The sequence below is a fragment of the Clarias gariepinus genome, chromosome 7 (assembly GCF_024256425.1).
Source record: "Clarias gariepinus isolate MV-2021 ecotype Netherlands chromosome 7, CGAR_prim_01v2, whole genome shotgun sequence".
Taxonomy (NCBI): Eukaryota; Metazoa; Chordata; class Actinopteri; order Siluriformes; family Clariidae; genus Clarias; species Clarias gariepinus.
In genome coordinates this window covers 33,518,685-33,590,773 of record NC_071106.1, presented here as the reverse complement: position 1 = coordinate 33,590,773, position 72,089 = coordinate 33,518,685, and the positions used below count along the sequence as shown (strand labels likewise).

General features: G+C 38.5%; 1 non-coding gene across 1 annotated transcript; it reads left to right on the top strand.

The window, feature by feature from the left end:
- The first annotated feature begins 36,126 nt into the window (after positions 1–36,126).
- On the top strand, positions 36,127–36,243 carry LOC128528399 (U6atac minor spliceosomal RNA). Its single transcript, XR_008360951.1, has one exon. It is a non-coding gene; the product is annotated as a U6atac minor spliceosomal RNA (small nuclear RNA).
- The last annotated feature ends 35,846 nt before the right edge of the window (positions 36,244–72,089 follow it).

Here is a 72,089-nt window from a genome sequence, read left to right as displayed (position 1 = left end):
ATGTTAAATGTATAGCATGTTTTTATCATTTGATGTTTTTACATAACATCAAAAAAATATTGTGATGTTTTACATCACAATATTTGTGCATGTTTAACAATTTTTTGTAACATGTTTTTACAATTTTTTTAATTTAGTCTTTAAAAAAAAATTTTTTTTACACATTTTGGTTTTACACATGGTTTTATTTTTCACATGATTTCATCACATAATGTATAGTGTTTCACACACTGCTCACATGATACCAGGTGCATTTTTGACATTTTTCATATGTAATCACATAGGATTCCCATAATCAAATTGGAAATGTATGTATACGGGTCTGTGTAGTAAAACGGAGGTGGCGTGACATCTGTCAGCCGAGGATAAATCCAAAGAGAATGACAGGAACGATGCCTATTCCATCATGCCATCAAAAGCAGGAAAGAAAGCATGAGCACAGTATTACCATCTGAGTTTCTGAACTAATGTAACATCAAAGAATGTCTGGCATTCAGCTACGTAGACTTCAGTGTCTCAACAAAGCTGTACTTATACACACCCACCACAAGGACTGTTCATTCTGGTTTGCTTTAAAGCATAATAACAACCAAACATGCATTTATTTAGTATGTGTGCAGGGCACACTGTGGTATCTATTATCTTCCGCTGACAGAGTTTACTCCATCAACGTCTGTTCTCAATGGGATTTAAGGCAAAATCTTTACAGCCAAGTAATCAAATTACATCTATCCCATTGTATTCAAATAAAATATGTTTAACTACACACTCACCAATATCTGTTTAGTTTACTGTCAGTTTCCCTGCACTTTTCTTTTAATCCTTTTAATCAATTAAGAACATCATGGAATCAAAAGATGGAGCCCAGCTAGTAGAAGATCAGCTCGAATGACATTTCAGCCGTGGCACAGATTTGTTTGGATCACACATGCTGTGGTGTAGCACCATGTGTTGCTGATGAATAAGTCTGCTCACCCAGTGTGTGAGCAGAACCACATGGCCTCTGTTTAAGTGTGATCACACGTCAAAACCACGCCACCACTTTGCTTTTGCAACTCACTAGGTGATTGCACAAATTTGACCTCAAGAAATGATTCATTTGGACTTCAAGACCAGAATAACCAACAACAATAACCTGATATAATCAACATAATCGTTAATTATTATGAATTATCAACAGTTACAGTATACACTCACTAGCCACTTATTTAGGTACACCAGTGCAACTCTCCCTTAATGCAGGTATTTAATCATTAAATTACATATCTGCATTTATAAATGTAGACATGGTCGAGATGATCTGCTGAAGTTCAGACTGAGCATCAGAATGGGAAAGAAATGTGATTTAAATGATTTTTACCCTGGTATGGCTGTTAGTGCCAGGCTAGTATTTCAGAGAAACAGCTAATCTACTGGGATTTTCATATACAACCATCTCTAGGGTTTACAGAAAAAAATATACCCTGAGAGAAGCAGTTGTCTGGGTGAAAATGCATTGTTAATGCCAGAGTTCAGGGAGAATGGCCGAACTGCTTCGAGGCGATAGAAAGACAACAGTAACTCATATAACATCTCATTACAACTGAGGTATGCTGAAGAGCATCTCTGAACACACAACATGTCAAACCTTGAAGCAGATAAACTACTGCAGCAGAAGACCACACCACGAGCCAATCCTGTCAGCTAAGAAGTGAAAATAAAGGCTACACGTTGTGTACTATAGAATGGGCTTACTTAAATTGGAGAATAGGAAATTGGAAAAACATTGCATGAGTCTTCATTTCTGCTGCAACATTTGCTGGAAACAACATGAATGCATCCTGCCTTGTATCACCTGTTCAGGGTGCTGGTGGTGGTGTAATGGTGTGGAGAATATTTTCTTGGAAAACTTAGCCACAGCCTTCCTAGAGTATTGTGGCTGATCATGTCTATCCCTTCATGACCACAGAATAAGGCACCATGCCACAAAGCTAAAATCATCTCATCAACTGGGTTCTTATACATGACGATGAGTTCACTAAACTCAAATGGCTTCCACAGTCATCAGATCGAAATCCAATAGAGCACATGTAGGATTTGGTGGAAGAGGAGATTTACATCAAGGACGTGCAGCCAACAAATGAATATACTATTATGTCAAACTTGATAAATACCATGTTTGTGGCAAAATCTACAGTACTGAAATGAATATACAAATAATATTACCTTGTTGTCAACTGTGAGTTGCATAATGTAAGTGTTTGAAGTGTGTCTGCACCGAGAATGTTCATATCTTTCACATACTGTAGATTCTCAACCGGAATTGCCGAAACAAAGAGAACAATTTGCTCGCGTAATGCAGGCACAGTTCTTAAAGGATCTTCAAAATTGAACTCCTTTAATATTCCCCACAAGTAGGCATAAGGTGTAAGATCAGAGGAATGGGACGAGTATAGAAGGGAATAGTTCTGCCCCCTTTTTTAAACTCTGTCCCCATTCACGACAAGTTCTGTATGAACGGGAATAATAATCAAATATAATACTTTTTCCTTCATCGAGAGACCCATTCCCAACAATAACTGCACAACACAACTCCCGTGTTGCTGTACCTTACCCCATCAACAAAAGCACATGCGCATCCTATATACAGTATATATATATATATATATATATATATATATATATATATATATATTGTCTACCCCTTTATATATTTAGATAAATAGATAGAATTTTCCTTCTAGTGTGAGTCATGAAAAAACCTTATTTCCAGACTTTGCCTTCATTGTTCATTTCTTGCTCCCTTTTTTCTGCACAATTGAGTTTCATTGGTGGCAATAAATGCGAAGAGACTATCTCGGAAATGCAATTTGCACTTTATAGTTGGGGCAACATATACAGTATACATTAATATAAACTAGTGCAGTGTTTTCCAAAATGTTGTAAATATATACGTTTTTTTTTTTTTACATATAAATCAAATGTCTTTTAACTTTTAAGCTTTAAATGTAGTGAGTGGACAAAAAAAATTACCCTTAAAACAATACTAGTATTTACCATTTCTGGAAAATTAATCATTCTTGCTGGTACTAATCTATGTATGCTGAACAAACCCCAGTTTTGTGGATGTTAATATATAAACAAATCCATCATTTGCATATTTACATGATGACGGAAATTCCATTTCCATTTGAAATTTATCATAGCTTTAAAAGCCAGAATCTCGCTTTAGACTATACTTTTATCTCTGGGCGAATTGTTCCATGAATAGACGATCATTTTAAATGTCTTCATCCTGAAAAAAAGGTATCAATTCAGGGTTCAACTGGGATTTGGATGGAGAGATGACAACAGATGGAAAGGAGATAATGGTGTAAAAAGCTCTAATATGCAGTTAATGAGTCTCTCATGGAGAAGTGCAAAAGTGCTGAGGAGTGTGGACGAAAGCAGAGGAGCGAAAAAGTAAAAAAAAAAAAAGGTAGAGGTGAGCCCCAGAGGCATGTGTGCGGTAAGGGTGAGAAAGATTTAGCTCCAACATTATGCAAAAAGAAAAAAAAAGGTTAAAACAGTGGAAGGGCAACTACCTGGATATAAAAAGAGGTTTCTCCAAAGGTTACTCTGGGCTTTGCTTGTTGCGTGTTTTTTTTTGTGAGAAAAAATAAAATAAAAAAAAAAGGTTGTTGTTCAGTATAAATGATGGCAAGTAAAAAAAAAGTACAAGCAAGCAATCATTTTTTAGTCCACAAACATTCAGTATGAGGCTGTTACCTTTCCTTGCATGCCCCTTACTTACAAATTTGTGACAAATATATAACCAATTCCCTGAAAAGTGGGTCATCTAGTTTTTGCAGTTTGAAGCACTCTGTTTTGGCGATTGCTGCCAAAACAGCAGCAGAAATGTTGCAATTACTTTTCTCTAATGGTCCAATAGCTGATACATATGATTATATTTTATGAAAATAATAAAAACGTGGAATGTAGGATCCTACATCGGAATGCATACAGTATTGTAATGTCACAATTCAACATGAATTATACAAGGTGTAATCACTGTAATCTACTGTAATTGGACAGGGTGCATTCCACAAGTGGGGATAATAGAGCACAACAGCACCAGGACATTTAACTATATATATATATATATATATATATATATATAATGCATTAACGGTTTTCTAACCAGTATGGTCTGCCAAAACCCACATTCAAAACCAGTCACAATAGCACTTTCAGCAAGGAAATACATCATATATGATGAAATACAATAATGTTGTCATCTTGAATGTAAGGGTTGCCCACCAGAGGGCACTGTTTTTAGTTTGTAGACTCAGTTTCCCAGAAGGCACCTTGGTCAGGTGACGTGGGTGCGCACCTGAACCAAGGAAGCTCATTAGCCTTGTTATAAATACCTGTTTGTTCTGGGAAACTGGGTCGAGCATTAATGTTAATTTCTGTTCTGTTAAGTGGGTTCTTGGTTTCTCTAGTTATGTTCTGTTTTAGTTTGTTTAGTTGGCATTTGGTTTATGGAGCTTTAAGTTAAGTTTATATTTGTCATTATTTAGTTTGTCTCTGTGTCTCCTAGCAGGATTAGCCTCTAGGAGAATTAACCTTTTGTGTCTACCCTCATGTGTGAGTAACCCCCTTTGCATGTTTAGCTCTTAGTCTGTATAAATACTAATCAGTGCACTACTAACCTGCTTAGATCATAGTCTGTCTAGTCTTCAAGTCTGTCTAGTCTCATCGTCCGTTTAGATTATAGCCTGTTTAGGAACTAACCTGTTTAGCTACTAACCTTTAGAGTTCTTAGTCTGTTACATCCCTAGTCTGCTGTGTACATAGTCTGTTCATCGCTTGGGTCCCTGGCTACTAGCTTGTTTAGCAGTTAGTCTGTTTAGCTGCTAGCTAGCTTAGCTCCTAATGTACATAACAGCTAGTAGACCTAGCCAAGTTTCTTGTGTGTGTTTAGCCCCTAGCATGTATTGTCCCTTGTGTTTAGTCCTCTAGTCTGTTTAGTCCATCTTGTCTTGTCTGGTTTGTATCCCCTGTCTGTACTGTATATTAGTGTGTGTGTATTCCCTTGTCCATGTATTAGTTGATTATTGGTTTTGTTCATATGCTCCCAAGTAAAACTTCCAACTTCCTTTGTTCATGTTTTGTTTGATTGGTTTGTTTATGATTAAAGACTTTTGTTCAACATCATCCCTCTCTGCGTCTATGCCACACCATGCCCACAGTCCAACACCTAGCAATACATGACAAAATGCTCAACCATATCAAAGGCATAGCAGAGGGGCCCCCCCCCCGGGAGAAAATTTTGGGGGGCTGGGACCATAACGCCGGGGCAAGCTGACAGGGAATAATCAGCTTGCCCCACGTCAAAGCAGGACTGGACTGGATCGCCAGCGGGCCTCAGTGGGAGGCTCCAGTATCGCCAGCGGGCCTCAGTGGGAGGCTCCAGTATCGCCAGCGGGCCTCAGTGGGGGGCTCCAGTATCGCCAGCGGGCCTCAGTGGGGGGCTCCAGTATCGCCAGCGGGCCTCAGTGGGGGGCTCCAGTATCGCCAGCGGGCCTCAGTGGGGGGCTCCAGTATCGCCAGCGGGCCTCAGTGGGGGGCTCCAGTATCGCCAGCGGGCCTCAGTGGGGGGCTCCAGTATCGCCAGCGGGCCTCAGTGGGGGGCTCCAGTATCGCCAGCGGGCCTCAGTGGGGGGCTCCAGTATCGCCAGCGGGCCTCAGTGGGGGGCTCCAGTATCGCCAGCGGGCCTCAGTGGGAGGCTCCAGTATCGCCAGCGGGCCTCAGTGGGAGGCTCCAGTATCGCCAGCGGGCCTCAGTGGGAGGCTCCAGTATCGCTAGCGGGGCCAGCCAGGACCTCGCCAGGGAAAACCCTCACCACGCTCTCCAGCTTCGTTCGCAGCCGCAACAGCTGTATGGACAAGTGCCGCCACCGCATGACTTCGAGGGCGGAACAAGAGCATGCTTCCGTCGCCACCCGGTGTCAAAGGAGGACCCAGTGCTGCATCTGCCGCCCGACTTGGGAGGGTGACTCAGCGCTGCATGCATCGCTCCACCTGCAAGAGCGACACGGCGCTGCCTCCAACGCCCGGCCTACACCATCGATCCGGCACTGCCTCCGGCATCGACCCAGTGCTGCCTCCGCCACCCAGCAACAGTCATGATTCCACCGCCGCTTAGCCCCGAGGACGAGCCGGTGCTGTCTCCGCCACCCAGCTTCGGGTGCAGGCCGCTGCTGCATCCGGCGCCTGGCTTCGGCGGCAATCTAAGCTCGCACACCCTCCCACCCACCTCAGGGAGCCTGCTCATTGGCGTCGCAGTCGGGTGGAACGACCGGGGGCCTAGGGAGGGGTACCCAGGACCTCTGTTAGCGCTCCAGAGGAGCGTTTTTAAGGGGGGGGGGGGTTCTGTAAGGGTTGCCCACCAGAGGGCACTGTTTTTAGTTTGTAGACTCAGTTTCCCAGAAGGCACCTTGGTCAGGTGACGTGGGTGCGCACCTGAACCAAGGAAGCTCATTAGCCTTGTTATAAATACCTGTTTGTTCTGGGAAACTGGGTCGAGCATTAATGTTAATTTCTGTTCTGTTAAGTGGGTTCTTGGTTTCTCTAGTTATGTTCTGTTTTAGTTTGTTTAGTTGGCATTTGGTTTATGGAGCTTTAAGTTAAGTTTATATTTGTCATTATTTAGTTTGTCTCTGTCTCCTAGCAGGATTAGCCTCTAGGAGAATTAACCTTTTGTGTCTACCCTCATTTGTGAGTAACCCCCTTTGCATGTTTAGCTCTTAGTCTGTATAAATACTAATCAGTGCACTACTAACCTGCTTAGATCATGGTCTGTCTAGTCTCCTCGTCCGTTTATATTATAGCCTGTTTAGGAACTAACCTGTTTAGCTACTAACCTTTAGAGTTCTTAGTCTGTTACATCCCTAGTCTGCTGTGTACATAGTCTGTTCATCCCTTGGGTCCCTGGCTACTAGCCTGTTTAGCAGTTAGTCTGTTTAGCTACTAGCTAGCTTAGCTCCTAATGTGCATAACAGCTAGTAGACCTAGCCAAGTTTCTTGTGTGTGTTTAGCCCCTAGCATGTATTGTCCCTTGTGTTTAGTCCTCTAGTCTGTTTAGTCCATCTTGTCTTGTCTGTACTGTATATTAGTGTGTGTGTATTCCCTTGTCCATGTATTAGTTGATTATTGGTTTTGTTCATATGCTCCCAAGTAAAGTCAACTTCCTTTGTTCATGTTTTGTTTGATTGGTTTGTTTATGATTAAAGACTTTTGTTCAACATCATCCCTCTCTGCGTCTATGCCTGCCACACCATGCCCACAGTCCAACACCTAGCAATACATGACATTGAACAACACTTTACCTTCTTAATTTGTCCCTGTAAAGATATTCTATATTGCATCTCAACTGTCTGTGTTCTGATGAAAGCTAACATGAGCTACAAAGCTGACTAATGTCTAACACAAGACTGAATCCCAAATCTCTCTCTAACCCCTGATTAAGGGCACTACTCAAGAAGTGGAACAAGGGATATTTTTACGCCATTCGGGATTCAACGCAAACGTTAGCTGATATTCTAAAACGAAATACGTGGAAATATAAAGTAAATCTCTTGAGTTTCTGAGGACGGTCCACCTGATAAGAATTTAAAACTACTTTTACCCCTGTTAATTATGCTAACTGTCTGTCTGTTGACTTAAAGCAATACCACACTCAAGGTCACATGACAACCATGCTGATAGTCACTATAACGGCACTCCCTCTCCTGTCATATTGCATAATTAAGACGTTAACACAAGACATTAAAGGTACCTTACTAGCCAATCAGTAAAGTGATTTGACATATTTGACAGAAATTAAGCAGGGCACTGTGTGCTGTTAAAGTAACTTCATTATCCATGTTGACGTCTGTGTTTTATTCCTCTCATACCATAGCAACAACTCTATTTTCTCATGATAGTAATAAAAGGTCATCAGTTTATAGTTGCTGTTTATGCTGTATCTGTAAAAGCGGCCTTTCTTTGTTCTCTTTCATGTCACAGCTTGTCATCTTACAGCAAACTTTCTATGTGCTGTAAAATGCCGACACTGGCGACTGCTTCCATAAATGCTAAATATTTTCTTTTTTTCTGTTACTGCTGTTAAATAACAGCATGTTTTAATCCATTTATTATTAGTCTGATTATGTAGAGCATCTGCTCTGCAAGTCACTGTGAATGAACTGTTGCTACAGAAACAGGAACATATTAGGGAGAGTGCATTAATATAAACTTGTGGTTTGAATTGCAGCTTTCGATTCTATCGAGGGTGATGTTATGGAGAATTAATCAACACCTTCTTACTAATCAAAATCAGGATTAGGGATTTAACTGTTCTGTGGTATGGAAATGAAATATTTTTTTAAACACTTTGAGCAAATGAGCATTGTAAAAAAAAAAAATGGATAAACTGATTATATACATCTGCGATGGATTGGCACCCTGTCCGGGGTGTACCCTTCTTGTTTCCTAAGCCTCCTGGGATAGGCTTCAGGCCCCTGCCACCATAAATACAGAATAAAGTGGTATAGATGATGTGTGAGTGAGTGAGTGAGTGAGTGAGTGGGTGATTATATACATTATGCATCTCTTTTATTTCTATTGTATTGAATTGCTTTAGGGTGGGTCAATGATAAGGTTCAGGGCAGCATGGTGGCATAGTGGTGAGAACTGTGGCCCTATACCTCCAGGGTCAAGAGTCCTGCCATTGGGTCTGTGTATGTGGGTTTCCTCCCGCAGTCCAAACACATGCAGATTATGCTAATTGCTATTTCCAGATCGCCATTAGCATGTTTGTGTGTGCATGCCAGGGCTTAGTGTCCAGAGTACCTTGGTATAGGCTCCAGGCCTCCCCTGAATCTATACAGAATAAAGGGCATACAGAATAGTAATCAATTCACTCAATCATTTTCACTGGCTCTTTCACCACTTTTAAAGTTATAGCTTAAAACTATTTTTAAACCCTAAAACTATTTAACAAACTATATTATGATGAAGTTAACAATCAGCTGGTGCAGCTGATTTCTTAGCTGGGATTACTGACAGTGTACATCAAGATCTAGTTTAACACTGTCAGTGTCGATTTAAATGTCTCATGATTTTGTCAGACATGTAAGTCTCTCATTGCAGGTCTCGTGCTACGAAAAAGACATGGTGCTGTAATATGAGGTATCATTACAATTTTCAAATTATTATTTACTGCAACTAGATTGAAAGCCTTTCTGCCTAGGCTGCATCTCCAAAACAAGAACGTCTCGACGTGTAATTTCCATTTTGATTGGGCGTATGGAGATGAGCTGTCTGTGGATTCTCCACACTTACCTGCGTGATACGTCTTCAGAAGTGCACCCGAGAAATTAATAGCTCAACACGACAGAGACAGGAGTGATGAATGTGGCGTCAAGAAAATATCTCTTCACTCACACGCTTAGGAAAGTGAATGGTGAAATTCTACTACATTCCCCCAAAAACCAAAAAAAAAAAAAAAGAAACAAGCTAAAGTCCAGAATGAGAAATGACTTAAAAAAAAAGTTAACTTTATCCAGCCTGAAAATGAACTTTTTTTTGTAATTATTTCTCAAACTCCTTATTTTCTGCTCATGCTGTTGCCGAAAGCAGTGCATAAGTGTGCTGTAATAAGGTAACATCGTCAACTAAGAAAATATTAGGCTAAGAACTAAGAAAATTGTAGGCTGATGATGCAAAGAAAGTGAGGTTTTTGTATTGTGTTCATTGTTTTTCATGATCCTCCACAATCATTGTAATTAACAAGGTTTTGTGTGTACCAAACACAGGGCCTTTATGGATCACACTTGTTTTTTCCAGCACATCCCACGGATGTAAGTGAACACCTCATCATTTTTTGCAGTCTGGCAGGGCAAATTACCCTGCTGAAAGAGGCCACTGCCATCAGGGAAAACCGTTTCCATGAAGGAAAGCATTTGGTTAGCAGAAATGTGTAGGTAGGTGGTACAGTACATGCACAGACAGGAGTCCAGGTTTCCAGGCAGAACATTGCCCAGAGCATTACACCACCTCCGCTGGCTTGCCTTCTTTCTATAGTGCATCCTGGTGTCATCTCTAACCCAGGTAAGTAATACACATAGACACGGCCATCTACATGATGTTAAAGAAAATGTGATTCACTCAGACCGGGCTAACTTCTTCTATTGCTCCATTGTCTAGTTCACATGTCCATTGTAGGCACTTTTGGCCTACATGGTCCAGGTGTAAGGCTCACGTGCTCCTTAAGACATTGTGCTACAGTAGCTGTTCTGCAGAAACAAACCATGTGGCATAGCCTTTACTCCCAAGATTCATACAGTACATGACCCTTGGTTTTCACCAATCCCGTCACTGGTTCAGCACTTGTCTTTTCTTGGACTACTTTTGTTAAGTATTGACTTCTGCATACAGGGGACACACCACAAGACCTGCAATTTTGGAGAGGTTCTGACCCAGTTGTCGAGCTGTCACAGTTTGTCTCTTGTCAAAGACACTTAGATCCTTATGCTTACACATTTTCCCTGCTTACTTTATTCCAGCCCTTGACAAGTACCTTTGTAACAAGATAATTAATGTCATTCACTTCATCTGTCAGCGTTTTTGAGTTATGGATGATATTGATTTTCAGACTTTAATATTAATCAGATAGACTAGATTAACAACCCTTGTCTAAGAAAAGAGACACGTCTCCAAGAGCAAACCCTCATTTCTTTGAAGTCGGCACAAAAGAAATCAATTTGCTTGCTTACATACATATATTCGTCCAAGTAGCTCTAAGAGGTACCACTGAAATTGAATTTACTGACATGCCTGATTATGCATGCGCTGTTGAATGAATAATGTGGAACACTTTGCTCTTTGGATTTTTTTTTTTCTCTTCCTGATCTTGCCCACTTCAGTTGGAAACTCATCTGTCACTAAAAATGAAGAACTACAAATCACTGTGCCCCTTTTTTGCACATCATATCTAATGTGTCAAGTTTTGAGAATAACACTTTTCTGGCAATGTCCATTAAAAAGATAAGAGATGATCTTGATTGTGAATATTGGAAGCTGACAAGTATTTGAGTATGAATTTTATGTCACTTTTTTCTGTCCTGTATTTAATGAATTGACATTGCTTTGTTTTGAACTTGCTAGAGACAAAACCTAAATGTAATAAAGATTTTAATAGCTGTTAAGCTGTAGTTTTCTGGAAATTATTAACAGTTAAATGCCAGATTCATCTGATTAACAGAAACAATATTTCTTTTCATCGTTCACTGCATTAGGATGGCCTCTGCATTCCTTTTACCTTGGTATCTTTCAGACATTTTGTTACAACATTGGAGGTATCCTCAGGTCCGTTGTTCTTCTGTGTTGCTTCAGTTTTTCTAGATAATTTTCCTCGTGGTCATTTTGGCCCTATTTCTTTTTCTTCTCTAAAAACTACAGTAGGCCTCCATCCTGATCACTTGCAACCATCAGTCTGCCTTTTTATGCTGGTCTTGGAGTAGGTGCTTCTTTCTTGCATGGCAGTGGCAGTGTTTCACACCATGGCATATTTCTTTGATATCATAGGATAAATTTCTGGAATCTTTCAGACCGATTTAAAAAACAGCCAATATAGAAACAGACAGCTAACATTTTACCTGCTGGAATTCTGTTGTAGTGAATAAACATGCAGATAAATCTATAATTAAATATTGCTTTAAAATCGCCCTGCTGAAAAGCTATAATTGACTATTTTCAACCCAGTTATACAGTACAGTATGTAAACCTTCGGCCTCAGCTCTAATTCAAATAAATTAAATTCACAGAAACATTTGTCTGCTTCTAAACTACACATAAAAGAAGATTTATCCTTCAATTTTAGAAAAAGAGTACTTAACTGTATGCTTACTCGTTGCGATGATGCCACAGTCCCCAATTTACCTTTTTAACCGTACTATGTGTTTTTACTCAGAAACGTGCTGCGTTCCTTTAAAGCTTAAACCCAAAAATGATATGCATTTATGTAAATTTAAGCAATATGCGGTATTCTGCTAATATATTTTCCATACAGAAACAATACAAAGTGAACATATATATCATTATAGTGTATATATGAGGGAAAGTTTATTTAGAAAAAATGGGGAAGGAAAAGGATTTACAGAGGCAAGATGTAAGAAAAGTGGAGGAAAGTATGTGAAGGTAGTGTGTGATTGCAGGTCTGGTGGCAGTGCCCAGCTGGCATGCGGGCACAGGCTGTCGTGCTATGGTGACGGGCATAGTGGCAGAGTGGGACAGAGTCCCACTCTGCGTGGCCCATGGGTACTTGTCTTCCGGCAGACCTGGCCAGTCGGCCCCTCCCAGCTCTCCATTGGGCACGGCCTCAGATCTCTCTCGATGTCTGGCAGCTGGGTGGCTGACCCGACTGGGAACCTTTTATGCAGCGGAAGTCCGAAAGGTTGGCTTTGCATGGGAGTTTTTATTTAGTAAAAAAACTCCCATCGCCCCGGAAAAAAAATTAAATAAATTTTTTTGACTTTGGTTTTAGTTTTATTTCTTTTTTCTTTCATTTGTTCAGAGAATAGAGTTTTTACCACACATCTTTTTATAAATAATCAATAAAATTGCCTTTTTTCTTGCCTCGTGTTCATGGTGCCGCCCATGCGTCATACATAGATAGCGTCTCGGGTTATTTTGCTGTAACCCTGTTTCTTGAAAGAGCAGGAACAAGATGCTGCGTGAAAATGCTATGGGAACATCTCTTTGTTCTACCGGTTGTGAAGCAGGTCAATTTTGTCTAAAAGGCGTGAAGGTTCCAGAGCTCAAGTCGGGGATGGAATATTTGTTCCCTGCATCTAAGACAGAAGATCCCTCCTTATTGGTATCACCCAAGGTGAGCTGTCGAGGAGAGACATTAGAGACGTAATCTGGGCCACGTATGCACCATCGCATCCAGACACAGGGGGGCTGGAGAAGTCAGAGAGTAGCAAAGGGGACATTGTGCTGTTTCTTGCGAGGCAAAGAGGTCCACCTCTGCTACATAAAATCTCTTCCAGATTTGACTGATTACTTCGGGGTGGAGTTTCCATTCCCTATGTGTCACAGCCAGTCTGGACAGCAAGTCTGCTCCCACATTCATATTCCCCGGAATGTAAATCGCCCTGAGGCACAGGAACTTGTCCTGTGCCCAAAGCAGAACCTGGTGCGCTAGCTTGTTCAATTGGGGCCTGAACCACATAGAAACGGTACGAAGCCCCTGGCGCGTAACCCTTATTAGCCTCCAAGGATAGGCCCTTGAGTAAAATCCACAGGCCTTTTACACTACTGAAACGATGTGCAAAAGGCCCAAAAGTATCACGGTGGACGCAGCTGCCATGAGACCTAAAAATCTCTGAAATTAACAGTCACTTGGTGGCCTAGCTTGATTTCCTTCAGGGTGTTGAAAATGGATTCGACATGCGCAGGAACAGCTGAGCTCACATTGCGATCGAATCCCATGTGACACCCAAATATGTTGTGTTATGAGCTGGAAAGAGATCGCTTTTTTGTGGCGTTGAGTCTCAATCCTAAAGAATCGAGACTAGCTAGGACCACATGCTGATGTCGAAGCGCTAGCTTCTGGGTCTAAGCCAGAATCAGCCAGTCATCTATGTAATTTAAAATACGGATGCCCTGGATTTGTAAAGGAGCCAGGAATGCATCCATGCATTTTATATATGTGCGGGTGACAGAGCTAGGCCAAATGGACTACTGGTAAGCTTCACCCCCAAAAGCAAAGGAACTTCCTATGTTGTGGCAATATTTCTATATAAAAATACAGTAGGTACCCAATTGGAATGGTTATTACCGCCACGCTAACCGCCGCGTTAAAACGACTGCGGCCAAAATAAATCAGTTGCATTTCAAAGTCATTCGTAAAATGGCCACCAGGTGGCGCAAAGTGACATTTTTACTCATCGCAGTTTTAAAATACAATTTAGTCATAAAAATGTTGTATCGAAAAAATACAATAGTGATGGTAATTTCCACAAGAGTACTTTACACAACAAACATGAAAAATCTGAACCAGAGCTATTGATATGTACTGTACAATAATGAGTAAAAAAACATTGGTTAAATGTTGTTTAGATCAAGTTTACTAGCTGACAATTTTAATTGTATTTATAAACTGTTATATAGCGTATCTCTGTATCTGAGAAAAAACAGCAAGCAGACTGACTCTGACCGTTTAAAAAATTCATTGATAAATTAGTGATGTCATTGGTTTTGGCTGTGGTGCTGATGGTATTCATGTCATCTCGTCGTCTCCGCAGGAGTGGATGCGCCAAAAAACCGCTTTTCATATGATGTTATTACAATAATACATTGTGTAAATTTTTTCCACCAGTTTGTATAAAAGCAGACATTTTGATTTCTATAAGTATAGATTTTTTTATTTTTAAAAAATCAGCGCAACAGCACACCTTGTTTGATTTCAAACATTTACAAAATCATAACCTTTTTTCCGTTATTGTAAGTGCGCTTAAATAAAAGTTGAGTCCTATAAAGGCTATGTAGTCTTATATAGTTTTATTTTATAGTTTTTGCACATTAATCTGAGACCTTATCTGTTCCATTTTTGAGAACAATAGTTTTTTTAGCCTGTCACGGCATGCACCCAAATCAATATCGCTTCTCTCTCACTAGTTAGGCGTCCTCCCCTTCAGATATGCGAAGGAGCGGGCCCACTAAATGCCACACTGTCCGCTGCTCACCACTCACCAGCCTGTGCCCGCATGCCAGCGGGGCACTGCCAACCAAACCTGCACATGCACATTCCTTCCTTTCCATCCTCACTCTTTAAACCTTTCCTACTCATTTTTTTCCGTAAGACCTCGCCTCGAGTCAGTGCTTTATGGTGCCACTTGTGCACTTAGGGTCGAACCCATTACACGACCCAAATGTAGTCGACAATATTTAAAAAATTATTTATTGTTCTTGTTTTAATGTTATTTTAAAGTAAATTAAACAGTAATAACTAAAATAGTAAAATTAATAGTTAAAACGTTAACAAAGGGAATGTTGGCATTATAAGATTTGTATTGAAAACTATAAAGTGGCAGCTGGCACGCGTAAAAATAGACGCAAGTTAATTGTTTTATAGTCTTAATAAAAATTTTTCTCTTTAATTCCCTACGTAGTCTAATCAACGTTCAACCGCACGCAAAAAGTTTTCCAGAGCGCGGAGGAATTTTGTTGTACTAAATAATATTTATGCAGTATAATCAGGGCCTCTTAGTCCTATCAATCCCGGGTTGTTGTTCTTTTAGTGTCACTGTGTGTGCTTTACAATGCCAGACAACATTCAAATACAAATTATTCACCCTCCCCAGGTGTGAATCAGCTGTTCTCATCTACTGTACACATTCAGAGAAACTGTAATGTACCTCTCCACACTTTAAAAACCTCTTGAATCTGAGGCTCTTCTGAAGACTTTCAGTGATTAAGGCCTTTTTTTTAATTTTTCTAAATTGAATCTTTTGGATTCTAGATTCTTAAATTGGGATTGTTACCATTTTTAATCCTTGAATTGGAAGAAATTGAGATTTTCCTTATGATAGCATAAATTGCATTGTTTTTCATCACTCTATACACAATAATATTCTTTAGTATTTTTATTTTTAAAAAAAAGCAGGAATGGGGCAAATCTTGGTTTATTAATACTCATGCCTGGTTTAGGTTTAGTATTCAGTGCGCACCGTTTGTACATCTGTTATTTTACAACCATATCATAACACCCAGAAAGACCTTTTATTTATGGTTAAGTGACTGATGTGCCTAACTTTTTTCAGCAGAGCCCCTGTTTTACTGAATAATCTACAACTTTTCATGAGTATGTAAGACCTCTTGACACCCCTCACACACACACACACACACACACACACACACAGCAGACCAAATCGTCATTAGCACGTTCCTCCCCCAAACAGCGCAGACATGAGCATTTACTTTCATCTGAACTGAGTCGTTTAGGCTCCATGATGTTGAGCATCGTGATCCTCCTCTTTACTTTCCTACAAAGTCTAATCAGCGGTTAACCGCACGCATAAAGTTTTGTAAATTCATTTAATGTTTAACTTGTATTTCATAAGGTTTTGCCAGCGGTGGTACAGCACAACGGGGTCATTTTACTATGAAAGAAAATTATGATGATCTGTCACGGCGTGCGCCTGTGATGGGTGTGCGCCCAAATCTACTATCGCTACTCGCTCATTCTGTAGGCTCCCTGAATAGGCGGCAAAGGGACGGAGCCGCCTACTTGCGCTGGCTGGCGATAATTAACGTTAATATTATCTCAGGCTTGCTCTGCATTATAAAAGCAAGGCGCAGAGATTAGTCTGAAGCCTAAATTGTGCTACTTTGTTTACTTCATGTCATAGCGTGTTTATTTTACACAGTATATGGACATCGGCACAACGGGTGTTTATACTGTATTTACCACCGCCAGACACCTTTAGAATTTAATAACCTGGTAAAATACAATCAAGATGAGCTCCGTGAGAAACTACGCAACCTTTTACATCAACATCAGCATCTCCAGGGTCTAGATTTAATATCTGCCTCGGGTTCTGTGTGCATGAAATTTGCATGTTCTCCTCATGCTTGGTGGGTTTTCTTCTGGTAATCCGGTTTCCTCCCACAGTCCAAAGACATGCAGATTGGGCTAATTGTCCTGCTCAAATGGCCTATCCTGTGTGAATAAGCGTATGACTGTGTGTATGTGCACCCTATTTAGGTTCCACGATGCCTCGTGCCCTAAGTCTTCTGGGATATGGTTTAGGCCCCCATGACCCTGTATACAGGAATAAAGTGGTATAGACAATGAGTGAGTGTGTGAGTGAAAAAGCAAATAAGTAAATCAATCAATAAATAAAGGTAAAATAGGTAAAGGAGTGATTAAAAAATAAAAACTAGATATATTAAGTAAATAAATCAAATCTGCACACAAGAAACTAAATAAATAGATAAAGTATGTAAGTAAATACAGTGGAACCTTAGATTACGAGCATAATATGTTCCGGAAGCAGGCTTGAATTCCAAAACATTCGTAAACCAAATTGAATTTACACATAAGAAATAATGGAAACTCAAATTATTTATTCCACATCCCCCGAAAATAATTACATAAAAATTATTAACACAAAATATTAGTTAAAAATAAAAAAAAATAACCTGCACTTTACCTTAAAAAAAAACGTAAAAATAAATCCCAACAGATAAGTGTTTCCTGTGTGTGTGCGTGTGTGTGTGAATCCAAAGTAAGCTCTCCTCTCCTCTTTCTCATCTTACACAGTTACCCTTCCTTTACTTTTTTTTACACACATAACAAAAACAAATCTGTCTAACAGAATCCCTGCTGTAAAGTTAAAATAAAGACAGAGCAGTGTTTCTGTGTAGAGCAGAAGAAGCAGTGTTTTTGCGAAGGGGGTTTTTGTGTGTGTGGCACAGTGTCCAATGACGCGCGTGCACACAGACAAACACAGCAGGCAAAGAGCAGGCTAAGCCTTGAGTAGAGAGTGAAAATGGATCGTTAACTTGCTTTTGCTTGACACACACTCATACAGAGACAAAATAAAATATGTTTCACGCGCACACACGTGGTCACAGTGTTAGAGTTAACAGTACACATGTGCACAGATGTTGATTATACCAGTAAGAGACCCAGCAGGGCGGACGATTACCCACAATTCTGCAGCACAAAAGAGAGAGAACTTGTTGACTCAGTTGTGATCACGTGACGCTCGGCGTCAAAACAAGAAGCGCATGCCTGATACACAATACTCGGTACTCATAAACCAAGACTTGTTTGTTTTTCAAGTCAAAATCGCGTTACTCGCAATCCGAGATTTCACTGTAGTAAGGTCAGCAAGTAAATAAATAAATAAATAAATAAATAACAAATACGCAGGCAGTTGCATTAGCTACTCAAACCAATGCTAGTGTCCCCTAAGATTAGCAAAGAAAAACAGTCTAACTTGCTTAAACATATAGGAAGTTGATGTTAAACTGTATTTAAGAAAATCCTGAATTTAGCATGCTTTTTCAAATAAGATTGACTCCATGCCTTCTAGGGGGCAAAGGAGACACATTTTATACAACTCTTTGCCTCCTCCATCATATTGAATCATTATATTGAGGTAGGGCCAGGGGCACGCATTCTCAAGTTCAACACTGCAGTCCAACAGCCTATCCATTCTCAAACTTGTGCTGATAGCTATAGCAGTTACTAAATAATGTAGCATGAGAAGGTCATGGATGATGATTCATTGGCAGGATGATGCTAAAGTGAAATGATTGGATTCTAAGCAGTGCCCATAAGATTGATGTATAGCATTCATTCATTAGCTGGATCAGAGCGGAAGAAACCTTCAGGGTTGTAGCAAGGTCTTAATGTAAATGAATGATTTTTTTTCTCTTTTCTCTAGAAATATAGTTAGTAAGAATGAAAATATTTAATCTTTGTGTAGCTGCTTGCGCTCACTAGTTATATGCAGCATCATGAGTCATCATATGGCTGGATCTTCAGTAACAAATTACAATCAACCATGCTGTCACACTCAATGTGGCCCATGTACTTTATAACTCTAAGGCACATAGTACCTTGGCTGGTACATTGGTACTGATCATAAAAGGCAGAACAGTCTTTTAAAGACACTTTTTCTTTCTTTCTTGAAGCTTTAAAAGGCACAAACCTTAAAGAACCACCAAGGATATGCATTTTGTATAATTTTTTTGAGACTGACCATCCATTTACGTTATCATTCATAGAGTTAAGGCATCAGCAACGTATGATGGCAAATTCAGAGTTCCGCATATGTACATGCAAACAGTAAAAAGTCTAACTTTACCATCTAAATCTGAATCTAGCCTAAAAGGTCAAAAGATGCAGGAGTGAAAAATACCCATGCAATTATACCTTGTCAAATAACATGTACTTTTACTTAAATATAATGTAGAAATATTTTCCCACCCTTGGACAGAAATGTAATTAATAATTTAATATAACTTTATTCCATGATATTTGAAAAATGGACTAAAACCCTGACCTTCCCCCTCAATATTTCCTCTACTATACAGAAGCCTGCGTAAAGATTGCAAAAACTCTGTGCAACTTGTACATTGATACAATGATAAACAAGATATATTGTAAGATTTTCACACAATGAATGGTCTGTTCTGTTCCATAATTGAGAGTAAATTCTGAGTTTAGCTAAGGTGAAGCTTTGAATGCTGGTATATGGGAAGCACATTGGTGTTACTGTGCTGTGGATTTGTAGTTGTCCTAAATTTACCTTGGCACTGCTGCTTAATTCTGTTCCCTGGGTTATGAATGTTTTCTAGGTCATCCAAAATGTTAGTATGTGAGAGGGAGAGAACATGAGAAAGCTGGAAAGGAGAATCATAGTTTGCTGAAGTGGCAATAATGTGCTTTCATGTTTGTTAATATGCATTTGTTTTAAACATTTTATTCATTCATCATGCGTATGTAGCATGTGTAAAAATAGATAGATAGATAGATAGATAGATAGATAGATAGATAGATAGATAGATAGATAGATAGATAGATAGATGAGCTTCAGCAATCTCAACAGTTCATTGCACCCATGTTGGATCCTCATATATTTCATTTCGGGATGGATGGATGGATGGATGGATGGATGGATGGATGGATGGATGGATGGATGGATGGATGGATAGATAGATAGATAGATAGATAGATAGATAGATAGATAGATAGATAGATAGATAGATAGATAGATAGATAGATAGATAGATAGATAGATAGATAGATAGATAGATAGGCTTTAGCATTCTCAACAGTTCATTGCACCCATGTTGGATCCTTGGATCCTCATACATTACATTTCAGTGTGGATGGGTGGGTGGATGGATGGATGGATGGATGGATGGATGGATGGATAGATAGATAGATAGATAGATAGATAGATAGATAGATAGATAGATAGATAGATAGATAGGCTTCAGCAATCTCAACAGTTCATTGCACCCATGTTGGATCCTCATATATTTCATTTCTGGATGGATGGATGGATGGATGGATGGATGGGAAGATAGATAGATAGATAGATAGATAGATAGATAGATAGATAGATAGATAGATAGATAGATGAGCTTCAGCAATCTCAACAGTTCATTGCACCCATGTTGGATCCTCATATATTTCATTTCGGGATGGATGGATGGATGGATGGATGGATGGATGGATGGATGGATGGATGGATAGATAGATAGATAGATAGATAGATAGATAGATAGATAGATAGACTTTAGCAATCTCCATAGACTATTGCAGCTATGTTGCAATCTCAAAATTCAGTTCACTAAAATCGGGGCGTCTCATTGCGTAATCTGGAGAGTCACACAAATATGTGTCCCGGGTTGCTAAGTGTCCCCAGAGTGGTTGCAGTGTTAGTTGAGTTACCCTGCAATTTAAAGCTACTCTGTTTAGATAGCCCTTGCCGCCATCGTGACAATCCTATTAAAAAAAAACAGCACACTGTTAGTGTGACGCAAATTGGCTGAAAGCGCGCTGGCAGGATTCCAGCCACGGCTCAAGGTGAACCAACAAAGACACAGCGTTAAGTGTGCACCCACTCCACGAATCAACACCGGCATCTACTCAGCCAGCTATACTTCTGTCAGTGTTCATATCTATATGTTGATTTGTGTAGGAGTGTGTGTAGGGGATTGTGATGGAGTGGATGGATGAAGTGCAGCAGGTGAAAATGGAGTGTTGGTGCGTATCCATCACAATAAATGCATCATAAATGGCAACAAATAATTATGTGTGCTTGTTTTCTCATTAAGAAGCACTTATATGGAGTCAGTCATGATGATAAAGAGGAGTCAGAGTTTAATGTTATATTTATATCTACTGTACTGTACTGTAAAGAGACAGGAATTACAAATACTTCGAAGACAGATTTATAACAGCTCAATATAGCTTGCATTAAGGTGCTGATTCAATAGACTACACTGTTAGTGAGTCTACCACAAACCACTATTTGTATTTAATTTGTTAGGAATGCATGCAACAATGTCTGTCAATTATTAAAATGCTTAATGCATCAAGAACAACATTGCATGTTAACAGATGTTTAGAAATCAATAGAGGTTTTAGAGTCATCCTGAAATAGATGGACGGATGGACAGACAGACAGATTATGGTAAAAGCCTATCACAGGAACACTGAGCATGAGGTGGGAGAACAACCTGCACTGTAAAAAATAAATTGTAAATTTTACAGTAAAAATACGGCTGATTTTATCACATACATGTTAAAATTGTTTATGTCCTCCGTCCTGCATTGTGGTGGAAAAAGAGTAATTTTACTTAGGGAAGGAAAGGGTTAAAGGAGGAAGGAAGGGAAAAAGGGAAGGAAAGGTGTGCACGTGCAGTTCTGGTGTGCAGTGCCCTGCTGGCATGTGGGCACAGGCTGGTGAGTGGTGCGGCGGGCAAAGTGGCACGTGCTAGTGGCTGTCCTTGCCACAGTGATCAAAGGGCGGAATACCATTCATGACTTTGAAGTCCTTGGTTAATGTAAATAAGACGGCTATAAACAGTAGAAAAAACTATTAAAATCCTTAAAATATACAGTATAATGAGTGCAATCCTGTACAACCAATAATGTTGCTACCATATTTTTATGGTAAATTTCTGGCAACTACAGCTGCCAGTTTTTTTACCGTAAAATTTACGGTTTATTTTTTACAGAGCAAATATTATTCAGATTTTTTTCCTCTATCAACAAAGACTTAGTAAAATATAAACTGATGCTTCAGTATATCAGTAACAAATACCTTCTCTGAGAGTTTATATGTTACATCCATAACGCATATGATGTCATATCCATAATGCTTAAACTAACGAAGACAAAATAATTTTTTCCTTTTATAAATACAGTATATCATAGATTTTACTGCAATAAAGCATATTTTCATATGTTTTTAACTGTTAAATTTAAGATCTTACTCTGTAAAACGAATTACAATTTTTTAATATATATATATATATATATATATATATATATATATATATATATATATATATATATAAAAGCTAATTTTTTAAAACTAATTTTACAGTTCACTCTAAATTCTACGTTTTGGGAAATATGGTTTTATTCTGTAGCATTTATACGGTATTTTACTGTTAAAATTACAGACATTTTTTACAGTATGGATGGTACGCCAATCCATCGTGTGGCACTGTTCATTTTTCTATTAGTTTATTTGGAGTTTTTTGTCCCTTGTCATAACCCAGTTGGTGGCATACTGATCGTTTAGCTCCACAAGAGCAATTTATTCAAATACATTTGTCCATGTGTTAAATTAGATTAAGCATGAGCACGGCCATTAATTTTCTATGATCGCTATGTATATGATCAATATATTATGCAGCTTTTTAATTTCACTTTATATTGTTTTATGATTAATTTCATCAACAGTCCGATTAACACTGGGCCCTCGAGCAGAAATGTAGGGCCTCAGCGTTTTTTGGACATTTATTAATTTATTTTTTTGCACTCGATAAGTGCAGCACAGGATTTTTCTGAAGAAGAATCTGTGTGTGTGTGTGTGTGTGTGTGTGTGTGTGTGTGTGTGTGTGTGTTTAGATCTGTAAGGCAGAACACCCATATTTTGTGAAATGCATAAGCAGTTTATATAATCCAATAGGAATTACTCACTCTTTTCACGATTGCTTAAATAAAAGTAAGAAAGTAAATAAATAAATGTCTTTTAACTCTTAATTTTTTGTTTTTTCAAAAATTCAGACACATAGAGTACAGGAATATCTAATTACCCTTATCGTTAGCATTCCAACATTTTACTTTTTTGTGTAGATCAGGATAGCATGATGCCACTTCTTCTGTATCAGCCAGGGGTGATTCTATATTAATTATCAGCCAGGGGTGATACTAGATTCAAGAACTTGAAAGTGCTTTACAAGGAGTGGAGAGAGTGCATCAAGAGCCATCATAGACACACAAACCTAACCAGAAACAACATCAAATATGTCTTACCTGGGCTAACAAAAAATGGACCATTGCTTAGTGGCAAATGAAGAGAATGGAGAGACAATAAACCCAAGTTGTTTGTGAAGTTTTTAGTTGGAGATTAGATGACATGTCATCTGCTAAGTCCAAAGCCATCTACCAGAAGACTTTTGAGTCTCCGGACAAGCTTTATGGGGTTACCAATTACCTTTTTACAGCAGGACTTAGCAAATGCCCACAGTGCTAAAACTACCAGTAATTGGTTTGCTGACCATGATATTACTGTGCTTGAATGGCCAGCCAACTCATCTGAGAGCAAACCTTTCTTGCACCACAGACCAGTTTTATGTAAGATAATTTTCCACTGACTGGCCATCACTCGCCTGTAACAAAGCAAACTAAAGTGTATAATAAATAGAACATACCATAATGCAGAATCTGTGTGAGCCCTGAGCTTGTTTCCCTGCAACTAGACAATGACACCCAAAGTGCATTCCTTAGGTCAGAAAAGCCCACTTTACTAAGACGGGTTGTTGGAAATATAGTGATCTCAGGATCCACTTTTGTTTAATTCCAGAATGCTATCAGAGTTGTCTTAAACATACTTTTTAAAGTCACATCTATTTTACAGGGGGGCCTTGGAGCATGTGAATCACCTGTTGTTATGACCCTTGTAGCATTACACCCTAGCCTAAACCATTTAAAACTACTTCTTCTTCTCCATTGGTTCTCACTCGTGTGCAGATGAGAACTTTATGTGAACTGTGATGCCACCTTCCATATAAAAATGAACCATTCCATCAACAAGAATACTAGACATTGAACTATTAGTTATACCGGTAACTGTTGGTTGAGTCTCTAAACAGATTGAACTGTAACATTAGAGCAAAATAAATGATTTTAGGAAGTAGCAATGCATTATTATCATTGTCTTCTGGGCTGCAATTAAATAACAAAAAGCTTTTAAAATTGCCTCTGGCCTGAGTTTATATTGATGATAACTTTCTAATATCATTTAAATGATCTCTATGCTTATAAACCACTTTTTCTGTAAAGCTCTTTCAACACAAAACCCTAACAAGAACCACTTTTATTGTTAATATAATATGTATAACAAAGAATAAATAAAGAAAAAATAAATCTTAACAAAAGAAAAACATATATATATATATATATATATATATATATATATATATATATGCTCAATGCACACAAGACTCGACTCGAGGCCCTGGAGGTCAAGGCGACACGTGCTAACCACTAAGCCCCCATGACGCAATGTTTAAACATTTGTAAAGAAAGTGTTTTTTCCAATTTCAATTTTAATCTGAGCCACAATTTCTTTACAGTATTGCACCAATACCAGTTAATACTATATCTATTTACAGGTCTAATTTTTGGACTGACATCCCATTCAGTGTGTATTCCCTCCTCACACCTGCTGTTCCTTGCATGCCATTGCCACAGTGACCAGGGGAAAAAGTGCTTATTGAATTAATGAATAAGTCAATATTTTCTGTGTGTATGGAGTTTGCATGTTCTTCTCATTCGTGATGGGTTTCCTCTGGTTACGCATGTTTCTTCCTATAGACCTGTGGTTAGGGTTGCTTTCGTGGGATGGGCTTCATGAGAGCCAGTTTCATCATGGTGCTTAATGGGTTTTGCAAATGCACTTGACAATACTGTAATTGCAAGAACTATTACAGAAAGGCTGACCCCCGTGTCTTAAAATAACAATTGACTGTTATCATTGCTGATGTTACATAATTACCTAATTCCATATGTGTTAATTCATAGTTTGAAATCCCTTGTTGTAGAATGAAAAAAATACATTTGGAAGTGATCCCAAACTTTTGAGTGGTAGTCCAAATATAGTAAATAAATAAAAGAACAAAAATAGATCAAATAATTAATATCAATAAAAGACAGACAGATGGAAAGACAGACAGACACGATCATATCTAAACAAATAGAGACAAAGGCAATAGCTGTGAAATCTAGCTTCCTTTTACTAGTGCTGAGTTTCTGGCATGGATATTAAAGGTCATGCTCAACTGCTGGCAAGAATTACACTCCAATGCAATAAACAGCCTGTGAGCACCACTAATGTAAACTGTCTTGAGTATTTAAACGTTCTATAACCCATAAACTCTAGGAAAGGGAACATCTTCAGAAACCTTTATTAAGTGCTAAATTAAGTTCATATCAATATTGTTTGGAGATAGAGCACATTTGTGGTTGTTGTTTTCTCTGTGGAGGTATAATGCAAGATATGATTAATGTCCGTGCAATAAAGACAAAACAAAGCAGTGTGTGTGTGTGTGTGTGTGTGAGTGAGAGAGAGAGCAGGAGAGAGAGAATAAAGGAGAGTTATATATGTGTGTGTGTGTGTGTGTGTGTGTGTGTAAATGATAACTGTTGAGGAACCTCTCTGGCCAAGGTTCGCAACAGGTTGAGGCTGATCAAAAACATGAGGTGAAATCAATAACCGTTTACGTTTTCTCATTTCCAGTGGAGCACAGTCTCAGAACTTAACAATCCTCAGAGAAGGTCAGAGAAATAACTTCACAACTGCATTCCGCAAAGTGTACAAGGGTTTACACAAGGTTTATTTCTTTAAATACAAAGCAATCCAGGAAAATTGAGACCTTGTTCCACTACAATATTAATAAAAAAGTTACTTTGCTTCTATTAAGCTAAGGGCATCAGGTTAATTATGATGTAGAGCCATGAAAACATACTCAATTTTGGTTGTATGGGGGACGTTAAAGTTAAACCGTGTAACGATGCTGGTTTCACGAGGGGCAGAGCTGAGAATATAGTTTTGTTTTGTTTTCCAGAGCACCGTCCGTCCTTACGTAGACGGCGGAGCTCTGTTTATTTTGTGTTATTAGTTTACATTTGTTTCCTTTTGAGTTCTCTTAATTAATGAACCCACGCCATCTTCAAACGGGAAGGTCCTCCCGTGCATATCACCAGCACTCTCACAGCCTCCTATTTCATTGTTCCCCTCTAAAGTCCTGCATCATTATGAAGGCGTAAAAATAGTTGACATTAGCAAAAGACTTCAAGCACAGTACAGTGATGAGTTACTTTTCTGCAGTAAAACTGTGCTTGAATGGTGCAAACATTTTAAAGAAAGTTGTACGTATTTTACAGCCAAAGTGACTCAAAGCCTCTTGCAGTCTTGCCCGTGAATTTCAGGAAAATGGACAGCGTAATTCTTGAAAATCAACAGATAACTTGGCAGAAACCTGCAAAAGAGAAACTTCCAGTTGGACTTGACAACCTTCTCACAGAAACCGTCTTGGGTTACTTTGCTGTAACCCTGTTCCCTGAAAAAGCGGAAACGAGATGCTGCGCGAAAGTGCTATGGGAAACGATTCCTCGTAACCGGTTGTAAAGCACGTGTGTGTCAAACACGCCAAATATTTTGGCATGTATAACCTCAGGGTGCTGATGTCAACCAATGAGGTGCACATGGAGGTTATAAATAGGAATGAACCGGATACACACTCAGGTCAATTTTGTCTGAAGGATGTCCAGTCACGCATGCAGTGTGGCATTGGAGCACAGCATCTTGTTCCCACTTTTTCAGGGAATAACGTTACAGCAAAGTAACCCGAGACGTTCCCTTTTAAAAGCTACACTCGATGCTGGCGAAAGCGCTGTGGGAACGAGAATACCCGCTTTGCCGCACTGCAAGTGTCTGGACCCCCAGGGTTGTGTAGTGTGCGCACAGTTCCCTCAAGGAGTCTTAGACTTAATTCTGGGATGCTGACTCGAGGACCCGCGAGCCTGGCATCCAACTATGAAGCCTGACAGAGGTCTTGCGGAAAGGAAACCTAACGTACTGGAAGCCCCTCTTGCCAGAGCAATTGATGAGGCAAGCTTCCTGGTCGAATGGGCCCTAATCACTAGAAGTGTACCATGCGCCTCATAGGCTAGGGCACTAGCATCTCTCACCCGACTCGTCTAATGGCGGCTTCCCTTCGGCCACGGCCCCAGACGTATAAAACCCTACTCTAATTTACGGCCCTGGCTAATGCGAAGGGTGCGCTGTAAATTGAAGAGCATGAGCTGGACACAGCGAATGAAGTCTTACTTCTCCGGAGCTAATGGCAGAGGACAGAAGGCTTCGACTGTGGAAGATATTTGGGTAAGGCTGCAAAACGGCTTTTTTTTTTTTTTTTGCAGAAACTTCCAGCACTGAAACAGTTTGGCAGTGGACTGGGTCTACATGTTTTATGACCTGGAATGTAAATGACCCTGAGGAACAGAATTGTCCTGTCCTTAAAGCAGAACCTAGTGCACTAGTTTCCCTAACGGCGCAAACCTAGTCTGCCCGGGTGATATTTACAAGACTACCATGATGTTGTCCATCCGTGCTAGCCTCCTGATTGCTGGAGGGAGTATTTCAGGGCCAGAAATAGAGTCATCGTTTCGGGGCAATTGATGTGCCACGCGAGAAGATGACCTCTCCAGATCCTTTGGGCTGGGCGGCCATTAAGGGAAAAACGTCTGCTGTTAGCAGCTTGCGATGACAGCACAGACCTAGAGTGGGACCCAGAGTCAAGGACGAGGGTCTGAACCACATAGAAAGGGTACGAAGCTCCTGGTGCGTAACCCTTGTTGCCTCTGGGGATTGGCCCTTGGATCACTTAGCCACCACTGAAACCACTCTGGGAGCCGTGACGTTACCACCTGGCCTAGCTTATACTCCTTTAGAATGTTATAATGAATTTGACATGCGCAGGAGACAGCTGTGCCCGCATTGCGCTCGGATTCCGCATGACACTCAACTTCATACCTCGTGTAGGAAGGAGAACGCTTTTGTGGCGTTAGGGCTTGGTGTGGTGAGCTAGGGCGATATGTTGATGGCGGATGGCTCTGTCTGGGAAGGGAACATGCCCTATGGCCCCTTTTGTCAGCAAGCCTGTGATCACTATGGCTTCACAGAGGTGGAAAACCCACGCCATTGAAACACAATGATGGAATCTAGTAGCCTGGGAGACATGCTTGACAGTAGCTTACACGCTGCAAACTCCTCCGAAGGGGCGGTACCTTTGTTGCTTAGCTAGGCGGAGAGGTGGTGGTAATAGTGGTGGCTGTTAACTGTTCGGTGTCCTGAAACATGGCAGGAAGAACCCGAGCACCTAACACTTTGTCGGAGACCACTGTCGCCCGAAACACCAGTTGCGGCGGAAATTGAGCACCAGTGTCCTGAGGATGCTGTTTTTCCACAGTGCTTCGTGCTTAAGGACACATAGCTGGCAGTAGGTTCCCCACTGCCAGCCTCTCTAAAGGTGCACGAACTTTGACACCTCAGCTAGATGGGTGTGTTAGGTGTTCGGCATCCTGAACATAGGAGGAAGAGGCCGAACACCTAACGTTTCACTGGAGACCGCTGCTCTCCGAAACACCAGTGATGGCAGAGATTGATCCACGGCCTCCTAAGGATGCTGGTCCTCCACAGTGCTTCGTACCTAAGAGACATAGCTGGCAGTAGGTTCCCCGCTGCCAGCCTCTCTAAAAGGTGCACAAACTTTGACACTCCGGCTAGATGGGTGTGTTAGATGTTCCTGGAGGGGGGAACATGGGAGGAAGGGACCGAACACCTAACATTTTGCTGCTCCCGGAAACACCATTGGTGGCGGAGATTGAGCTCCCAGAAGAGAGATAGACCGCGAGCGTCACTCTGATCTGGGACATCGTCATAAAGGAAAGCGCTTTCATCCATGACATTGGAACAAATCAGATGTCAATAGCACAAAAACAGGATAAATACAGGTACGGCTTATTCCATGAAAGAGTTAACTCATGGAGGTCGCCAGGAGGGGGGAGGGGCCATCCTTGAGGCCCCTCCTCTGGCCCCCCGACAGGCACCTGTTGGCTGACCTTGCGCATTTGGAGGATTTATTTTATTTATTTATTTTTACAGCGAATTGAGGTGTACGCGTTACACCGCATGTTACCACCTCTAACACCAACTAACACACTGGCTCATCACTAAAGGAACACTTTGGAGTGATAGTTTCCATCTCCGCGAAAGCGAGAGAGAAAGTTCTTTCCCCCTTCACAAGAAGCGCCGATGCGCGCTGGAGAAGTGAAAGGTAAAAGGCTCATGATCCGGCGACAGAGCAAGAGAAAAGGAAAATTCTGTCTCATGCACTTTCGCCAGATTTGCATGAGAGAAATGCGCTGCGGGTCGCGGTTTCGCTTTAAGACGGCAAACCCGAGCGTGAGGGACTTTAATAGGGAGAAAATCGCAATACTTACCTGCTTCCTGAAGCCCAAGGATAGCGTGCTCTTCCTTCCAAATACTCAGAATAGAAAGCGTGGAGATCGCCCTCAGCGAGATATTCTTCTAAAGCTCTCGAGAGCATGCAAGTTAGCTGCGCGAGGTAACCCGGAAGAGGCGACACGGAGAGATAAGACAGCGCGCTGCTTTTTAAATAAGAGAAAGAGAGATTGTTTGGAGTCATGGAGGATTACTTTCCAAGTCTGGATTAATCTTCACTGGACACATTCAGTACCCACCTCATTCCGTTTACTCGTGCTCCCGGATTTACCATCTACAACCGGTGAGGCCGAGCCATCTCTCCGGTACACCATTACACACTTACAATAACACGGACTTGGACTTTCATATATACACACACATACATTTCATACTTTGTTTATAGTTGTATATATTTTGTATCTATTGGTTGTCGGTACACCTTATTTGTTTGTATATATCTTTTTCTCACTTAATACACTTTGGTTAGTTGTGGAAGTTATTGTTGTAGCGTGTCTTTACTTGCGCCGCGAAGATTGCGCAACACCGGAAGTGATTAATATTAGCACGTGTATAGATTTAAGACCCCGAATTCGTGTAATTAGCTTAAGTATAAAACCTGAGCGTTAAAACCTCCAGGTGCACCTCATTGGTTGACGTCACCTGCCTAAGGTTATACTGTAAATGCCAAAATATTTGGCGTGTTTGACACACACGTGCTTCACAACCGGTCACGAGGAATCGTTTCACATAACGCTTTCGCGCAGCATCGAGTGTAGCTTTTGAAAGGGAACAGTTGAGATTGAACGTGAGCACTGAACTGGGATTCCATAGGAAACAGGATTTTGAAAGGCAACAGATTTGAAAAAAACAATTATCGCAATGTTGCAGAATGTGCTATGATTGTGTATTATTTATTTATTTATTTTAAGAGATAACCAACCAGAACCAACTTTAAAAGAAATGTCTACAGTAGGCATAAAATAATAATAATAATAATAATAATAATAATAATAATAATAATAATAATGTAAATCATGCATTTCTAGTTAATTATGACCTGGACTGATGTACTGTAGCAGAGGTTAAGGAACTAGCCAAATCTTAATTCCCAACTTGCATCATGCTGACAGAGCTGCCATTTTTACAGTTCTCCATAGGGATCCAATCTGATTTTACAAGCCATTTGCTTTTTTGGCACAACTTCTCTGAAGTCTTTTCCAGGGAAAGAAAATAGTTAAATTTCTACTTAATACAGCATAACTTTGAAAGATTCCAACTCAGTTTAGCTCAGTGGGACTGCAGAAGCCTCATTACAGTCTTAGTTCATATTAATTTAAACACATTTCCTGTTATACTGAGCTTCCAGCCTCCTAACACACAGTATGACTGCTGATCAATACCTGCTATCCGTTATCACCCAAATGAGGATGAGTTCCCTGTTGAGTCTGGTTCCTCTCAAGGTTTCTTCTTACTGCCATCTCAGGGAGTTTTTCCTTGCCACTGTTGCCGTCATCCTTGGCTAGCTCATCAGAGACAATCTTATCAGTTTGATTCATACACATTCACATTTTATGTTTAACAACTGTTAAAAACGTTAAACAAATACAATTTCATTGAATTGAATTAGTTGAACTTTAGAATGTATTTTTGCATGGAACAAAAGTTGTGGCATTTGACCTGATTACTTACACTGTACTTGCCAATGAATCACTGTCATTCCAGGTGACCAACTTCATGATCAGTGTGCAGAGAAGTAAAATTTATAATAATTAAGACCTATTGCAATGTACTTATACGCACTCAATTTTGAAACAAACATAAAAAAAATCCATTTAATCCTAAAGAATATAAATCATCAAATCCATCGTTTGCTTTTAATATTGCAACAGTTTCGGGAAGACCCAAAAGTAGACATCATCAGAAAGTGTTTTCACAGACTTTTGGACATCAAAAAATATATTAGCAAACCTGATACAGAGGATTTACAAATCAAAAACATGAAATGATATTAAATAAATAAACAGATCGTTTAAATCTTTCATTATAATATATTATAATCTTATCGATCAGTCCCTATGAGCATTGTCCAGCGGGAACACATAGTCCTGGTTCCCTCTTCTTGTAAAAAGATATTGGTCAGGGCTAAGCCTATTGTGAAAATTACATTTACATTTTATAGTTTTAATTTAAAATCTGTTTAAACTGCAAATAAATATGTTTCTACATACTACTGTACTTCTTGTAGGCATTGGAATGAGCCAGTTTGCTAAATTTGACTTTACAGCACTTAATGAGGTTTTCATATTCTTGGCTGGATTAAACCCTGACGCATTTGCATAAGGATTTTAACTGGATTTTACCTCAACAGAATTAAGTTAAATCTTAGACCAGGATTAACTCTTTAAAAGGTCACTTTAATACAATTCCTCCCCTAGAAACTGTGTTATATATTTGCAGAAATTTCAGTTAACTCTAAAATCAGCTGCTTATTTGATTAAGTGCTAAAAGATTTGATTCTACGGTGGAGGTTCCAGTATATGTTAATAGAGCTATAATATAATGTGTCATTTTGGAAGTGTCTGTTGTAAGGTGGTAGTATAATATGAGCCAATAGAGCAGCTTCAATGCACATTGCATTCGAGTATAAATGTTGTTTGAAACTGTCCTGAACAGATGAACATAAAAAAAAAAAAAATAATAATAATAATCCCTCAGTTACTTATCACAGTGTGATAGACATTGCATAGGATTTACATTAACCTCATGCCTGTTTAATGAGCCTCTGTACCCTACTTAGACCACCCTCTTTTAGATATTTCATTATAGGATAAAACGTATCAGTCTCAAAACTTACTATTAATATTAATATTCATATTAATATTATATATGTATTAATTTGCTCTTACCCTTCTCTGTACCTGACCTAAAAGGTATACATTATTAATTTATTTTGATATGTTGATGCCAGCTAAAATGGTTAAGCGACAGAAGTGAAGTGACAGAATGACTTAATACCAACACCGATGAAACAAAAAACAAGCATGTTAATATTATCCATAGCTGAACTATTAAAGAGTGACCAAAAAAAGTTCCTTTTAATAATAACATTTTTAAATACCTCTGGTATCTCTAGTTCAAATTACATTTTCAAGGGTGGAATAGTTGAAGATAAATGTGTCTGACTATAGAAACTGGCTTCCAAAATATGGCTACCTTTTGTATTGAAGAGTCTACTGAATGGTATAAACTGATCAGCCAAAACATGATGACCACACGCCTAATATTGGGTAGGTCCCCCCTTTGACACAAAAACAGTAATGACCTTATGTTCTAACATCTTTCTATTGGAACCAGCAATACATTTTTCCTTAATTCCTTTTTCCAAAAAGCTACAGTAACTCATCTATTGGATTGGACTACACATGCCAACCTTCACTCCCATGCGCATCAGTGAGCCTTGGCCACCCATGACCTTGATGTCAATTTACCAGTTTTCCTTAATTGGGTCACTTTTCGTATGTCATGGCCACTGCAGCTTGGAAACATCTCACACAAGCTGGAGTTTTAGAGTTGGTCTGACCCAGTTGTCTAGCCATCACAATTTTCCCCTTTTTACAGTAGTTACAATTTTAATATCTCAGTACAATAGCAGCTAAAAGTTGTTAGGCAGCAAGTATAACTTTTTATCTGAGGTTGATGTGTTGGAAGCAAAGAAAAAGGGCAAGCATAAGTATTTGAGTGACTTTGACCAAAGGGCCAAATTGTGATGGGTAAAAGACTGGGACAGAGAAACTCCAAAACTGCAGGTCTTGTGGGATGTTCCTGGTCTGCAGTGGTCAGAACCAAGCAAAAGTAATTCAAGAAAAGAAAACCGGTAAACTGGCAACAGGGTCATGGGTGGCCAAGGCTCACTGATGCCCATGGAGAGTGAAAGCTGGCTGTGAAGTCCAATCCAATAAAAATGGTACTGTAGATCAAATTGATGAAAAGGGTAATGCTGGTTGTGATAGAGGAGTATCAGAGCACAGAGTGCATCACTGCAATGGTAACAAAGAGGGGACCTACTGATTATTAGGCAAGTGGTCATATTTTACGGCTGATCCTTTATGGTGGAAATAATTATGTAATGTTATATGTCTAGATAAATTTAACAATTAAATTAGTTGTTGTTAAATTAATTAAAATGTGTGCGCTACTGTTGTTTTCTTTTTTTCTTAACAGCAGGTAATCTGGCTGATCTTGGCAAAACATGTATTGATGCTTTTTCGTCCTTAAAACACAGAAAAATATAGCAGTGGTAGTTCATTGACACCAGCCACCACTGCCATTATGATTACATTACTTTTATTTACTTGTATAACTATTTCACTTTATTTAATATATGGCGACGTAGTTAAAAACAAGATTAATGGACTGTGTAATGTTTTCTACAAACTAAATGATTTAAAGGGCAGATATCCCCTGTGTCAGTGGTTTCTTAGTCCCATGCTAGGGGACTTCATTTAACTGCAGCTGTTTTGTATTTTGCTTACTCCAACACAGCTGACGCGTGAAAAGCATGATAATTGCCTCATGAGGTAAATCAGGTGTTCTGGATGAAGAAACAATCTAAAATGCTACTATATGAGCTCAACAGACATTGCTCTATATTTAGCCATGTTCTGGCTGTAAACACCTCAGTCCTAAGTCTTAGGTGATTGTTAAGTGTTGAATTATTTTTTTTTAAAAGCACATTAAGTAGACTGTTTTTGTTTTGTCTGGATTTTTATTCCTGCTTCCAGTCATTACTATTTATCTTAATCACATGCTTTTTCCCACTCATACCAAAATGAAAAATTCGAAAATGATTTCGTTTATTTCTTTAGCATGAGTTGCTAATATTGGATATAATATTTCCAACAGCAACGAAAATACAGCAAAACTTTGGCATATGAATTTAATCCATATCAGAGGCAAGTTCTTAGGACAAAATTTTGTATCGCAAAGTTCATATTCATTTTCTTAGGGAATAATGTAAATGTAGATAATTTGTTCTAGCCACACAAAAAAAAAAAATATTACCAATATTATATTTTGCCATATTAATACAATTAAGCCATCTAGAAAATATATTTAAATAAAGTAATATTTAAAATAAATAGACATGAAATCCTACTTAACCTTAATTTATGATTCCTCTTGGCACTGCTTGCTTTAAAGAACAAAATTGAAAAGAAGGATCTTCATTTTCTTCTTCATGTACTATTGTCCTTGGTAATATTTTTGGGAACCATGGTACTATGTCTTCACCAAATCTTGCACAAAATTAAAAAATAATAATAATCTTGCTTTACTTGACTGACTTTCCACTAATGCAAACAAGCTTTGGATGGCTCCCAGACATACGTGCAACTTAGCCAGTGTCTGGTTTTGCTCAGTTCGGTTGCTCGTATGCTGAAAATGCTTCATATGATGAGACAATTTTTTTTTCCACTTTCAGTTCTTAAAAATTCATGATGCGGGGCATTTCTATGCCACGGTACAATTGTATTTGAAGTTGAAAAATGCCCCCCTACACTCCAACCAATCGGCCCACAAAAAAAAGAAAAGAAAAGAAAACCATGCCTCCTCTATTGAAGGACTATTTGGTATCAGTTCGTGTCATGGCTGTCTCTCACGCTATGGTTAACTAAAACAAATGGGGCTTTATTTTTGTCCTGCTTTAGCTCAGCTAGCCAAACTACAGGTGTGGAAACAAAGCTGTCAGCTGAAGACAGCTCAAAATCACGAAGATGTATTTCCTGCACAGGTAGCAGATTTGTCCTATATTCTGATCCACAAGCAACAGTATCAAAAGGGAATCATATCATTAAGCCTGCTCCGAATGGGCAGAAAAATGATAGTAGCACTGCAAAAGCTGGGAAATGTGGAGGGGAGGCGAGGGACCCTGGTCCTGATGAATGTTGATGCAGTATTGAAAAGTTTCAGTTATAGATGATCCAGACTGAAAACAGTGATGGCTTCATAATTTCCACTGCCAGTTCAGTTATTGCATCATATCTTCAACGGCAGTCTTCATTATGACTATATAATAAATGAAGATGTCTAAATGAGTGTCATTGGCTTCTGTACCACTAATTACATTATAATAAAAATGTCAAGTTAATTTAAAGTTTTAAAATTTGGAGCGAATGATTTACATCCAGGTTTCCTATTCTACAGGCTGCAGATCTTTCTCGCCTGATGACACACTGTCAGTCTGCCATGGTCCTGCCCACTTCTGGACAGCGAAAGGGAGGTTAGTGCCAAAACCCACATAAAACCCAGTCATGGAAGCACGTTCAGCAAGAAAACATATAATGTTATGTAATTAAAAAAAACACTTTTTCTTTTTACGAATTGTTTCTAATTGAATGACTAATGCGAGTTACAAAGCTAACTAAAACAAGGCTGAATTCCAAATTCGTCTAACCCATTATCAATGGCACTTCCTGATGTGTTGAACAATGGATTCTATACCCTACATAGTGCACAAGCTTTCCATTTTACACTATTTGGAATCAACTCTGAAACAGTTGGGTATCTAGTAATAAGAAAGTTAATATTAGTTAACGCTAATTGCACATTATTGTATAATGCGTAAAGCACAGTATATTTCATAGCATGGTCTCATTTGTAACAAAAGCACTGAATAAGCACTAACTTATTCAAACATTACCAGATCTAGGAGGAATTACAAATTTGTAGACTGTCTAAGGTACAGTAAATATCTTATGAACTTATGTAGCTTAATATCCTTTTTACCTTGTTGTATAAAAGGAGAGAAGGTTAGCACTCCAAGGAAGAGGTCCTAGTGGCCTGCAACACATATATGGTTAAGGCACTGCCACCTACTTAATGGCATCTCTAACCAAGTTTTTGTCCCAAACCCAGATAAAATGGGAGGGTTGCATCAGGAAGGGCATCCGGCGTAAAACCTGTGCCAAGTTGTTGTGGCGACCCCTTGCCGGGAGCAGCCGAAAGACCAACAACAACAACATTCACACACTTGTTTTTTTTTTTTTTTTTTTTTTTTTTGAGTAAGTTACAAAATCCATTGCATAAACATACAAAAATCTGCAGATCAACAGATGTCAGTTGGTAGGACATTTTATCATCTGTGTGACAAAGCATCATGTAATCCACTAGGTAATCAAAAAATTCAGGTAATCTTTCTTGGTTTTTAGCTCTGAAATGCATACATAATTATGAATGAAAATACATACTAGCCTAATGTCATTTACCAGTACTTCTATTACCTGCTGTTGTCATTGAATTCATGCGTGTCTGTAAAAGGTCTACTCTCTGCTTAAGATGTGTACTCTAGAACTGTATCCAGTTTTCATAAAAGGTATGGTGAAACAGGATCAATATGGTATATATCAAAATTAGTTTTGAGTGTTTGAAGTGTTCCACCACTTTTCTTTACCATCATAGTGACCCATGTTAGAAAAACATCAGGGAATAGCAGCAATCTCGAATCAATCTACAGTACCTATCTAATCTACTACTAGCTCATCATGAACTACTGATTCCCATCCCGGTCATTATAAATCATTCTTTAACTCTAGCCCAAATTGAATGACACAAACAATAATATGCATACACTCATTTATTTTAAACAATAAATTAACGTATGTTAAAATGACCAATTCAGCCATCAGTCACAAGCATTAACAGTCTATAAAGGAACTAGAAAGAGTAAATGGTTTGAGATATTCCTTATCAAGCTCATCTTTGCACATCCTTTACTGTCATTAATCATTCTCTCTTCGGCCCAAGTAACACTGGAATATCAATGTCCTTAATAACATGCAGACCTTCAGGAAATCAACATCCACTTGATCTTATCAGGATCATGCCACGGTTAGCATTGAGACGTGCCGATAAAAGTGCCACGTCCATAAGTTAATTAGCTTTTTATCGCCCTGCAGAATGGCGGAATTGTCAGCGCTGTGGTTTCGGCAGGACTCTCTGGAAAGAAACAACACAACAAAGACGTGACCCAAGAATGCAAATGCGAGGCTTTGTTCCGAGTGTGACGTTAGCACGACTGTTGTAATACAGTCGTGCTCATAAATCAGAGCATCTGTCCCAAGGTTTATTCAACCTCCTTGGGTTCGAAATGACCCCGATGCAAAGTGCACAGTACAGAGGACTTAGCCCCTACTGCCATGCTGATAAGGGAGATTAATGGGGTTCTTGCATTGCTTGGCATACGATCAATGCTTGAGCAACCCAAATGTGACTGCTATCACGGCCATCTGTATCTTGGCAAAGCGCTGAAGTGGATAAAGCAAAAGGACGAGGAGACTCACTCATACAGTAACACGACCAAACCCGAGCTGTATGAAGCATGAAAAAGCCTTTATATAGGCTGATGTCCGATGCCAGATTTAAATGCTTGTTGACCTAGCCTGCGAAAATCAAACAAGTGGTGTAGCGTGGCAAGTGAAAAGGAAGGAGTCCCGTTATATGGAAATTGCTTGATTTATATTCTGCTTTCTTTTGCACTTGTCTCCCAGATATTTGCATGGAAATTGCATCTCTTGCTATCGGTGTGATCTGTGACTGTTAGTGCAGAGGTTCCATTATCACTGTGGTAATCTCTGTCCTCTGTGGAATTCTGGGCTTCATATTTGAAACTGTGTTCCTATTTCATATTTCTTTTTCTTCTGTTCACCCTCTGTTCTCTTTCAGGCCTTTTTCTTCATCTCTGGAGCCACGTTCATCGACTGGGCTAAATAAGATTAAAACATTCCAGGTGGACTGTAAATCGTATAACTTTATTTTTAACCAATGACAGTTCATTGTAGGGGCAAGTCATTTAGTCAGGTGTATAGTTTCATAAATAATGCCTAGAAATATCTTCAAGTTAAAAGATACCTTAATGCAGGTTAATAAAAGTAGTAGTTCTGTGGTTAAAACATTGGCCTGTTGACAGTAAGGTTGGGGGTTCAAATTAAAGGATAAATTAATCAAATCACTCTGTTGTGCTTTAAATGTTTGTTTAATAGTCTACAGAGCTCAAAGCACTTACCATCCAAATTAAGAGATTTAAAAAACAAATAATTATTTTTCATGCTTTTTTTTTAGACTTGCAGATTTATAACAATTTACTTGACATGAGCGTAAGGCTTGGCTCAGGGAAGGGCAAAAACTAGAAATGTTACAGGGAATCATATGCAATTGCAAACAAAATTATCAAAATTATAGATTTTTTTCAAAGTGAAAAAATATTTTTAAAATTGTAGTTATTACAGTCGTAGTTGTAGTCGAGCTAGGTAACAATCTATGAGATGTGATGTAATTAGTATTACTTATAGTTATTCATTCATTTTCTACATCCATGGACCTAGACCCTATCTTGGGTGACTTTGGGCGTGAGGCAGGGTACACCCAGGACAGGGTGCCAATCAATCACACAATTTGGGAATTCCAGTTCAGCTAAATCAAATTCAAATTTTATTTGTCACATACACAGTCATACACAGTGCGATATGCAGTGAAATGCTTAGACAACTGTTCGTGATCTAAAAATAAAAGACTATGAATTGAATAGGAAATAAATATAAAAATTAATATAAAGGGTAAATTTAACTAGGAAAGAATAAAATAAAATATAAAAATGAAAGTTAAAAATAAAATAACTGAACAAAAATACACAATATAGAAAAAATATGAGGAATATATGAAGAAATATAGAACAATAAGAGCAGCTGTACGAGTAGGTGTATATTTATGTAATTATAAATGTAAGTATGAAGGAAACCCACCAAGCATGGGGAGAACATGCAAACTCTGTACACAGAGACCCGAGGCAGGAATTAACACCCTCTCCTCTGAAGGTGTAAGGCCACAGTGCTAACCAGTACGCCACCAAATTTAAATCCCTGTTATCTTGTACGTTTGAGCAAAGTAGCAACCAATGAAGAGGTGAGAGAGCTAGACAGACTAAAGCACTAAAGCATTGCTGCATCACTCTCTTTAAGTAGATTGAAGCAAGGGCTGAATCCCACTGGCAAGCAGTTAGATGAAATGGCATTGTGGGTAATAGCAGTTAAGCCAATGTGAAAATATTTTGGTTTAAATGATAAAGGTCATCTCAAATGCAATATGAAATGAATTACAGATCATTTAACATCCAAGGTTTTAAAGTAAATCCTTCAATTTTTCATCTTCCATGTATACAATTAAAAAAATGCTTTTGATTTGAGGTTACTTTGATTGATTGTGTCATAAGGATGAAAACCTTCTTCATGTGGATAAGCCAAAAACCACAGCAGGGCTCATCTTAAGCACTAGGTTTCCCCTATCAATCCATTACGGCCATTCACAGTGGTGGGTCAGGTCCTGTTGTTTTGATGGAGTGCCAGTTAGACGTGGTGTTATTAGCTGCTGTGGGGAGCGACGCCGTGTCCTGAGTTACAGCCTCGTTTTAGCTCTGCTGTTATCTCCGAGCTGGGCTTTGGCACTGCTATAATTGAAGTGCCGTTTGTCGTTGCGATAACGGACTGCATGGATAATACTACCAAGCTACCAGATTCCTCTTTGCTGATTGATAGTCCCCAGTCCCCACCCTTTTTACAGATCATAGTGTCAGCTTTCGCCTCACTAACAAGTATCATTGTTGTGTCTCTCTTTCGGGGTCGAGAGAATGCAAGCTGATATACTGTAGTTATTTAGGTGGGACCATGGGACCATAAATGCTTAATTGCAACAATTTCAATTTGTGCTTAGAGGCAGATGATAACACAAGCAGAATGCACAAACCAGCAATAACAAGCAAATAACGTTTTTTTTTTTTTTTCAGAAGCAGTTTCTTAATAGTCTAATTTTTATCTGAGTGTTATTTAATATTTCATTTCTTGTACATAGAATGCTATCATATTCTTAAATGGTATGTAGACACATACTGTACAAATGAAAGGTAATTTGAGAATGTGCTGATGTTTCATGGCCTATATGTATAAATTAGGTCAGACTTAAGTCTGAAATCTTTACGAGTATAGCTTTATGATATGCATATATAGATCATGTGAATCACCTGCAGCTAGTTCATGTTTCTAAGGTTGCCAAGGAAAAGCAGCCAGGGTCTTTCAGTAGCCTTGTGATCACTGCAATATAATGGCTTTAAAAAAAATTAAACAACAGACGGTAGAAGAAAATATATACAGTGGATAGCACTGGTAACTTGCACCTCTAGCACTGGGGTTGCCTCCAAAATCTTGCCTCCAGTCTGTCTGTGTGGAGTTTGCATGTTCTCACAGTTTTACTCAGGTCCCCTCCCATGGTGTTTCAGAATTGTCTGCAGTGTGTAAGTGTGTGTGCTTTTGCCCTGCAAAGACTGGTACCACTCCTTGTTCCCTGAGTTTTCTTGGATAAGCTTTATACTCTACACAGGGTTAGTAGTGTAGATGATGGATGGATGGATGGATGGATGGATGGATGGATGGATGGATGGATGGAGTACAACAACAGCAAAAGTAAATAAAATTAACAAAATATCTAATACGAGGCTGGCATATTGCAGGATAGTCCTACAGTAGTTATAATTATCAAATTACTCACTGCAAATTTAGTTTACTTTAACCTTAGGAATTCCATCTTCATTATTCATCAGCTTATAAAATGACATGATCCAGTGCATCCAATTACTGTATACTGCATTTTATGTTCTTATACTGCACGCTAATTGTTTATACAAATGAATGAAGCTATGAATGAAGATACTGTACTAAGTTCATGAATTAATATTATGTGCGTCGGCTTTTTTGTGATGACATTATGACAAAATTATTACTAAAGTAAAGGAGTGAGTGAGTAAGCGAGTAAGTGAGTGAGCAAATAGAAATAATGTCAACTTTTCTAATAACTTGATGTGTCCTCCTATTTAAAAAAAATATGTCCGTTACAGGTCACCTGCTGTGTTTTCAACTCAGTAAGTAATTTCATCCATAAACAATTTGATAAGCAGTGTCTCTGAGTCAAACATTGTGTCCTTGTTGAGATGTTCTTTGTGCAAACAAATAAATAAATAAATAAATAAAAAGACGCAACAGTTGGATTTTTGCAGTGTTTTGGTCAGTATTCTTGGCCTGTTCCTCTTAGCAAACCACCTTAAATTCCCCAAGGTTACAAGAATCCCTCTGATGGACATGCGATTTCAAAATACTCCATAAATTTTCAATGACATCCAGGTCAGAATATTGACAAGGCCATGCAAGCCCTTTTTGATTTAGTTTGGCTGCATGTTTGGGGTCATTGTCCTCTTGAAACGTCTGTTCCCAAATGATGGGATTAAATTCTCCTGTAATATTTCCAGGTACATTGGTCCATTCATATCTCCTTTCATGAAATTGAATGCCCAAGTATTGTTTGCAGTACCAATATCGTAATGGTTCAACCCCCCAAGCTTCAATGTGGGTAAAGTGACCTTGGGATCATATGAAAGCGGCGTTCTTTCTCCAAATGTTCGGTTCAAGACAAACTCAAGACCAAGACCACTATAAGCTATTGAAGTTTCAGTGAAGACAAATAAGCCAGGCTTATGGCCAAGTAGTATGTGTGTGGCATGACGAACACCACAAATAATATAGTCTATCAAGACTGAGACAGACTCTTGTAAAAAAAAATATATATATATATGTATATCTTTGGTATTATAATTTTGTACGAATAAGTCCACAGGATATAGATAGGACAGTTTTTTACAGTGTAATCCAAATTTATGTCAGTGCTACATGGTGCGAGGGTGGTAAGGAAGCACGTACTGTATAAGGTAAATGCTATTACAAGGATTCGCCAGTTATACAAAAGATTGACCAGGAAGCAGTACAGCAGGACTAAAGATTTGCAAATTGTAGCCCACAACAGGAAAATACTGCAAAATGCATTAAGAACTAAAATATGTTTTTGTTTATACAGTGCTTTTAGACCAAATTATATATTATTTAAACATATTGGGATACGGTATAAGTATTTTTGCAACTTGAAATTTATAAACAATGTAAATATCAGGCATTAGAGATTTTTATAATCATTTTGTATCATAAAAGAAACTTTACATTACCACATTGTAAGTACCACACTGTCCATGCTCTAGGACACTCTAATATTCCACTGTTGGAAGATCTTGTACTGATCACAAGAAAGACAAAGCATTCCATAAGCTCTTCTCCAGCAGATCCAAATGGCTTTTAACAGGGTTAAAGGTACAGTAGGATAAAATTGTGGTGGGTAATTATTCCTCATGATCCTAGAACCACACTTTCACAATTTGAGTTCTACCTGTGCCATCCAGGGGAAAAAAAAATCATTGATGAGAAAAACCTTATCATTCAGATAAGTTTTCTATCTGACATTTTAGTGGCACATAGGATTGCTGAGCCTAAACCTAACCAACTGAAACAACACCAGATCATAACACTTCCTCCAGAGGCCGAATTATTATTATTATTATTATTATTATTATTATTAATGATTCTTTTGTATTTTTTTATTTTTTCATGATTTTCTCTCTAAATAAATCATATCTTTCTATCATGTGTTTCCTCTGAACCATGTGATGCCACTTTTCAAACTGTTTGCTTATGCACTACTGGGGGTGGCGTAACACACTTGGATGACAAAGCAAAAGCTCAGCCAATCAGCCCTCTACAGCATCACCCAGGAATCAAGCTAGCGATTTCCAGGTGATAGGACGAGCACTTTCCCAGTGCGCCACTTGGGGGCCTACTATCATTATTATTGATTTATTTAAGTGGCGTTTATTTAAAATGTTTTTGAGAACTTTAGAAAGCTCTTTCACCTTCACTATGATTGCTACCTTTTTAGTTTTCAGTTTTTCACTGAAACCTATAAAGACAAATAAGTCATTCAGTAGATAAGAGCAAAGTAACAGGGGTTTATTTATACTTATGCAGGAGGACCTGTCTCATACAGCAAACAGTTGCACCATGGAGAAAGGTGATTCCTGTCTCATTTAATACACAAGCTACAGTATCTATGCCCTGTACATCGTGTTCTCACATACAAGGAGTTGATTTCCCTATCTGTCTCAGAACAGATGTCCTTACCTTATCGTTCAGCGGTGACTACAATCAGTATGTTTCTATAATATCTTAGGCCATGTCTTTCTAGAATTCAAAAAGCAAATTTTAAAGCTTGTACAGTCTACATGGCACAATTAATACACAATTAAAATGTATTGTTTATATTACATAACATGAGGCAATTTATAAATGAGGGTGAATTATGATTAAAGATATAAGCTGGAAGTACAGTACCAGTCAAAAGTTTGGACACACATTCTAATTTAATGTTTTTTGTTTAGTGATTTATTTTAAAACCCATATGGCATTAGGTAATTAAGTAACAACAACAATCAGTTTTTTTTTTTTTTTTATTAAATGTCAGTTATACTGGAATAATTCTTACAAGAACAGTATTGTCAAGTGTATTTGCAAAATCGATTAAGCATCATAATGAAACTGTCTCTCTATCTCCATATCACCTGTTCAAAAGAGAATATTGCATATTTTTGATGCCTTAAGCACTGTTTAACAATGTTAAATAAATAAAAAAATCAGAAAAAAACATTAAATTAAAAGGTGTGTCCAAACTTTTAAATAGTACTGTGTACAGTATATTGTAAATTACAAAAAAGCTTAATAATTATCCTAGATTGAGCTGATATTGGGCATGTTACTGTTTTTCCCCTATACAGTGCTCACTTCACCCACTCTCTGAATAAAACCCTAATAATCCAATTGTTAAATCAGATCTTCAAATTGCAAGGCTCATAATGGATTGAAAGATTCAAGTCCAAGAGAGCAGTCAACTGGGAGAGATGTCAAGATGAGGCGCACCTCGTTGCTAATCTGCATGGCATTTATCAACTGGGTTGCACTAATGGGGGTGTCAGCGGTTGAAGAAGGCAAGTCTGGAGTCACGGGGCTTTTAAAGAGCCTCAATGACAAAGATGGAGAGCAGTGTTAAAGATTAGGGATGTCACCAATAGGCCCTATTAGAAAGGAGGAAATTGTAGCTCTTTAATCAGCATGGCGCTTATCATATTACATCGATGCCCATAACCACGCCAGTCTGCTTGATGGTGCTTTGGCTGTGGAATTAGCTCAAGGCTAAATAGAGTTAATTCTGTCCAGTGAGATCCTGTAGCTGTTGCCCTACACAGACAAATGGGATACAGTGTTAACACTCCGGGCCATGCTACTAAAGCTCTTAGCTTTTCTTTGAATAAATATATACGTCTTATAAAGTTATGCCATTAGATAATATATATTTATATCAAAATGCTCCTTAATTCTTGAATGTGATCTTGTCAGGATGGATTTGACAGTATTTCTGTCTGTAATACAAATCAAAGCTTTATATAAGTGTACCAATTCTAATGCTGCATAATTTGTTTATTTCAGAAATAAAACTCTTTGGTCTTGCTGTTTTAGAAAAATAATCACCCACATCACGAGACTGCCTCCTAACCGCGTGCATGCTTTAAGCCTTACATACTGTATATTTTTTTTATAATTTGGCACACAAAAGAAGTGTACACTTTGGGTTTTAGCACTGCGAGTGATTTATCACTTTGAAAAAGTTTGTGCAGCATCAGCCACATTTAAAAAAAAAAAAAAAAAAAAAAAAACGAAACTGATACCTCATGGAGGTCAAAGACAAAGGTAGACAGACGTTCAACCCTGTATATAGTGAGTTAGCATCCTTACACAGTACCACCTGCGACCTAGCATCGTTTTTGGGTGCTGTCATGCGGGTCTCGCTGCCTACTCCATCACGCTGACCTTCCCCAGGCATTCCTCCTTCAACACGTTGTTTAATATCTTACTAAACCCACAAACAGATGGACCTTTAATATACTCTGATGCAGCTTCTATGATAAAGGATGGTTGGCTTTGCTGTGGGTTTTTTTTTTCGTGGATGAGTGTATTCTGTGAAAAATTACAACTCACATATTCAAGGTTATTCATCTGACCAGCCTGCAGTCTGTCACGTTTCTCTGAGTTGTTTTCTGGATTGTGGCAAGCATTCCAGGCCTTCAGTCATAGTACCAAATTAATGCTGATGTGTCTGGATGATCTTTGTAGCGCTACTTTTTTACGTGTCAGTTGTAAAACAATTTCACGTATGCCTGAGTTAGATGTTTCTCAGCGGATGGTTTATTGTTTACTGACATTTCTTTTTTTTTTTTGGTCTTCCATTAAACAGAGGAGGGCACAGCTGTAGAACTGACATTTACTTGAAACTTCCATAGGTTCTTAGGGTCAAGCCAATTTAGAATTAGAAACTTGTTACCTCGGTTCTGACGAACCGACTTCTAAGGCAAAGACAGGACTGTTCGCTTTAATAGCAGAAGGGAAAGACATCTGATCCATGGATCCTTGGGGTTTGCGAGGCTATGGCAAGAGTCAGGCTTGGTCAGAGCTTTTCTAACAGTGTCACCTCAGCCAGGTCAAATCATTATGCGTTAATGAAATCTTACTATAATTAGAAGCTGGCTGTATAAGTGTGTAAGCACTTGCCCTGTCTTCTGAGAGAAAGACAGAGATATTTTCACTGAAATAGCGGGGCAGAAAAGTAAAAGGTACAAACTGAAATGAACATTTACACTCAACACAAATTTGTTTTGGGGGAAAAAAAACTGGGTAAGGTTACCAATGTACTTCTAATGATTGCTAAGTATATCTATTTATTTCTTTTCAAAACACCTAGCGCAATCCTTTTTCGATTCATGATGTCTGACTTACAATATCTGCCAGTCCAAAGACATGAAAAGTAGGCTGATTGGCATTTCCAAATTGCTTAAAGAGTATGCATGTGTGCATGGATTGTTATCCATTTTCTGGGTGTACCACGCCAAAACCCCTTGGATACGCCACAGGCCTCCCAAGACCCTGAATAGAACATGCAGTATTGAGACTAATTATAAAATAAATAAATATTATTTTAGTTTACTAATGTTAAGCTTAACATTAACATTCATTCCTTCATCTTCTATGCTGCTTATCCTGTACAAGATCACAGGGGTGTTTAAGCCAAGTCTAGGAGACTTTGGGTAGGGTACACCCTGGACAGAGTGCCAATCCATTACCCACAGACTATGGGCAATTTAGGAGCACTATATTAGTCTAATCTGCATGTTTTTGTATTGTGTGAGGAACCTGGAGCACTCAGAAGAAACCCACCAAGCAAGAGGAGAACACGCAAACTTCATGCACACGACCCGAGGTGGCAATCAAACCCTTGAGGTGCGAGGCCTCAGTGCTAATCATTACAGCACCATGCCACCATAAATTAGCCTTACATGCAGTTATTCCACACTCATTCAGGATCTCCACCTTGATCTCATCCGAAACGTGTGCATGCAGCTTATGCAGTGTGACAGCTCAATGCTCGCCTATCTAATTGTCTTAATTACACATAATGCACCATGCAAATTTCAAAAGAATTCGGAGAGAAAAATTATTGTAAAGCATATTTTATTTATCTGCTAATTGCTGTGGTGTAAGACAGTACTATATATAATACATATGAGATACCTAGAGCATCCAGATGATACATCATGTCTCAGTTCCTTAAAGGAGAGAAATGTTTAACCTGAGGCGAAGCCCAAGGGATTTTAAAAATAATCTTTGGATTTTTGGAAAGATAAAGATAGCATTATGACATGCAGGGAGAGGAAGTTGGCTCTTTCTTATCATCAAAGTGTTTTAACTTTGATAATACCTAATGGCCATCTTCATATTTTGGAAATTTTAAAAAAACGGACATAGGTATATGACAGTACAGTAAGAAAAGAAACTGAGCCAGGCACTCTTTTCTGTGAACAAATGATAGGATTTTAGATGACACCCTGGTCAAAATGACCTTGTTCGTTCGTGGCTCTGTGTTTGGCTCCATGTGCGCTTTCATTAATGTCACTCAGGCAAGCTGTGAAACACATTGAGGCAAATCATCATGTCTTGCTCTTGTCAATCCTACAGCCTCATCTCTTCCTCTGCACCCTCAACTCCTTTCTTTTTCCCCTTCACTTAATGCAAAGTCTAGCAGAGACTTTGCTCCCAACTGGCCCTGTTGTCCTGTGGACAGGAATATGCAAGCAGGGACAGGAGAAGAGTAAGAGGAAAGAAAATACCAGAATTCATTTTTTCAAATAAAAAAAGCTGATTTAGGTTAGAGATTTACATTTAAGTAAGAGGGACAGATGAACATTAATGTAACTTAAGGACTATCTTCACGTGCATATGAACCTAAAGGGGTCATACAGGCCTACATGAACTTTTTTAAGCTGTTTGGACTGAACTGTGTGTTAGGAGAGTGGGTACACAACCACTCTACGATGATAAAGAGCCGCCCAGTGGTTTTCTTTTCATTTATTACAATCCCCCTTCAATTAACATCCCCCTTCTGAAATCAGGCCAATCGCAAATGCCTGTCGATGTGACGCCACACCACAAGAGGCCGCTCCTACACTAGTTGATTGACACTGGTGTTTTAGCAAAGCTCAGCAGAGGTCATGAGCATTTAAATTAGCATGTACTGAAACAGGTTGCTGAGAACAGAGCTAGTTTTTACCAGGTAAAAGTAGTGGTTTTTTACACAATCCTTTTGAATTTTTAATTAACGTATAATACAAACTTTTCATTAGGACCCTAAAGATTATATTAACATTTAATGAAAAATGGGATGTGTGGGACCTTTAAACATCCAATTCTTAATTCAAACTGTTTAATATGATGTTGCCTCATTCTTTGCAGCTATAACAGCTTCAACTCTTTTTGGAAGGCTTTCCACGTGGTTTAGGAGTGTGTTTATGGGAATTTTTGACCATTCTTCCCGAAACGCATTTGTAAGGTCAGACACTGATGTTGGAAGAGAAGGCCAGGCTTGCAATCTCTGCTCTAATTCATCCCAAAGGTGGTCTATCGGGTTGAGATCAGGACTTTGTGCAGGCCAGTCAAGTTCAACCACACCAAACTCATTCATCCATGTCTTTATGGCCCTTGCTTCGTTCACTGGTACACAGTGTCATGCTAATGTTTTATGCAATAGCAGTCATGTTGAGACAGGAAGGGGCCATCCCAAAACTGTTCCCACAAAGTTAGGAGTTATGAAATTGTCCTAATGTCTTGGTATGTTGAAGCATTAAAAGTATTTTTTTAACTGGGACTACAGTAAGGGGCCAGGCCCAGCTCCTAAAAACTCACCCCCACATCATAATCCCTCCACCAAACATTATAATTGGCACAATGCAGCTAGACAAATACTGTTCTCCTGGCAACCACCAAACTCAGACTCGTCTATCGGATTGCCTGGCAGAGAAGCGTGATTCGTCACTCTGGAGAACACATCTCCACTGCTCTAGAGTCTAGTTTCTATGCAGTGCTTTTGCTAATCTGAAGGCGACATTTAGTTTGGAGGTCTGAAGCTACTGACTCTGCAGAAAGTTGGCGATCTCTGTGCACTATGTGTCTCAGCAACCGCTGACCGCGCTCTGTGATTTTAAGTGGTCTACCACTTCATGGTTGAGTTGCTGTCATTCCCAATTGCTTCCACTTTGTTATAATACTATAACAGTTAACTGTGGAATATTTAGTAGTAGAGAATTTCATGACTGTTTGCATGTTGTCCTTATGGTAGGTGGGCTTATTCCGGGTACTCTGGTTACTTCTAGTTTCCTACCACATTCCAAAGGCATGCAGATTAGGATAATTGCCGTTTCTAAAACGCCCCATTCAGAGTGTACCCTACCTTGTGCCCTATGTCTAATAGTATGAGCTCCAGGCCCCCAGCAACTGTGAAATAGTTAACATGATAATTGAGTAAGTGAGTAATGAATCTTGTGCATCCTCTTTAGATTTAAAGCTTAGAATACATTGTCATCTGGTACACACACTTTGTCCTTACACTTATTTCATGAAATAAACCTAGCATAGGTGTCATATAAGCACATGTAATTACTGACCAAAACTTCAAGGTATCCCAATATAGAGGTAAATAAAATGAGTTGGATTGCTTTGAAAAAGTCCCCAGCAGTGTTGGGTTCCTGACCAGTGTGTGGATTTGTGTGTGGGTGAGCAGGCACTGGGCAGCGAGACAGGTGGGAGACAAGAGGCGTCCAAATCCAGGAGAAGTGGCAGGCAAAACAGGATGCTTTGGCAGGCCAGCATTAGCTTTCACCGAGCTTTAAAAAAAAAGACAACAGCTGTTTGTTAAATCATCTGTAAAAGAAGCTATGCCGCCCAAACTCTCTTTAAATACTACACGTTAATACCTCTCACATTTAATTGTTGGCAGAACAGCTGGTGCCTTCTTTTAATTAAGTGACATGCGCGTTTCATTGTCTCGTGGTGCATTCAAGTGCAAGCCTCTTCATCCCAAAAACTGCCACTGGAGGACAGCACTGCATTTTCCACCTAGCTGAATATGGCCTAATTTGAGACTGATAATAGCCCATAACTGTCTCGTAGTTATATGACTGGCCTACTGGGCACTGTTTCAGACTTTCATTACGGCCTTTCAGTTTAAAATGGCCATAAATAAGTTATACTGACCATAATAGAGATGCACTTCCCATGAGCTGTAATTGAACTGTGAAGTTGATGAGGATATTTATTTCACAGCACTATGTGTGTCGCTTGTGAAGTAGTTAATTTAAACACATAGTTTTATATATATATATATATATATATATATATATATATATATATATATATATATATATATATATATATATATATAGAGAGAGAGAGAGAGAGATAAATTGAGTTCTATTATTTCATTTATTTGTATAAATGTATAGGATTTTCTTATTCCCATGCAACAATTTCAAGTCTGTTGAAACCTTTATATGTTATAACATGGGTGTACGTTATATACAGCCTAATTGCAGTGAACTAAGGGTCATCAATCAGGAATTCAGCCTTTACGGATTATGGGAGTATGTTTGTGTGTACGTGGGAACATGCTACAGTGTTTCTGGAAAAGTCTGTCAGTGGATGTGTGGGGGTTCTATTGTGAACGCATTTCGTGCAAATACTGGTCTTAGAATAGCTGGTGAAGAGTATGCCTTTTGAAAAAGGCCGTTTATAAAAATGAGCACAGCAATGGGTGTGTATAAGAAGAGTGCTGACTGCTGCAATAGTCATCGAGCTGCACACCCACTGCTCCCATCTGTGAGGAAGAGGCACGAATCCCCCCAAACTTACTTGCTTCAGAGCTTGAATTGAGATGGTGATCCTGTTCTCAACTGTAGGAGTTTGGGAACAAAAGATTGGCTGAAGCTGCGCTCAAGGAGAGCTCAGATCTGGAGCTGGAAATGGAAATAACTCAACATTTATTTTTGACTAAGTAATATAGAGCATGACAACACCACATAACAATACATATCCTTTCACATCGCAAGTGTTTATTAATTAGTGTAATTGTTTACCTGCGATCGATTGCCATCCTGTCCAGGGTGTATCACACCTCGTGCCTTAAGCCTTCTGGGATAGACTCCAGGCCCTCCACGACCCTAAATACAGGATAAAGCAGTACAGATGATGAATGAGTGAGAGTGTAATTGTTTATTACACTGACTCTCAGTCACTAGCATGGTGAGGTTGGTACGGACCGCAGTACTGGAAAGAACATTTACCTGCCATTTAAAACCAATCGCAGAAAAAAACACATCTGATAACAGTCATGTTTAAAACATTTTGTCTCCTGAATAATTGCTTCTAAGTCATTCTGAATTTCCTCTAAACCATCCATGTCCAAGCTAACTCAAGGCTAAATCCCAACTCCCTCTCTAACCCCTGATCAAGGGCACTACTTTGTGCACTACATTGCACAGTAGCTTTCCATTTTTCACTTTTTAGGATTCATTAGTATTAGTTTTCAAAGTATCACATTTAACAGTATGTTCACCCCTGTTGATAAGCACTTACGGTCGGCCACTACTGTTGTTCGCCCGCTCAGCGTTAGTTAAGTGGAAGAGCTGTTGTATGGAATAAAACTACAGTTGTGATATATTTGGCACGTGGGCTGCACCTTTGTGTCTACAATTGCATCCCAGCTACGCTGATATTGAATACAACAGCACTCACTTCATGTGCAATCTTAAATACAATCTTAATAAAGTTGATTTACCTATTAAATGTGGTACGTTATGCTGACATGTGACCCTATACAGCATACACTCATGCCCTCTTCATGATCCTTATTTGCAAATGTTTCATCATCATCATCAGTGGAGCCACCCACAATGATCCATTTCGTCCTGCTGTTTACAGTCACATTCAAATTCAAATATAAATTCAAATTTTATTTGTCACATACAGTACACAGTCATACACAATACGATATGCAGTGAAATGCTTATATGACCGTCTGTGACCTTATTCTTTTTTAAAACAATTAACAAGAAATAAGAAGGAGAAATAGAAAAGAAGCAAGAATAAATAAATAGCTTAACTACAGTATAAGAAAGTAGACCAAAATATTTAAAAAAATCAAAAATATATGAGATATAAAACCTATCTGTACAAGACAAAATAAATTTAAATGCAAATAAATAGTGGAACGCATAAAAAATGTCCAGAAGTGTGCAAATAAGCATTGTGTGAGCATAGATTTTGTTTAAGGCCACTGGTGGCTGAGTGGTAGGTTTCTAGCCTTACATGCAGAAGGCCCGGGTCTGATCCCCAGCCACTGAATGCAGTGTCGATCCCAAGCTTGGATTGAATGGGAAAGTTGCATCAGGATGGGCATCCGGCATAAAACTTGTGCCAAGATGTTGTGCAGATCAGATGGTCTGCTGTGGCGACCCCTTGACGCAAGCAGTCAAAAGACTAACAAATTATTAAATTTTGTTTGAAAGAGTTAATAGTGAGTAAATGAAAAATCCTTATATATTTGTTAAGGGGCTACAGGGGATCAGTCAGAGATTGGTATGATGTGATCATTTATGATATTCCACTTACAAGCACTTGCAAAATCTTCTGTTCTAAAGACAGTGGTCGAAACCTTTCTTACAAAGCAATATTTTCGAACAATATGGTTATTATTAGACATATTATGTGGAGTGTCCACCATATACACAGTGGTTCCCTAGGAATTAACCGTTACCATGGAAACAATAACACATTTGAATGAATGCAGTAATACAGCATAAACCTGTGATTTGAAATGCAGCAGAAAATATTGTCAGAGCTGCTATCCTAAAGAGATAAAATAATAAAAATAAATAACGACAGCACGGTGGTACAAACATATTTGTCTAATAACCTGCATAATAACAAAAATATGTGGACAATTAACCATCATAACTTTCTCAGGGAATGTTCATACAATCTTGGAAGTACACAAGTCACTAGCATGTCTCTGTATGCTCTAGACATTACAATTTCCCTTCACTGGAACTGAGAGACCCAAACCTGTTCCAGCGTGACAATACCCCTGTGTAAGACGTAAGCTCTATGAAGACATGTTTCGTCAAGGTTGGTCAGAAAGATCTCAAGTGTCCTGCACTAAAACACCTTTGGGATAAAATGGATGGCATAGTGCTCGTCATACCTTCTCATGTGACATCAATGCCTGATCTCAGTAATACTCATGTGTTAAAACAAATCAAGTCTAATGGAAAGCGTTCTAAGAAGAATGGAGCTTATAATAACAGCAAAGTTATAAAGAAGGAATAAGATATAAAACAAGCTCATACAGTAAGAAATGCATCGAATGCTACTGTTCCAATATTGTTGGCACTCATAAAAGGCTTCATCACTTCATATATCTCAATTTGGATCCCTGTATGTGGCCACGTAGGTGGTGCAAAGCATCTAAACTACCGGTTCTGCCAAGTCTGACCATATAGAGTTAACAAAGGAATGTGATTATGTCTCTGGAATACTCAATGTAAGGCGTCACTGTTGGAGCTTTTACCTTCACCTTGATTGCAAATATGTTTACGCCAGATCATTGGGTATTTAGCATTTTGACTTAATCTTAACTCTGACACAATAAAAGAATGCAACCTGGTCACTTACATAATTCTCTGGTGCGTAAAATGTTCATCATTCACTGTACTTATGTGTAAAAACCTGGACATGCCACTGAGATTATAAGACCAATGATGGATAAAATAGTGGATGTGAATAGTGGGACATCTTGCCTGGTCTATCTCTGTTCCTTTTTTTATGGCCCAGTGCATTTGTGTCCATTCGGTCTTCCTCACCCAGGTTTAATCCCCGTACCCTTCAGTGCAGAAATGGACAGAGGCAGCCGTGCTGATCCCTATTAGGACAGGCCACAGTCCTGGTGGAGGGAAAAAAAAAAAAGTCATGTCATTTCCAAAAGATTACTTTTTTAAGCCCCCCTGCGTTTTTTTCCCCTCCTTTTATTTTCCCAAGTTGAAGCCTGTGGTCCTCCTCCTCCTCCTCCCTCACTGACCTGGATTTCTTCTAAAATGCGTCGTTTGCAAGATCTTGTCTCATGCATTTGTAATTTTGCAAGGGCCCTAGAAGTCCCAAATGAGGGCAGGGTGTTTTATTTCTTTTTTCTTTTTCCACCGCCATCATTTGCATAGCTAATCTCTTATTTACATTCATCAATGAGTCCATTAATTAGGTCAGTGATCAAAGCCGGATTGCCGTATCGCTGAGAAGAAAAGCCGTACAGTGAGCGCTGTGCCTTTCTGACGAGCCGTCGTATATCGAGAGATAAAACAGGAAAAAGATGTGAGGGTAGGGGGTTGGTTGGAGGATTCAGATGCAGATCTAGTACATCATTTTTTTAGATGATGCTGAGGACATGTTCTGTACTCTTATGTATCTCTGGAACACTGTTATTAAAGTAGCAAAGATAGAAAGGAGAGGGAGCGTCCCTGGGTACGAGTTTAATATGCATCACCTCTGCCATCTACTGGCTGAATTATTGGGAACATGTTTAAAAATGATGTATGTAAAAATGATAGTTAATATCACATAGTAGGTAATGTAAGTCCAATGTCGTGGCTAAGACACATCAAATGTCCACTCTCTTGCTTGATTTTTTTCTGTGCTCCTTAGATTTCCACAAGCAATCACACGAAAAATGAAAAAAGGAAAATCATAAAATAAACTGCTGACTTTGGCAAATGATTTTCTGCCCGACTGAAAAAAAAAGCAGGCCCAATTTGATAGGCATGAGCGCGTTTAAAAAATGACTGTTGCCTCGCTTTAATTGTATCCAGTGAAGTGGTTTGTGCTTCATTAAGTGTTCCATTATTTTGACTGCGTGGCACTTTCACCTCGAAGCAAAGCCTCAGCAAGCAAAGACATCATCCGTTATTCTGCCTGTGGTTGCACAAAGTGCTCACTTCTAAATGATTATAATGATCCTCAAAGCAAACAGTGCTCATGAATAAAATGCTTTCACTCGCATGCACATGAAGAGCAAAAAGCTGTTATGCTAACACTGCAAACAATCCCTTTACACGGAATAAAAATCGCAAGAGTAGAACATTCCTGAAAGCATTTTTTACATTTTTTTTTATTTCATACATCCCTGACACCAAAACTCTTATGACCAGTCTAAACCTACGTTTTTTTGGTCACATAACATACAAAGCCTATTGCTCATAATTCATAGTCTTTGCTGAATATTTTTAAATTACACCATATCTGTTCAGTTAAGTGATAACAATATACATTTTTTAAATTTATATTCTAATTTAATTTTCCCAACAATATTTTCCCCAAATTAATAACATTAAAGCCGACACTGGCGACATGGTGCCTTAAGGTTAGCACTGTCACCTTGCACCTCCAGGGTCCAGGTTCGATTTCCACCTTGGGTTTGCATGCATGGAGTTTTTATGTTCTCCCTGTGCTTGGTTGGTTTCCTCCTGAGGCTTTCCTCCCACAGTCCAAAGACATGCAGATTAGGCTTATCAGTGTTCCCAAAGTGTGAATAAGTGTGTGAATGTGTATATGTGTGTGTGCCCTGCAATTCATTTGCACCCCCGTCAGGGAGTACCCCGCCTCGTGCCCTAAGTCTCCTGGGATAGGCTCTTGTACCCGCCCACCTCACCCCCAACCCTGTACAGTATAAAGCAGTATAGACAATGAGTGAGTGAGTAAGTGAGTGAGACACATCATTCATTTCAAAGGTCCATATGTTAGGTGGGCTCATAAATAATGGAACAAATGACTGACAAACTTTTGCATGTGCAGTTGTGGCCTGTTCTGTCATTACTCCATGACAAATTAAGCAAATAATAGGTCTGGTGGTGGTTCAGAGTGTTCGAGTTCGATAGCTGTTTACTTAAAATTGTCAACATGAGGTCCAAAGAGGTGTCCAAGCAAATGAAGGAGGCCATCACTCTCACTTACTCATCTTTTATATCGCTTAATGTATTTAGGGTATACCTGGAACCTATCGCAGGAGACTTGGGGCACGAGGCAGGGTACACCCTGGACAGGGTGCCAATCTATCGCAGGGCGCACACACACACACACTACGGGCAACTTGGGACCACTAATTAACCAAACCTACATGTCTTTGGACTGTGGGAAGAAACCGGAGTACCTGGAAGAAACCCACGGGGAGAACATGCAAACTCCATGCACACAGAGACGGGAATCAAACCCAGACCCTGGAGGTGCAAGGCGACAGTGCTAACCACTACACCACTGTGCTGCCAGTAGGCCATCATTAGTTTGAAAAAAAAAAACATGAATAAATCCATCAGAGAGATAGAAAAAGTGGCCAATGCAACAGTTTGGAACATTCTTAAAAACAAGGAATTAACTGGAAAGCTCAGCAACAGTAAAAGACATTATTAGAGTTCTGAATTCATGGTGAAGAAGAACCTTTTCATAACATCCAGCCAAGTCAGGAAAACCCCTAAGGAGGTAGGAATGTCATTGTCAGAGTCTACAGTCAAGAGATAGCTGTATAAAAATACACACACTTTACAACAAGGTGCAAACCACTGGTACAGCTCAAGAACAGAAATGCCAGATTAGACTTTGCCAGAAAAATCAGCCAAATTCTTTGTATTGATGAAACCAAAATTCACTTGCACTAGAATTTTGGAAAGAGAAAAGTATGAAGAAAAACAGGAACAGATCCAAAGCTTACCACATCATCTGTCAAACATGGCGGAGGCAGTGTTATGGCGTAACTGTGTATGGCCGCCAGTAGAACTGGGTCACTGGTGTTTATTGACAACCTGACTGCTGATAAAAGTAACATGATGCATTCTGAAGTGTATAGGGCTACAATCTCTGCTCAGGTTCAGTCTAATGCTGCGAAACTAATAAAGAGCCGTTTCACACTGTGAATAGTTAATGACTCAAAACATACAGTGCAAGCTACCCAAGAGTTTCTCAAGAAAAGGAAATGGGATTTCCTTTACTGGCCAAGTCAGTCACCTGCTCTCAACCCAACAGAGCAGGCATTTACTGTGGACACTTACTGTGGACAAGACTGAAGACAGAAATACCTACAAACAAGCAGCATCTGAACGCAGCTGCAGGAAAGGCCTGGTGAAGTTGGATCCTCATCAATACAAACATTCAAAATTATTTTTGAACCTTTGGAATTATTTGGAATCCCTGAAATTTAAACTAACCTGACTTTATATACCATGTATAAATATACACTCCCGATCTATACTGTACAGCTTATCCAGTTGAAGGTTCATAAAGGCCTGGCAGGGTACTTGCTGAACCGGTCTATGCTTCAGAGGTCATGATTTGGCTTAACAAACAACAACAACCAAAACTATTCTTCTGGACCTGGTCAGGTACAGGGACTAGACTGAAAATAAGAGTCAAGACCTTGCCAAAAATGAGAGCCAAAAAATCTGAGGACTATTCCTCAAGACTACATTAAAACTACAGACTACATTAGAAGTCTGGCTTCTTGGAAGCAAAATATAAATAAACAAGGGGTTATTTCCAGGCATGCAAATACATTTTTCTGTAATATTATTTATTAATGCTTAAGCTATGTTTGAAATTACTGAATGTTGTTATTTGTCAATATAACAAGAACATTTGTGGTTTGTTTTTAATAAATATTTATTGACAAAAGAGTACACATTCTTTTTTTTTTTTGTTAAGCCATGTTTGTATAAATATGATGTTTACTATAAACGTACCATGCAGTTCCCTGCGCACAAGCTGTTACTATAGAAACAATAATGCATTGGAATTGACTTTATATGTAAAGCAAGTACAGTATATAAAGAATTCGATAAGGAAAAAGAAAAACCTTTCCCTGAAATAGACTTTCAACACTCAACTATTTCTACCAGTTCAGCACGGAGGAAGCAAACACTGGATATAAAACATGTCGCACTAACTGCATTTGTGGCAGGAGAAAATTGTGTAAAGTTCCTTTCACTAAAACGATGCCTTAACCATTTGTATCTTTTATGCTTTATGTAGTCTGTTCGACCATTGAGGTAGCACAGAGCCACATATCTCTGATGCTAAAAGTCGCTTTGTCTTTGGCTTCACTTTGAAAACTCTCCCAATAAATCAACTTCATCCTGTTGAAAGTTTTATGTGCAAAAATGCACGCACACACACACATGCGCACGCACACAAACACAAACACACACACACACACGCACACACACACGCACACACACACACACACACATATTAGCAACCTTGCCCAAGAGAAAACTAGGAAGAGTCACTGTTTCAGGTACTCACACATACATCTTGTTTATATGCTTTGTTTTTTTTTTTTTGTTTGTTTTGTTTTGTTTTTTGTTTAGTCTTTTTTTTTTACCCTTAACCATAATTTATTAACAGCATTACCTTTTTTTCAATCTGGCCTTTAGTCTTTGGGTTAATTGTATTAGAACTATAATAATATTATCGTTATTATTATTATTATTATTATTATTGTTAATAATAATAATAATAATAATAATAATAATAATTATAATAATAATAATAATAATAATAATAATCATAAATAAGGAATAACATATGGCTGATCTTGGTATTATATAAAAATAATGCATGCTGAGGAGTGTGATATCTTAATAATTGAGGGTAGTGGAAAAAGTGGATAATCGCAATTTCAAATTTTCCCATAGTGTGTGAATGAGTGTGTGAATGTACTGTGCATGTGTGCCCTTCAGTGGACTGGCACCGTGTCCAGGGTGTACCCCGCCTCGTGCCCAGAGTCACCTGGGATAGGCTCCAGGCTTCCCTCAACCCAGTTTATATTTCACTAAAATGATAATGCGCCAACAATAATGCATTCAATCAAGCACATTAATATTAACCTGTTCTTCATGATACAGCTAGACCTACTGTCTGAGTTGTGCTCTTATAAGACAATAAAGTTATAAGCACACCTACAGTACTCACCAATCAGATTAACACCTTCAATTACACTCTGCTATACGTAAAACATAAAACTCTTGAGTCCGTGTTTTTATTTGTTAAAAAAAATTATAATAATCACTGCTAGGTTGGTGTACCGCCACCACAGATATGACATTATTTTGAAGTTCAAAGTGATTTATTTCCATTAAACAACACAAATATATAATATATGACACTTTTTTGTCTGGGTTACATTTAATTCTAGTAAATGTCTCTGAGACAACTTAGGTCCTGTTATCACTTATATCCTAGCATCTATAAACAGTAATTCACTTAACAGCGTCTTCTTGTCCTTGCTCTTGAAGATAACATAATAATAAGTAGCTGTCGTGTAACAGAGAAACAAATTCCTCTGTTCAAATACTTTTTCAAAAAGCACTGACAATGGAGGCTAATTCCATTTCACCTTTTAATGAAACATCTGCTTACAGAGGATAAGGATTTAAAATCATGCTTAGTAAAATTTCAGTACATTGCTGTAAATGTGCTTATTATTTGGCTTAGATTATGTGGTGTTTACAAGTATGCATCATAGAAATGTACAGTATGTTATGAGCTGTTACTACAGGGCCAATGCCCAGAACCCCAGCCACCGGTCCCAAGCCCGGATAAAATGGGAGGGTTGCATCAGGAAGGGCATTCGGTATAAAAACCTGTGCCAAGTTGTTGTGCAGATCAGATGGTCCGCTGTGGCGACCCCTTGATGGGAGCAGCCAAAAGGTTGTTTAGCTCATGTGGCAAAATTGTAGGTACCTGTAAACCTATTTACTCTAAGTACCACTTAGTTATTCCCACAAGGAATACAGGTGAAGTACATTACATTATATGCAGAATACAAAGTCACAGGATACAGAGAACCACAGCATAAATGCATGAAAACAAAACTTCTTCCATCCTCATTTAAAAAAAAAGTCAGTAGGCAGATGAAACGTACATGCTGGAAACCAGTAGTAATTTTATGATGCACATTATTGGTTGCATCAGTTCATATTGTTGTATGTTCCATAAAGTCATTCTTGTTATTAATTATATGGAGCTGTACAGTACTGTATGTAACATGCATGCACAGGAGCTTTCTGAGCCATAAGACAATAAAGTACATGGCATGTTCAAATCAAATTAAGACTTTTGATTGTTCAGAAAAACAGAGTATAGTTATGAGAGTAAAATAGTGATTTTATTTCTATATATATATATTCCCCTGCTTCACACCTACATCAAGGTGGAAAGTGTTCTCAGTACACCAGAACCATGATCAGACTGCATGAATCATATCTCACATTTGCATCTACATTTAGGCATTTGGCAGACACTCTCATCCAGAACGACTTACAAAAATTGCTTTGAAGTTTCCATCATTGGATAAATCGATATCTGAAACACTGCTCCACCAACACCCCCCAGGAACTCCTTTAATGACCCAAATATGTGTAAATCTCTTGGCGTGTGATCTGGACTGTAGACAGATATGGAAATTAATTCCAGCTGAGTTCCTGTAATGTGCAAGTGGTGCAGTAGGATGTTTTTTGTTTGTTTTTTTCCTGAGAGCATTCCACAGACTGAATGTTCATGGGAATGATTGCAGTGGGTCGCCACCTCAGCTGGGATCATCATTCATGAATGTACAGGCTTCTTTAGCTTAAGACTTAACTTAAAGACTTTAACTGGATTGACTGGATTGATATCTTTTACCATGTGCAAAATATTTGATAAAATTTTTCAAGCACCTGACACAAATATGTTTAAAAAAAGAGGCACGCTATTGTAATAGTATATACAGTGTATAACAGTATTCATTATATTACAAATGTTTATCGAGAATAATAATTAGATTTCAAACAAACTATTTTACATCCATAGACATATAGATAGTTATATATATAAAATGCTAATTTAAAAAGTTTTCCAAACTTCCCAATGCTTTCAGGAAACTGGTCCTTAGTTTAAGACCTGATGCAGCACTATAGGAGTTAAAACTATCAGAGATATATATTAATGCTTTGGGGATTAATTTAACACTGTAGGCATTAATTCAACACCACATACATTCCTGTCTAGGAGCTGACTTTGTGTTCTCCACTCCAAAGATGAATTACAATCATTTATTCTGACAGATTTACTGTATCATCCTTTTTTTCCCCTTGTACGGGAAAAGAGACAAGAGCAACAGTGATTAATTTCAGAACATTTCAATGCAAAACTCTGACTAAGGCTAAATTTAATGGAAGTTTTTGAAAGACCTGGTACAGCTGCGAATTTATTAAGTGCTTCTGTTAGCTCAAAAATGTTTTACTAATCAATCAGAAATTAACATTAATGAACAACAGCATGGGTGTTACTTGTTGATTAGGAATAGAGAGACAATGAATGTTTTGTTGGCCATGTTGAGAGCAATTAGGCCTCCAGTGAGGTACGTACTGTATATTGTACTTTTTTTATTACTGTGCACATCAGAGTTACAGAATTATTTGAAGTTAAAGTAAAATAGAAGGGAGTTGTGCATAAAGTCGCTTCATGATTACAATTTCAAAATCAAAACCATAATCCAAAACTCTAAATTGATTTCTTCTGGGTTCTCTTGTTTCCTTCCAAAACATGTGGATGAAACACTAATTATGCTAAAAACTTCCTCATTACCTACAATACATTAGTCACATTAGTTCTGGATCCACCATGGTACAGACAAGGATATACAGTAAATGTTTACTGAAAATGAATAAATTCTAATAAATAGAAGTAAGAAAGACAGTTCTGTTGTAATGAATATCAGCACTGCTGTGATACATTTATAGTACAACTACTGTATTTATTATTAATAGCCTGATAAAAATAGATTTGGCAGTTTTGTAGCTTGTGTTAGCTTAGTTAGTTAAAGTTTAGAGCCTATTTAGTACGACTTAGAAGCAATTGAGAGACAAAATTTTGTTTGAGATGACATAAGGTTATTAGATGTAAAAAGTGCTTTGCTGAAAGTGCTTCTGTGCTTCTTTAGGTTTTGGCAGGCAGCTGCTCTGGGGACCACACTGACCTACTTTCACCCATGCTGGCTACCAACATGTAATTTAGTGTTAATGTAATTTAAGTTAGTGTAATTTACGAGTCTTAGAACACCTGTGATGTGTTAGTTAAAAATCCCATTGCTGTTATGCGCTGTATCAGCACTTGTGGGATGGCTCTCGTTCAATCAAGATTACTTGGTCAGCACTTACTTAATACTTAGTAACTATTATTTAATACGTAGTAAGTATATACTGTACTTTGTAGCTTGTAAACTTGTTACCCAGTTAAACATACTAAACATACTTCTAACAACTCAATTTATATATATTTTTTTCAATTAGCTATAATTTTAAAGCACATGATTTTACAATGCTTGTTTATACCAGAATTACCATGTACTGATTTACTTTGGTATTTTTACAACAGTAATTCTTTTAAAAAACTCATCTGTGTTTACCTCTTTTAAATATTTTATGGCTCATAAAAATATCCTGTGCTGATTGCCAGATGTGAAAGTTTCCTTAATCACCACATAAAAATAAAAAATATGAGTCTTCATGCATATTAACTCTGACTTCAAGGACCTGTAAAACCACTACTTCCTTTTAAAAACTAAACACAGAACCCAAAGAAAATTTTCAGGTGTTATGGTGAAGAGCTGAACAGGAAAATTTAGTTTTCATTCAAGTTTTTTTTTGTTTGTTTAAATATAACTTTAAATGTTTGTTTTAAAATGTATTCTTAGCACATTAGAATAATTACTAAAGTAAATCTGGATCCAATTTTTTTATATAATTTTTTGCTTAATTTTTTTGAATTTATCTTCAAGCTTACATTAAGCTACTTGTTTATTTATATTTGGAGAAAATGTAAAAAAAAAAAAAAAAAAAATCCAGCTGGTATGAATACAAATACTAAGTGCATAAATGGGGTTTAAACAAAAAGCTGCTGATTATAAATGTGGGTTATAGTTGAGGTTGAGGAACTGTTTTTTTCCGCCATTTTTGGTTGGTTGGTTGTTTTTCTTTTATTTATTTCTTTTTTCAGTAAAAATGTTTATATTTATTAATGAAAAAAATTTCATATGAATATTACTCATGTATAATTATACTACAATTATATTAAAGAGATACAGGAACATAATGTAGTTACACCCATTTCCCTCAAATTTATAGCATGAATGGACTTTATAGGGCTTAGTATCTAAGGCTATAGGGCTATAGTGGCTCAGTGGTAGACTTCTCATCTGTCATGCTGAAGGCCCAGATTTGATGCCCAGCCAATGCCCTAACCCAGCCAAAGAAGCTGCTGGGCATCCCCAGTAATGGTCCCAAGCCTGGAGGAAAACTTGAGGGAATTTCTGAAGTGGCGTTCTCTAATGGGAGCAGTCAAAAGAACAACAACAGCGATATTGGAATAAACTTGACACTTACACTTGTACTGTATACCTTTGTTGAGACTCAAATGGAGATGTATGCAAGATTACTGAATATTTTGTCTCTGGAGAGAAAGCTAAAGACATGAGACTTAAGTAGTTGTCTCCTGCCTTACCATTTAATCTCATTGCTCCCTATAGGAGAAACTAAATATATACTGTATTTGGTCTTGAATTTTATTGTAAATGTATAAATTCAAGCTTTGTGCTTTATATAATATTGTTACACTCTATGTTTAAAATAATAGAAAAAACAGTGCATAATACACAAATGATATACGGAAGTACGCTGATCAGATATAATATTAACCCCACCACATTTATTTATTTATTCATTCATCTACTATGGTGTTTATCCTATACAAGGTCGCAGAAAGCCTTCCAGAAACTTTAGTCACAAGGCGGGGTACACCCTGGGCAGGGTGTCGATGCATCGCAGGGCACACGTACACACACCACACTCCCGTTCACATATATGTGCAATTTGGTAACAACAATTAGCCGAATCTGCATGTACCCGAAGGAAACCCTCCAAACATGGCGAGAACATGCATAGACATACAAACAATACACACACACAGACCTGAGACAGGAATCGAAGCCCACAGTGCTCACCTCTATTCAACCTTTACGCAAAAGATATTACAATTTTGTATAATTAGACAGTTCCATAAACTAGCAACAAAGCACGCAACGCCCTCGCCTTTGTCAGTTTTCTCTAATCTAAGGATGTGTGCTGTGTAAAGTAATGCAGATACACAATTTTTTGTTTGTTTGTTTTATCTCCGCCAAGGAGGCACAGGGATAAGATCTGTTGTTTAGCGACGCCAGGCCTTCGGGCCTCTCGGGTCTGGAGGAGTAAATAGGGCTGCAGATGACAGAGATGAACTTCACTGTAATAAGTAAACACATCCGAGAGCATGGTGATTTATGACTCTGGCTTTAGTCACATTTCAGCCGCAGCATGCAGCAGGAGAGAGAGAGAGAGAGAGAGAGAGACGAACACCATGAGTGCATCATCTGCTCTTTATCTATCTCTATCTCTCTATTGCTTAACCTTTTTTGCCCTCTACTTTCCCTTACTCTCTTTATCACTTTTTTTTGGTTGTTCACACTTCTGAAGTATCCCTCCTTCCTTATTCCCTTGAGGTGCTCTAAAAAAAAGGGTGTCTCACTATTTCTTCACTCTACTTTAATTTATTTGTTTCTCAGTTTTTCTTTATTTATTTACTTTCCTTTTACTTTCCTTTTATCTCCTCGTCCCCCACTATGCTGCCGGCTGTGTACGAGGACGTGGACTCGTCTCTAAATGTGTCATGTCGCTATCCATCCGCTCTCCCTGCGGCTCTCTCCTCTTTTTCATTTACCAGTTGCAGCTTCTTCATCCATCGCTCACCTTTCTTTCTTTCTTTCTTTTTTCTCTGTCATGTCTCATTTTTCTTTTACTAGGATAAGAACTTAATCCGGGGTTTGTAAAGGGCAGAGGTGAGTGTGTTATCAGGTTTGGAATGGGTCTTCCTCAACATCCAAGAAAGAGGGGCGTATATGAGTAGAGTATGAGTATAAGATGAGTGTAAAGGACATTGGAATAAAGCACTTGTCCTTTGCTAAATTATCGCTCTCGCATGTGCTCTCTCTCTCTTTCTCACACACTTAGTTAAAGGGTACATTAAAGAAGTGAGGGGAATTTTAAGTGCAAGAGAGCTCTTTCTAATAAAACAAGCAGAGTGCTGCATATGTTTAAGTACACAAAGACACACACACACACACACACACACACACATTGGGAAATCGTTACAGTGTGCAGAAGTGGTAATTTGAACATATTTGTTGATTAAAATACAGTCCAATAAAAAAAACCACCAGTGTAAAAGTTAAATAGACCTTTTTTTATATAAAGTCCATTCAGACTTTCTAACACTCTCATAAACAAAGTGATGCGGGACGTGTAAATGCATCGAGCTGTGAATGTACCGTTCCACTGCTGGAACTGCGCTCCAGATTAAAAGACAGCTCGGCATATGGCAATGATTTATGACTCGACTTTTCAGATAACACAAAAGAGAAGAAGAAGAGATCCGGAGTTTTTTTTTTTTTTTTTGTGATAGAGAGTGTTCTAGGTGTTCCTGCCACATCACCATGTCAGGGATGAGTTGTGCCAAAGCTGTCTGTGCTGTAAGAAGAAAAGCAACAAAAAAAAGGGGGGGAGAAAAAAAGACAGGCGAGCATATGGACCTAATTAATCTGCTGGTTCGTCAGCTAATTCACAGCATGTCTATGAACATGGCTCATGTGAGACAGAAGGCACGGGCACAGGAGACTTATCAAAGAGTTAATTAACATGCAGAGACTGGCCGTTTTACTGCACCGTAGTGTCATGGTAATCTCCATTTCTTCATGTAGTTTTATTTCCTGAACGGATAAGCCGCAAGGTAAGCACATTCTAGACGTTTGTTTATAAGGAGAGACTATAATCTCAGACCAATAATTTCTATATTTGATTGTAATCAAGTACCCTTACAACTACCGTAGTAAAAGCATCCAATTTCTTCACTTTTAAGTAAAACTCGTCGTCTAATTAAATTGTACAAAGTACAGATTTAAATTCTTCACTTAAGATAAAGTAGAAAAGTATACAGATCAGATATAACATTAATCCCTTCACAAGGTGAACTGAGGTTTTAACAGTACAGTATATACAAGCCTGGTGACAGAATCATTGGCACCTAAGACACATTAATGTTTGTAGGGACCAAAGCCAAGCCCATCTGCTCAATGGTAAAAAAAATCAACGCTGGCCATGAAAGAAAGCCATCAGAACACCTAATACATCAGAGTCAACCACACACAGGGCCCAGGAGAAAAAATAGATCAAGGATGCCCACCCGGCCTCCAAACTTCCCAGATTCTAATCTGATTGAGCACCCATGGGATACATCAGACAAACAAACCCAATCCATGAAGGCCCACAGCACCCAAAGGATCTGCGACTAATGTCCTAGTGCCGGACACCACAGCAGTTCTTATGACACCAGATGGTCCAGAGATGCCTTGGTAGCACAGGGGAACCTAAAACCTGATTGGCTTCACTGTTAATGTTTTTTAAAGTCATGGCTGATTGGTGTACAAACTCTGTATTTATTGTGCTTTCATTGTTAAATCCTTCACACCCCTGCATTAACGAATTTCTGATGAGCCATTACAAGTGTGGTGTAAATAAATGTGTTAGATAACATTATTCTTATTTACATACAGTAGCTCTAATGTATTCAGCCTCTCGTGAATAGATTTAGCACAGTAAAGACTTTATTGTCATTGTAGTTATTTTTACAAAAATTACTTTGGAAGCTCTCAGAGAGCAGAAGAAATAAAGAGAATGTAAGAATAAGACCAAAAAAAAAAAGATAATTATGTCAAAGAAATATATACAACAGCACAGGCGTGCACAGTGGGATTTGAATGATGATTTGATGATGAAAACAGTGCAGTACAGAACAGGTATTGTCATTAAGCAGAAGGTATTGCACAAATTACAATAATTTGTATTTACAGTCCTGGATGGACTGCAAGAGATTTTTACCAACAATAGCTTGAAGGACTGAAATATAAAGTAATATTGTCTTTGTCTGCTGCAATTTTATGACCAAGAAAGGAAATAGGTGCAGCCAAGGAATAAGTGTTTGTTTTTAGCTTTATGTTTTAAATATCTGACTCCAATACATTTCTGTAATTATTGTTTACCAAGATTGCTGGATTATTGCTAGAGGAGTGCTTTAATGTAAACCGGCTTCATGCTAAGCTTTCATAATAAAATAACATTCCTACTGTATGTCAGAAGATTTATTATACAGTTTATTAAACAATTATTAACTTGGCTCAGGCGGCACGGTGACTTAGTGGTTAGCACTGTCGCCTTGAACATCCAGCTTCGGGTTCAGTTACCACCTTGGCTCTGTGCGTATAGAGTTTGCTTGTTTTCTCAGTGCTTGGTGGGTTTCCTCTGGGTACTCCGGTTTCCTCCCACAGTCCAAATTGACTGTAGTTTGGAAACGAGGGTCTGAAGAGTGTCTGAAGTTTAAGCAATATGAAAGTCTTTCTTCTCTTACTTCCCTAAAAAATTCCAACCAACTTCCATCATTTGAAGAGATGATTTTATTTGTCTTGGCCAAAAATGTATTATTATTATTATTATTATTATTATTATTATAAATTTGATATTATCCTTTATGTTATACTGTCTCACTCCAAACAATAATAATTAAACATATTTTTATGAATATTGATGCTAAAATTGGTGTAAGCTTCTAGGAGCATATGACCTGTAAAAATTGTTTTATATATATTTATATATATATAATTCATGTTGCAATTTTTTAACAACAATGCCAAAAATTAGCCAAGTTTCACCTGAAGGACAGTTAAGATTATTGAAATATTTGAATTTTAAAAGGTTACGGACACTACATAAAATAGCATGAGATTATATTTAGCAAATGTGTATCTTTTTATCTGATAAAAATATAAATGTGTATGCATATTTACAAAAAAAATACAATAAATGAATCATGAAATAAGAAGTATTAAGTATTATGAAAAGTGAAGTTGCGTTATATATCTTTTAGCATTAATTCCATGTTTTGGCCATGAGTCTGTCTAAATTACATTTCTTACACCTGATCATTTTAATCTCAATCAAATTATTAAATCCACCACAGTCTTAATTCATGGATCCCTTAATAATAATTAAGACTGGCAGATTATTATTAAAATTCGATTAGCTGTCATAAATTCCCCCGCATGTTTTAATTTCCTCAGTGTGGTCACTTGTCAATTATCACCCAGGGCTCTCCTCCATGCTACAGCCACCAAGATGGCAAAAGCTACAACATGCGCCAAAACACATAAAGCCAGCCAAAGGCCAGCCATCTTGTCAAACACCTGCTCATGTAGCATGACAAGACAGCGTAACACACATGGGAAATCTGCCCTCTTCCACATACTGTACTATATCAGCTTACTGAAACCCACTACTGCCTTGTGTCATTGTGATTGACAGGAGGAATGGTATGCTATGCTATCCTTCCCATACGGACAGCACGGCTTCTTTGCCCTTCGCTCCAGGATTGTGGATTGTGGTGTCATTGTCGTAACATGAACTCGCAAACTCATCTAGATACAACACTGTTAATTTTACTCACTTGCCTTCATTACAACGTTACATTACCTTTCATTTAACTTTAGAGGTCACTTTAGCTCATTTTACACCAGACCACAGAGGTGCAGCATCCATCATGCTGTCATGTTAATAAGAGTTAGCTTTATTAAACGTTTAAAACGGAACCATGAGAACCCCAGATCCAGGTAAAGTTTATTACAGCATAGAGAAGACAAAATGTTGAGAATGGGACTGGGAACCAAGAGAATGCAGCACTAGATGGCGACACTACATGTGGGTTATAAACAGATGATCATGACAGGAATTGTGTGTTTGTGTAAACCTTACCACTTTGTCCACACAGTTTGTCCACTTTGTAGACACTTTGTCCAAAATTTTGAAAATGAAATTGTTGTCAGTTCTTGATGGTCTTTCGGCTGCTTCCAACAAGGGGTCATCTCAGTGGGATATCCTATTGGCAGACAACTTGGCATATGTTTTACACCAGATGTCCTTCCTGAAGCAACCCCGCTTTTATTTCAGCCTTGAGACCGGTACAGCATCCAGTGGCTGTGGTTTGGTCATAAAAATGTAATTATTGTAAGTGTGGTATACAAGCCCTGGCTCTGACAATTTTTCAACCTCAGCTACATACCTCAAGTTCATAAGGACCTATGGGCACAGGTAGGACTGCAGGATAAGGGACTTGGGGACATCTTCAGCACCCATTAAAGCCCTGAAAAGGCTTTGAAGTTGCCTTGAAGACTATGTTTAAGGAGTATTGAGTTTTAAAGCCCTTCTATTAATGACCTGCCAGCACACTAAACATTTTTTACTCATTTATTATTTTTCCTTGTACCTTTACTTATTGTCTAATTTTACATTGCACCGTGCAGGATATCAGCCTTAAAGCATGCATCTAAACAATGTGCCTCTTACCTGTTTACGTATTTGTATGTTCAAAACACATTATCTCTTTCGTCCTTTTAATGGATCCGTATTCGCTAACATCCCCAGTGTAAAGCTGCTGGATTTCAACGGCTTGATGTTTCAATGATGTTTGAAGCAGGACAACCTTTTACCTTTGAGTATTCTGGCTGTTTATTCCAACAGCATTAATCTCCTTGGCAGGTTAACCCTGAAATAATGGGAAGTCAAAGGACAAACACCAATGGGAAAGGGATTCTCAGGCAGCGGAAAAACATTTGATGAAGCTCTGTTAGTAATTTGTTGCCGCACCACAAGAATAATAAAACCTCATGGGCAATGATGTCAGTATTTGCAATGATTAATCCAGACATCCAGGCCATGTAATCAGATAGTTAAGCTTGTTCAGGCCAAAACACTGGGTTTTGTCTCTATATATCTGTTTTTTTCTCATCTTTCTCTCTCTCTCTCTCGTTCTCTCTCTCTCTCTCGTTCTCTCTCTCTCTCTCGTTCTCTCTCTCTCCATTTCTATCATGCTGAAAGTAATTCATTTCTGTTCTGCCTCTGTTGGTTTTGCACTGTGTGTTGGAATGCACTACATACACCAGGAAACAGAGGGGGTGAAGAAGAATGAGAAAATATTTTCAAATATTTATACATATTTTCAACATGCACTGGAAATTCATTGTCATTCGAAATACATGGAATTTAGGCAATATAGACAATTGTTTTTAAAAAAAAACCTGCTTACATCACTCAATTCAAAGTGCTCAGAATATATGATTGTGCAATTCTGCAATTTAAATATACACCGATCAGCCATGACATTACAGCGCTTAAACATTATGCTTAGTATTGTGTAGGTTCCTCTTGTGCTGCCTGGACAGCTCTGGGCCCTAGGGGCATGACTCCATAAGACATCTGTGGTTGTGTTCTGGTGTCTGGCACAGGACGTTGGCGGCAGATCCTTTGGGTGGTGTGGGTCGTAGGGTGGGCTCTTTATGCATCAGACTTGTTTGTCTGGCGCATTCTATGGGTGCTCAATTGGATTGGGATCTGGGGAGTTCGGAGGCAGGGTCGACAGCCTTGGGTTTTTTTGCCTTCTGGGCCACATGCACAATAGACTGTCTGGCACCTTTCTATCATGGCCAGCATTGACTTCTTTCATGCTGCATTGTCTTTTCAGTAGGATTGGATCACACAGGCTGGCTTATGGTCCCTGAGGGCATGGGACAGTCTTAGATGCCCATGGTCATGTCACCTGTTTGCTGTTATATTTGACAAAAAAATGTTAATGTACTGGGATCTATATACGGAACACTGTCCAGTGTGTGCCCTAAGTCTCCTGGGAGTGAGTGAAGCAGGGATCAAACCCCCACCCTGGAGGTCTGGACAACATTATTAATCACTAAGCCACCATGCCATAGAGGTTTAATTCTATCGTGTGTTAATTAATGAGAAATAACTCTTATGACAAACATCTTTGCACTTTGTGCACTCACTATTAACCATGGAAGTGCTTGTCTACATGTCCCAAGCTAGTAGAAGATCGGTAAAAATTGTTACTTGTAAATGTGTTATCTCTGAGAGCCTGGTAGTGATGGAAGATGTATGATGTATTTTTTAATCTTCCGTATTTTACCATGTTAAAAAGTAGCTGGTGCCGGAGACTGCTGGTTTTGTATTTTAGAATTTATTCTATTAATATTTTAGATAATGCTGGGATTTTCACAAACAGTAGTCTCTACTTAGACTATACAGAGGAGTCTGTACTTCATAGAGAATGGTGTGTAAAACAGAAAACGTCCACTAAACAGTAGTTCTGCAGGTGGACACGTCTTGTTGAGCTTGGCCTTTTTGAAAAAGGCCTGAGGAGAATGGCCAAGTTGATATGAGCTGCAAATAATCATTCTCTACAACTGTACTGGGCAGAAAACCTTAGAATGGATATGGCACTCTGATTAAGAAAATGTTTATTTATCAAGTTCATACTTCTACCTAGCCATGTCCCTGTCAGGTCCTCAAGGTGTGTGTCATATTGGCACTAATTTCTTATCACAGTGGGTTTGTATAAATACAACAATGGTGTGAGGAACTTGGATCAAGCTGATAACCTTCTGCATAAGCACTGCAGGCACCAGAAGAACGTAATATGAACTTAATGCAGTCTTCTACAAAGTGGGATGGGCATACCATGGGCTTACAGATACTGTATTATTGTAAGAACTTCACTGATGCAGCAACAACGCAGTGACATCCCAATGACAACTCGGTCAGAACGGCATCCAATTATTTCTCAATGCCATGTCAAGGACATCAATCATCTCGGAACAGCTTTGAACAGCAACCTGAAGCTACAAGAACACCAAAGAAGACAGTTTAAAATTAGAATAAAAATTTAAATTTTGTAATGGTAATCACTTTATAATCACAACATTTTAATAGGCCAATAAGACAAGCTTATTGTGTATTAGGTTCATAAGAAACTTTATGCACTGCTACCACTGCCACTACATCTCAAGTCAAAAAGGGCTAACAGCACAGGATATGTTATACATATGTTATACATATAAGAACATTGTTATAGGTGTTGGCCATTATAAACTTAGTGTTTGTGTATTTACACCAGAACCTGATCTGCACAAGTTTCATACAGTATGAGTTTTGAACTTTGGACTCCATTTTTGCATGAAATGAGGATTCCGGACCCCAGTTACTTACATGCACCTTAATTTTGTTTAAGGACAAATTAGAAAAAATCTAAACTATCCCTTTAAAAAGCAGGCTTTGCATTTCCACTT